The sequence below is a fragment of the Nelumbo nucifera genome, chromosome 4 (assembly GCF_055504915.1).
Source record: "Nelumbo nucifera cultivar China Antique chromosome 4, China Antique-T2T, whole genome shotgun sequence".
Lineage (NCBI taxonomy): Eukaryota > Viridiplantae > Streptophyta > Magnoliopsida > Proteales > Nelumbonaceae > Nelumbo > Nelumbo nucifera.
This window is the reverse complement of record NC_142652.1, coordinates 11,329,616-11,393,483: the sequence shown is the minus strand read 5'-3', so window position 1 is coordinate 11,393,483 and position 63,868 is coordinate 11,329,616. Positions and strand designations below refer to the sequence as shown.

Below are 63,868 nucleotides of genomic sequence, written 5' to 3'. Positions count from 1 at the left end.
TAGCTGAGTCCATACTTTAAGAATTCCAATGAAATATCTTCCCTAGGCTTCATTTATTTGTATGGAAGGCTCAGTTAGGAGTACACATACAAATATTTACAGTATAAGTACATATAAAATAATATAAAATATAATGTTTTGTACTCTAAAATTTGTATTTGTATTCCTTTCAAATTGAAATTATGGTTTAATTTGGAAGTAATACAAATATAAATATGTATGGTCCAAAACCTTGTATTTTGTATTATTTTATATGTATTTGCTAAGAAGTGTAAGTTCTGGTTTAAAGAATACGTTATATGAAATAGAATACATGCATGATGGTGATTAATTACGGGATTCAACTATAATATAGAAAAAACTATTAATAAATGAGCTGGTATCATAAAAGTAAGTGGTAAAAAATCAGGTGGTATTTATCAACATTCACGGTGAGGGGTTGGGTGGAGGGTTGTAGTATCATGTCTTTCCAGCGGTGTAGATTTTCCCAATGAGTAAAGTCTGAAGCAAAAAATGATATGGTCCCTATTTCATATGAGAGAGAATCATAGATCAGCAGTATTCTTATTTTTTATCAATGGATTAGATGTTGATTGAATATGATCCAACTAATCTAATATAAATCTATTATGGATGTATTGAATCTAATTCAATCTAATAAATAGTTTGGATTATTAAGTTTAGACTGGTCCAATTCAATATATCTCATTGATTCATCAAACGGTCTAAATTTTTGGCGCAAGAGGCATTTATGAATTTCTTTGAAGGAGAGAGTGAGAGAGTCGAGAAACTATGCATATGGTCAGACAGGTAGTCGACAAATTATTCATGCTTCTATTATCAAATGCATATGCTTATGCATCCCTTCTTCACACATCACACATGCAGTGAGCCAGTGAAGATGCACATGGAGGCTGGATCCAATTGGCCCACTGGAACGTGGGATCAGGTCAACATGCTAGGCCAGGCCTAAATTTTACATTTACATATTTAACAAGCTGGCCTGGGTTTAGGGATGGCAATTTTTCCATCAGGGATGGGATTGAGGTTCTTGTCTCGCCCTGACCTCAATTTTATATATATATATATTTATTTAAGTAAATTTATTTTTTTTAAATACTTTTATTTAAAAGAAAATTTGGGAATTCAGGTCCCCACGAGGAATCCATTTCTGTCGAAGATTAGGAATGGAGGATAAATTTTACCTCTGGCGAGAATCAAAAACGGGAATAGGATTAATTTCAGAATCGGGGTCAGAATGGGGACCCGTTGCCATTCCTACCTGGGTCGAGCATGCAGTCTGTTTAAGTAAAACTATGATGCCAGAAATGTATGATAGTTTGTGGTGTACATATTCACATTTGCATTAATTTTTTCAAATTAAGCCATAGTGACATATGGCTAAACTGTAACATGTTTAAAATTTTCTTAAAAGGACGATACAAATTGCTTATGCTTTTATTTTATTTGTGGTTGATAAAACTGCTCCTTTTATTATAAGGTCATCTAGACTTTACTCCTAAAAAACCTATGCTTTCTTAAGAAAATTTTAGGCGATGTTTAGCATTGATGTAGTTTTCTGAGAAAAATGGCACCACATCAGAGAAAGCGGTGCTTCAAACAACGCCTTCATGTTTGGTATCGCTTTTTCAGGAAAAAAAAAAGCGTTGCTCCAGACCATGCCTTGGAAATCAGGAAAGTGTGGTTTGGAGCAACGCCAAATTCAGCGTCTGTTTGGCATTGATGTCGTTGCTTTAGAAAACAGTGACACATTAGTGCCCGTTGGAAAAACGGTGCTCCAAGCAACGTCTTAGAAATCAGGAAGGCATGACTTGGAGAAATGCCGAATTTGGCGTTTCCTGTAATTGCAGGTCATTACTACCAACAGGGACATGAGGTGGCAATGACAAAGACATGATGTGGCACTGGATAATAGGTATCAGTGCTGAAAACGTTTCCTGGAGCATTGGAACCAAACAGAAAACATTGTTATTGCTCCAGGAAATGTCCTACCTGGCAGCAACGTTTCCAAAAAAAAAAAAAAGACAGCTTTCTCAAAAAGTGGTGCTTCCAATCCACACATCAGCAAGAAAAACGGTGTTGTATCTACAACATTGATACCAAACATATACTCAATTTTTATGAGAAAACGGTGCACTGCTGCCAGCGGTGCAATGATGTGGTGTCATCTTGAACGTTGGATAATATAGATCAATATTGGAAATATTGCTGCCAGCACTAGTACCAAACAAAATCAATACTGTTTTCTTAAAAAACACTTATATGGCAACACCAATTCCAAACAAAAAATAAACATACAACTCCACATGTCCAACACCGTTTTTATGTTTTTATGAAATAAAGGCTTGCACCGATGCCAAACACCTAATCTTAAAATTATGAGTCGGGTTCATTATTTGTCATTCTAATTTTAAGTTCTTATAATTGGGTGCATGACTTCCAACAATGTCAGCAACATCTGAGTTGTGCTCTTCATGCAGCAGCGTTGTTCCAGATCTGGATTTTGGAGACGCGCGTCTTTACTCAGTACTTACAACTGGTTCTATTTGTAAATAAAATCGATGATTCAATAAGTTTGGATTGCACACGCTTACTTATTCTGAGTGGGGCGGCAGCCGGCAACACTGAAAAGTGAAACAAAAGGAGATGGTGGCTACTGCCTACTGGCTTAGAAGGAGAGTGCAGTGAAGAATGGAAAATTTGTTAATTTATGATAAAAATAAAGGGAAGACAATCAAATTGATGAGGTGACTTCCACTTTCAAATGATCAAATCAAGTTAGGAATTCAGGATATGCAGGTTTAATACCACTAACCACCTTTTAGGCTTTTATCTGCCCAACGACCCCAATATATATAAACTGAAATAGGGAATAGAAGAGTAAGGTTTCAAGAAAAATAGGGTGAAAAAGTTTGGATTTATTATAGATTTTTCTAAAGAAAAATAAACATTTTTTTATTTGGGAATTGGAGTAATATTAAAGAGTGATCTTAATACTTGGCTCCGCCCTTGCTCCTATGTCGTCCTTCTAGCATGCAATCAATATCAGAGACGTTAATTCATTAAGCTTTACAAGAGTGGGTGATCATTTGGAAGAGCTTTCACGCAGTAGCTTTTGGTATTATATGAGCCGATAAATCTAAAAAGCTATTATGCTATGTTTGGTTGAAAAGCCCAAAATAGGCTCATGTAAGTCATAAAAATCTACTTTCATATAAACTTAGGTAATCTGTACTATATATAAAAGTGTTAATGCAGTGTGATTTTTTTTTTATTAAAATTACCTTCTATTTCCCTATTTGAGAAAGGGTATAAAAGTCTTTTTATTATAGCTTTAATGTCAACTTTAATGGTTACTAAAATGGTCATATTTGTGTATTTAATCCATCTCTAATTGTAAGTGTTTAAAATGTAACTTCAATTATTATTTTTCACCTAATTTAATCCCCTCTCATTAAGTCTTAAGTCTTATACTTAAGGTATTAAACCCTATATTTTTAAGTTATTTTTTATTAATAAATGCTACTAATTAGATCTATGCCAACAATTTTAACAATATAAACCAATATATTTTAAAATTGACTCAAAAACAAAACTATTCTTTATTCAAGTGGTGGCTAAGCAATTTAACCATCTGAATAAAATTGATCAACCTATGAAGTCATAGTTAGGTAATAGCATTTTTAAAATAGTAATAAATAAATTACAAAAAATATAGAAAAATTAGACACATTTATGGTATTTTTTAATCAAATTAAAAAAAGTGTAATAAACAATAATTATTTTTATTGATAATGAAAATGAAAACATAATTTAGAGTTAACCAAAAATTAATAATAAATAGTTCAACTTTTGGGTTAAATGTGTTAACCTTTAATGTCATAAATAAATAATTAAAATTTAATAAAATACAAAATAAAAAAATTGCAAAAAAAATGCAAACAAATGTATTATATCATATATTTATCATACTAAACAAAAAGTAAGTGTAACATATCAAAATTATTTTTACACACAAAAATACAAAAAAAATTAAATACATATATAATTCTATATTTACACTACTATTAAAAATATGAATAAGATTATGGAACACTTTGGCTTTTGGTTTTTGAGTCAACGGTTCAACTGTCCAATTTGAGTGGGTCAAACCAATAAGATGTAAAATATAATGTAAGTTTTTATTTTGATTGTTAGATTAGGATTAGATTAAAGTCTACCACATGGTTTTGAAAAATTGGACTAGACTGGAAAAACCAAAAATCGGTTAGGCAACCGGTTCCATTTTACCCTAAAACCGTTTTTTGGCCAAAAACCTTTGATTTGGTTGGTGATCCACTAACCCAGACAGTCAAATCATCAACATGGACAATGGTTTTGGCCATTTTTTATTTTGTTTTTGTTTTTTTAAGTTAGAACGAGTAGTCTGTTCGAACCAGATGATCGAAATGTTCACCTTAGAAATTGGTCCCTAAAATGGTTCCTTGTCTAGTTTGATTTTAAAACCCTTGGCCCATCATATATATATTATTATGAGAGGGGAGTGTGAAACTTTGAGAATGAGACAACTGGTTAAAGTTGATAAGTGAGAAGAAGAAGAAGAAGAAGAAGGAGGAGGAGGAGGAGGAACTGCCACTGACAACTATCTCCATGTTCATCATCACCGCTGCTATATCTATTTGCCCTCTTCTTACATCTCTCTCTCTCATCTCTCTCAAATTCCAGATTAGTTGCTTCATTTGTATCTTATCTTAGGTTTCTTATATAATATTAGTGTTTAATATATCATCTCTTGCATCAATTTTTCGATTTCTTCATTTGAGTTGTATTTTTTTTTTGCTATTACAACTTAAAAGGAAGGGCCTTAAAAAGAATCACATCAATGGAAAAACTCAAAATCAAAATAGAAAAACTAAAAACCATAACTAATTTTGGCAATTCGGAATAAAAGAACAAGATTATGAGATATAAATGTTTCTTTCTTCATTTTTTTATTTTCTACTTTCTATTTTAAAAAAAATTGGAATTAGTTTGAAAGCAACCTAATAACCATTAACAATGTCAAACATTTTAATGGTTAAACTGCCCAAGTCAATGATTCTCTAACCATTTCAATGTTTTTATTTTTTTTATTTTTATTTTTTGTAAAATAGTGGTTCAAGGCCAAAATGGAGTCGATGACCTGACTGATTCCCATGCCAAACAATCTGATCGTCCCATGTCAAACATTTTAATGGTTAAACTGCCCAAGTCAATGATTCTCTAACCATTTCAATGTTTTTATTTTTTTTATTTTTATTTTTTGTAAAATAGTGGTTCAAGGCCAAAATGGAGTCGATGACCTGACTGATTCCCATGCCAAACAATCTGATCGTCCGATTTGGTCCGGTTTTTAAAGCATTGACTAAAATACTCATTTTTTAATTTATTCACTATTTAATTATTTAAGGTTTAAATTGTAAATTGAACTACTATTTTTCACCTCATTCAATTTCCCCTATTTAAATATTACATTTTTAATAAATAAACAAAAGAAAAAAGATACACCAAAAATATAAAACACTACAAAAAGATGAGTCTAGCCAAGCATGTAGGCCTACCAATGATACTTGAAACTTTATAATTCGATTTGATTATCGCATATTTGGATGAGATGTTTATGTAATCAGAGTTGGATTTTGCAATATGCATTTGCATCTCATTAATAATAAAAAGCAAAATAATATATACATATATATATATATATATATAAGCAAAAAATAAAAAAATACATAAAGCTCAGAAGATTTTGGATGCATTATTACTATAATTATCATCATCTAGAACTGGTGCACACTTACTAGTTTCTCCTAAATGGCCCAACTTATACTGTGTTGGATCTGGACTCATTCAAATTTTGACAGATTCTTAAACCTGAGCCCTATGTTTTATCAAAATTCAGATTCAGACAATTGGTGGAAAAATCTTTCCCACGTTTAAAAACATTACAAACCCATGCAAGTCCAATTTGACACCATCATTTTTTAAAAAACATCCTTACCTTTTTTATTTTCCCATTTATGAAAATAAGGCTCCGTTTGGAAAAGAGTAAAAATACAAATTTGTAGAGTATGAAACCTTGTATTTGTATTATTTTATATGTATTTGCACTGTATATATTTGTATTTGTAGCCTTTCCAAACTGAGCCTAAGGCTGTGTTTGGTTGTAATGCAAATAAATTTGCACTGATGCAAAACTATGACAGTGTAAATGAATTGAGTGTAAATTTTGACCTATTTATGTTTCAAATTTTAGCTTATTTTGTTTGATTGCAATACAAATGAAGTAAATTAAGACATAAAGCATAATAAATTAAAACCCAAAACAAAATTATAAGAGAATTTGCATTCCCATGTACTTATATTAGTGCAAATAAAATTGTACTACAACCAAATGTAGCCTAAGGTTCAAAATATTGATACATTCCAATATGTTAGTACCTTTTTATTTTTAGAGAGAACCCATTTTATGTTATTTTATTATAAAATAAAAAAATTTCTTAAAATCCGTTAAAATAGGCATGTTGGTCTTCAAAAGGTATGATAGGATTCCAAAATTTAGAACCTTGGTCAAAAGGACAATATCTTGTTATTGATTACCAATCGAGTCTTGTGTTAAGCACAAATCCCATTTTGTTTTACTTCAATACTAGCAGAGAGGCCCTGCGTTGCAGGAGCTCGCTCATAAACTATCAGGCTCGAGCTCGATTCGAATTAGAGACTTGAGTTCGAGCTTGAGCTCGGCTCAAGCCAAAAGCTTGAAAGTTCGAGCTCGGCTACTTTTAATTGCAAGCTTCTCAAGCAGTTGAGGTGCCGAGCCGAGGTCTCCTTCAATTGTAAAGGTGCCAAACTGAGGTGTTCCTTAGCTGTTGAAGTGTCAAGTTGAGGTTTCCCTAGCAGGTGAGGTGTCAAGCTAAGGTCTCTCTTAGTTGACAAGGTTTCGAGCTAAGGTCTCCCTCATTTGTCGAGGTGTTGAACCGAGACCTCCCTCGATGACCAAGGTGCCGAGCCGATGTCTCCCTCAGTGGTTGAGGTGTCGTCTAGTTCGAGCTTGATTCAAATTAGAGACTTGAGCTTGAGCTCAAAAGTTTGAGCTTGACTTGGCTCGAACCCAACTACCTTTGATTGCAAGTCCCCTAGTAGTCAAGATACCGAGCTAAGGTCTCCCTCAATTGGAGAGAGTGGCATTCTTGTAATTTACAAGGAGAGAGATGGCAAGAGAGAGAGAGATGGCATTCTTGTAATTTGAAAGAAAGAGAGAGAGAGAGAGTTGGTAGGAGAGATAAAGGTGTAAAGTGGCTTATGTCGAGCCAGCACTGCACGACTTGTAGGCCGTTGCGGGTCGTGCTACCCTCCCCAGTGAAAAATTTGGGGGTCGGCCCGGTACAACCCATGGCCTAGGCCCATGCCGTGTTGTAGGCTGTAGGCCCTTGGTCCAGGTCGGGCCGTGCATTGAGCCAAAGCTATTTATTTAAAAAAATTGACAAAAAACTTAAAATTTTAATTTTATATGAATTTTTTGTATACAATTGCTTATATATACAATAATTAAATAAATTAGTATAATAACATTATTTATTTTATTAATATATTATATACTATATATTATAATTTATATAATATTATATAAATATATAAATAATATATATGGGTTGTGTTGTGTTGGGCTGGTTTGTGCTGGCCTGTAGACCTAAAACCCTAGGCCCAGCACGATCATGTCGGGCTTGGCATAGCCCGCGGACCGTCGTGTCGGGCTGTGTGAGGCCGCGGGCGCCATGGCCCGATTTACACCTATAAGGAGAGAGTGACAATCTTGTAATTTGAAAGAAAAAAAAACAAGAGAGAGGGAGAGAGAGAGTGGCATTCTTGTAATTTGAAAGTAAAAAAGCAAAAGAGAGAAAGAGAATTGGTAGAGTGGCATTCTTGTAATTTTATGAAAAAAGGTAAAAAATACTTTCAGATCCCATTTCCCTCCTCCTTAAGCCTTCTTAAGTACACATTTCAGCTTAATATATTTATATAGATTTTATCAGTTATACACTAAAAAAAGTATTAATTAATTTCCAACCTAGCTATCTTTCTAGAATAATGTTATTTAAGTGACTAATTAAATAATTATGAAAATTAATGATAGAAGAGAACAAAGAAACAATATCATCATTGACTACAATAACAAAAACAAAGGCCATTTTAATTAGTAATAGCTGGCGATAAAAAAAAAAAGTCCAGAGTCCCAAATTGCAAGTGGAAGATGAGAGGTGCCCATATTAAAAATTTTCTCATGATAATGATAACAACACATCGTAGCTCGTAAAATATTCCCGGGAGATCAGAATCCGATGCTTTTGTAGGCATTAGCATTCCTCGCAGAGGTTTCCGTTGATGGTATCCAGGTCTATTTATTCGTATATTTGTTCTACTAAATTTTTAGGGTAAATTACAGATTACACATGTCATATTTTGGGATGGTGACATTTAGCCTCCCAAAACTTTATTTGCAACAAAGAACTCCCTTAAGCTGCGTTTGTTTTTGAATGAAAATTTATTGATGTAAAACTCAATTGATGAGTTTAAAATTTTAGTGATTCGTTAGAACTTTTTTGATGTGATAATCGATGAAAAAGTCAATCGATAGGAAGTTTTGCATCGATTTACACTGGTCTGTATTTACATTGAAAATGCAAATTTTCATCCAAATGCCAATTCGCATTTACACAAAATAAATGCAACCTTAGCTTTCAGATTCCAACACTTTGATGAACTTCTATTAACAATCCACTAATTAATTTTAAAAATGATTTTCATTTGATCATCATGCACATATTAAACATTTCTTATTCTCTAAACTACCAATTTCTTAATTTGCAAATTTATTTTGTCCTTTCTCTTACATATTTGTATATATCCTTTACTAGTGTTTCTTTTTTTTTCTTCACTATTTATGAAGTGAATGAGAAATATATCCTACCCATTTTTTCAGTCCATACTTTGGTCAAATGGACATTTTAATAAATTAACTTTTCCTATTAAAGGGGAGGTTAGATGTTGGAATCTGAAAATTCAAAGGGAGCATTTGTCACAAAAAAAAAAAAAAAATTAGGGACTGAGTGTCACAATCCAAAAATAAAAGTGGTAATTTATAATTTATCCAAATTTATAAGCCCCACAAAGTGGTAAGCGTGGTCTACAGGAATGAGCACTCCCTCGCCTCTTCTTACGTAAGTGGAGCATGCACGAGAAAGCGATTGGAGATTGAGGACATTGGGAGCGGAATCTTGGCCACTAGTCCACACAGATAACGCAACAGCATTAGAAAAGCGAAGACCCCACAAGGAAGTGAATCCCATGTCCACCATGTATATGGAGACATTGTATCCCATCAAATATTAATCGGAATTTGCTCCTTACAACGCACCTCACACTGACTTTACATCCCTATCTCACCGGAGCAAGGATTAGTTCAACGCTTAGCTGTTCAACCGGGAACGAGATCTGCTCCTCACATTTGGGCACTTTGTATGTACATCCACCGTGTATTGGGAATATCTCCCATGAAAAATAACTTGCAAATACGGGAGGTGTACCCAATGCATGATAGGATGTGCGTGTGAGGTGCCCTCTGTGAGGAGTAGATTTGGTCTCGTTCATCCGACTGGAATTAAAGATAAGGTTTTATGCCAATTTATAATTGGTTCCATAGCCTGTTGAACAATTAAAGCGTTCAGTTAATTTGAATTCATCTCACCATATATTGATAACATCTATTTAATACAAACCAAGGTTTTTAAAACCGGCCTAGAGATTGAATTGGTTAGGGATTCGGTTCTCGGGTTGAACGGTCTGATCATTTGAATTGAACGGTTGGCCCATTCTGACAAAAAAATTAAAAAATAAAAAATGGTCAAAACCATTGAACAGTTCGAACGATTCAATCATCTAGGTCATTAGTTTGCTGACTAAATCAATGGTTTTTTACAAAAATCTAGTTTTAAGGAAAAATGGAACCAGTCATGATTTTTTTGGTCTGACCATCCAGTCCGATTCGGTTTTGAAAACCATGATACAAACTACAAAATACCGGAAATGATACCGATACATGATTGAAAGACATTGTGAGATTGGTGTGAAGAGCACCCTATAAGATGCAGATCGGGATTCATCAACTATTTTTTAAATGGATTAATTGTTAGCTTTTAACCATTATCTTTATGTGACGGGATCTGTTCCTCACAAATAGGCGCCTCACACACACATCCACCGTTCATTGGAAACATCTCCCGTAAATATTTACTAATAAGGGAATGGTAGGATGTGCGTGTGAGGCGCCAGTCAGGCGCCAGGAGTGAAGAGCAGATCCGGTCTCTATCTTTAGTGGTATAAGAATGATATGGTACCTGACTACTTTAATACTTTTAACCAATTAATTATCAGAAATCCACGTGAATTCGAATGAATGAATACCCGTTGATTCTTGATTGATGATAACGGTTGACGGTTGTTTTTGGTTATCAGTTTTTTAAGGTACCATACATTTTCGGTACCATACTCGGGCTATATTTTCGTAAACGGCTGTCAGCCTGTCACACTTAGAAAAAAGGCTTTCCCAGGTATAAAAACCAAAAACAAGATCACTATACTCCACGAGACTGGTTTATTGCAGCCCCCGTCTTATCTTCTTGACTCCTCCCAGCTTTTAATACAATTTTGTTTCTTCAATCCCGAAAGAACATTTACTAATCTTTTTTTTTGGGTTTAAGCTTTAATTTTTTTTCGATTTTTTCTCATCATTTGTTGGTATTCTTGTTGAACGGTGATGGCTCTGAAATTTCCGTCTCCCACAGAAATCGGGGGCATTTCTTTCTTGGACTCCAGTAAAGCCGACCTTTTCAAGCTTAAAGGTCCAATCTGTTTTCCCTCCCTCCTTTTTCATGCATGTTCCACTTTCTTTCAACGCTTCTTTTGTTGTCATTTTCACATATTCCTCCTCCCCCTTTTTAAGAGTTTTTTTTTTTTTTTTCCTGGATTGACTGGCTTGATTTTAAGTTCATTACTTTTGTTACTAGAATGATTTATCGACTGATTCAAACGGTCTGTGCCGATTTCCCGATTGTAATTTACACAAAAATGGACTTTCTCTGATTTTCAAGTTAATTTCGGCTTTGTTTGTTGCCGTAGTGAAGTAATTTACATATCAAGTGAAACAGATGACAGCTGAGTTTCTCGTATTTATTTTTGCTTTATAATGTCATAAAATAATGGAGTTTTCTAGCTCTAAGTTTTAAATCGTTACTGGTTTCATGTTTTTTTTTTCTTGTAATGTTTGAATTATGCTGTTCTGGATGATTATCTTCTTGTAGTTTTCGTCATTTATGCATTTTATTCAGAATTTGAGATCAACAAATTGTATTCTATTTGGTTCTGTAACTTTATTTTGGGAAATATGAGTTGTAGTGTGATACGAGAATTGAAGTATAATAAAATACATCTTCACTTTGTTTTATCTCTATGTTATGTTAATTTATCTATCAATTCACAAACACGATTTCCAATTGCTTTCCTCCTACAGGGTATTTGTGGTAGTAGAAGATTTTCTGCTGCTTTGAAGTGGAAGTCTAATGTTTAAGTTCTTTATGTCAGATGTACTGCTATTGAAGTATAATAAAATACATCTTCACTTTGTTTTATCTCTATGTATGTTAATTAATCTATCAATTCACAAACACGATTTCCAATTGCTTTCATCCTACAGGGTATTTGTAGTAGTAGAAGATTTTCTGCTGCTTTGAAGTGGAAGTCTAATGTTTAAGTTCTTTATGTCAGATGTACTGCTTTTTAATTGGCAATACCGTTTTTTTTCCTTTTCACATTCATTATGTCTTATGGTATGATGTTGTAGAGAGGACTAATATTTGTGTTTTTTTTTTTTTTTTCTCGGGGAAGTTCAGGGGGATTTACTTTGAAGAGGAAGGAGAATAGAGTAACATTTGGAAGAAAAGCCCATTGTTCAGCACAGGCACCACCTCCTCCAGCTTGGCCGGGACGGGCTGTTCCAGAGCCAGGACGTAAGAGTTGGGATGGTCCGAAACCCATCTCTATCATTGGATCCACAGGTTCCATTGGAACTCAGGTAGCACATTTATAAAAAGAATTTCTTATATCTGGGCTTTTGTTATCTTTCGACAAGCTGCTATTTTTTTTTTTCAGATAGAATAGCGCTCTATTGACCTAATTCCGTCACTCTTAGTGCTATCTATTTTCTCCCCATGGTAGAAAAGCTGTCTTGCTTTTGTTTTTTTCCCAATGCAAATTGATTCCAGATAACCTGATTTTTTTGCCTTATTTATTTATTTATTTTTTACTTCTTCAGTTTCTTAGACAACTTTGTGATTTGGTACTTTCAGACTCTGGATATTGTTGCAGAAAACCCAGACAAGTTCAGAGTTGTGGCATTGGCAGCTGGTTCCAATGTGACTCTTCTTGCTGATCAGGTGATCATAAGATCTTCTAACATAAAGGATACAAACTGTCAGCAGTTTGGTTGTTGTTTAAATTCAAGGGAGTCTCTGGGTATTCAATGCATAAAAGTAATTTGTGGCAGGTGAAAAGATTCAAACCTAAGTTGGTTTCTGTTAGAAATGAATCATTGCTTGATGAACTCAAAGAAGCCTTGTCCGATGCTGAGCATAAACCTGAAATAATTCCTGGAGAACAAGGTCTCATAGAGGTCAGCTGTTATCTAACTTCTCTTGAGGATTGAGCCATTTGGATGATAAATGTTTATCACATTTCTTCATTAACATTTCCTTAGTTTACCTTCAGGTTGCTCGCCATCCAGATGCTGTCACAGTAGTAACCGGAATAGTAGGTTGTGCAGGGCTGAAGGTAAAAACTGAAGTTCTTTTGTCTAATAGTTGTTATTTTTGTTTCTTTCTCCTTGGAGCGTTAAGCATAAAACTTTTAAAACTTATTTGGAACATTATCATAGGGTGAGATGTGAGGTGGTAATTAGATGTAAAAAACTAGGAGGTCTTGGGATTGGAAACATCAAGAAAAGGAATATAACGTTGTTGGGAAAATGGTTGTGGAGGTTCACAGTGGAAAAGGAAAAATTGTGGACAAAGATCGTGGCTAGCATACATGGGTTGGAAGACAACGGCTGGGATTTTGGAATTGTGGCAAGGGCTACAGCTGCTTCTCCGTGGAAATTCATCCATGATCTGCTTCCAGTTTTCTCCCCTTGGACCAGGTACGATGTTAACTCTGGCAGTCGAATAAAATTTTGGGAACATCTTTGGGTTGGGGTTTCACCTCTGAAGGATCAGTTTCCTTCCTTGTATGCTCTGTCAGATTTGAAAAATGAACCTATCTCTTCTTTTTTCGTTCCTTCAGACTCCACTTATGGTTTTGGGTGGAACCTTGGCCTGCGAAGGGCAATTAAGGATACAAACTTGGACAGCCTCTTACCTTTATTAGCCATCCTTGAGAATATCTTCCTTGATCCTAATAGGGAAGACACCAAAATTTGGATCCCTTCTACTTTAGGAACCTTCTCTTGTGCTTCGTTTTTTGAAACCTTAACTCAGTCATCTGTCCCTTATGGTGTGTCTTTTCCGATTAAGGAATTTTGGAGCAAGCCCATTCCTCCTCGGGTTGGGTTTTTTTTGTTGGGAAATTTTCCTGGAAAGAATAAATACAAATGATCTACTTCAGAAAAAGAGACCCAATTCTTGTTTACTTCCTAATAGATGCTCTCTCTGTAAAGATGTTGGGGAATCCGGTTACCACCTTTTGGTCTCGCTTTGGGTGTAGTTGGAACCCTCCTGAGAGTGTCCAAGGTTTGTTCTCCCCTTCGTTTTTCAGATGGCCTAAGAAGCGAGGGAAGATGATGTGGAGGAGTATTAGGGCAGCCATGTGTTGGTCACTATGGGAGGAAAGAAACTCTCGAATATTTTCAGAAAAGGAAAGATCCCTGGAAGAACTATTAAACCTAATACTTTTAAGGGTTGCCCACTAGCTAAAAACTATGGAACTGTTCTCAGACTTTTCTATTGTTGACCTGTTAAGAAATTGGAAAGAGATAGCAACCTCTACTTTGTATAAGAGGACTCTTAGTCCCTTGTGGTCCCCTCCTCCCTCCGGATTTATAAAAGTGAATTTTGATGGCAGTAGCATAAGGAATCCAGGGCCCTTTAGGATTGGGGGAGTTTTCAGGAATGAGGAAGGGATTGTTATTACTCTGTTCTCAGGTCCTATTGGAGAAGGAGACTCTATTAGGGCTGAGATCCTTGTAGCTTTGGAAGGGGTTCAAAGAGCAAGGGAACTAAAATATCTGTTGGCTGATTTTGGAAGGTGATTAGCTAGTTGAAGAAAGATGACAGTGGCTTGTGGAGTTACAATAATGAAAAGAAAAAATTCTTATGGCTATGTAGAGGCATTGAGATACAATACAACTGGGTGAAAAGGACTACTAATTCTTTTGTAGATGGGTTGGCCAAGCAAGGGGTGAATAGGGAGGCTATTTTTTGGGCTATTTTTTAATCTTCTTTCATTGTAATTTTTTGATGGGGAGATAAGACTCTTTATCTCCCCCTTTTTTGTACTTAAAGCTTCTTAATTCTTAATAAAGTTTCTGTTATTGATAAAAAAAAAAACATTATCACGGAATTCTTCTGAAGTGGAAATGCATAGCAACTAACAGTTGTTCTCTGTTACCTGAGAAAGTAGCTTTCAGAAAAGAAACTTGTTTGTTGGAAGGTTGTAGCTGAAGTAGTAGAAGAGAGGTGAAGGCAAACAAGTGCTGAGAATGTCGAACTAAGTAACCCAGTCGACAGTACTATTATTTATAGTAGAGTACAATGCAGTGTTACATGAAATGTCTGGAATGCCCCTGATTAGTGATTGTACACCCAGACTGCTTAAAACACTAAACAAACTTAGGCCCAATAACAAAGGCCCAGTACTTAACAACTTAAAGTCCAATACTAACTAACATGTACACTTATCAGCCGAACCAACAATACATAAAATCAGTCAACTTAACACTCCCCCTCAAGCTAAGCATGGATGTTAGTCATGTTTAGCTTGCCAAGAAGGTCCAAGAATTTTGTTGCAACCAACCCTTTAGTCAACACATATGCAATCTACATCTTGGATGGAGTATAAGGAATGCAGAGTTCTCCCGAGACTATTCTCTCTCTAACAAAATGTCAATCAATCTCAATATGTTTTGTCCTGTCATGTTGCACTAGGTTATTTGCAATGTTGATAGCAGCCTTGTTGTCACAGTACAGCCTAAGAGGACCCCCAGCTTTTATGCCAAGCTCACCAAGAAGGATCCTAAGCCATAGAAGTTCAGCAACACCATGAGCCATAGCTCGATATTCAGCCTCCACACTTGATCTAGCAACCACATTCTGCTTCTTACTCCGCCATGTAACCAGGTTCCCTCCAACAAATGTACAATATCTTGAAGTTGATTTTCTGTCCCCAGCAAAACCGGCCCAATCTGCATCAGTATAAGCTTCAATTTCAATTTTATTGTGTTTTCTGAACAGAATTTTCTTTCCTGGGCAAGTCTTCAAGTACTTGAGAATCCTTTCAACTGCTCTCATATGAGGGATCTTTGGAGAGTGCATGAACTGACTGACAACATGCACAACATAAGCAATATCTTGTCGGGTGAGAGATAGATATATCAGCTTCCCTACCAATTTTTGGTATCTCTCTTTATCACGGTAGTCCTCCCCTACTGATTCCTGTAGACCATGGTTTTGTTCTATTGAAGTATCTGCTGGTCTACACCCTATCATGCTTGTCTCTTCTAGGAGGTCAAGTACATACTTCCGCTGACATATATAGACCCCCTCTCTTGACCTAGCAACTTCAATCCCAAGAAAGTATCTCAAATGGCCCAAGTCTTTGATCTCAAATTCAGAAGCTAAAAACTCCTTTAGTCTTCTAGGTCATTCCCAGTAATCACCATATCATCCACATAAACAATGAGTGTTGTAAGTTTGCTATCCTGTCTCCTTATGAACAAGGTATGGTCTGCACCACTCTGAGTGTACCCCACTTTCTTCATGGCCCCACAAAGCCTCTCAAACCATGCACGAGGAGACTATTTTAGGCTATATAGTGCTTTTCTCAGTTTACACACCTTTCTATCAAAGTCGTAGCCTGGTGGAGGGTCCATAAGTACCTCTTCATGAAGATCACCATTTAGGAAGGCATTCTAAACATTCAGCTGATGGAGTTCCCATGAAAAATTTGCTGCTAATGACAGTAAAACCCGAATTGTGTTGAGCTTCGCTACTGGAGCAAAGGTTTCTTTGTAGTCAATCCCTTCCTTTTGAGTGAACCCCTTTGCCACAAGCCGGGCCTTGTACCTTTCAATGAACCCATCCTCCCTATGCTTTACAGTGAACACCCACTTGCACTCGACAGTGCTCTTCCCTTATGGCAGATCCACTAATTCCCAGGTCCTTGCTTTCATTAAAGCTTTCACCTCTTCATTCATAACTTCTTTCCACCTTGGGTCAGACACAACCTCTGAGTACCTAGAAGGAACATGTACAAAGGAAAGAGCATACACAAAGGAGTGATAGGATGGAGATAAACGTGAGTAAGAAACAAAATCAGCAATGGGGTGCTGAGTAGTACAAGAACGGATAGACTTACGAAGAGCAATAGGAAGATCTAAATCAGAAGTATGTGTGTTGGGATTACCTTGGATTGCGGAGACAGATTGATCTGATTCCAACTGGTTGCTGTCATGAGTTTGAGGGCCCTTTTTCCTTCTGTTGTAGGTGATTCTTATATCTTTTTGTTGCCTACTAGAGCCCTCAGGAACATCTGCAGTATCAGGAGAGGTAACAGGCACAGTGGGAGCCTCACTAGGTTCACCCGGGATGCCACAACTAGGAGTAGAAGGAGAGGATGGAAGGCCCAAGGCAGATAGGGGAACAAAAAAGAAGGGAGAATAAGAATCCTCTTCCATCCCACTAGTCTCCCCCTGAAGAGGATTCTAGGAAGACTGAAAGTAGGGTTGAGACTCAAAAAGGACCACATCTCTGGTGACATACTTTCTCTTGGTGACAGGATCATAACACTTGTAACCCTTTTGTGTAGGAGAGTACCCCAAAAAAATTCCTTTCGTAGCCCTAGGATCCAACTTGGTCTTCTTTGGATCCTTTACATGTATAAAACATACACAACCAAAGACCCTAGGAGGAAGAGGAAAGTCTGGAAGGGTAGGACACAGAACAGAGAAAGGGGTTCTCATACCCAACACCTTAGATGGCATCCGATTTATTAGATATGATGCAGTAAGTACTGCTTGAGACCAGTAGTGCTTGGGGACCTTGTGCTGGAATAGTAAGGCTCAAGCTGTCTCCAATAGATGTTTATTCTTGCGCTCAGCAACCCCATTCTGTTGAGGGGTATTAGCACAAGATGATTGATGTAGCATGCCAGCATCTTCCATGAACAAGTTCAAGGATTTTTCAAAATATTCAACAGCATTATCTGACTGGAATTGCCTAATCTTCTTGTCAAATTGTGTTTCAATCATTTTGCAAATTGCCATGGTTATCCATGGCACTTCATCTCGTCCTTTTAACAGGTAGATCCATGTACATCGAGAGTAGTGGTCAATAAAACTGATAAAGTAACGAAAGCAATTAATAGAAACAATAGGTGAAGGGCCCCAAACATCAGAATGAACCAAATTAAAAGGAGCTTGAATTTCATTACTGGAAACTTGATAAACAGTTCTACATTGTTTTGACAGTTGACATACTTCATAGACTTAAACTCTGACTTGAAATGCCCTTAAACAATTCGGGAAACAACACTTCCAATGAAGAGAAAGGTAAATGACCTATGCAACCTAGCTATTGACTCCACATTCTCCAGACCACTAGCAGTAGATGCTTGTAAGGCTGAACCGATGTCTGCATCAAAATAGTAGAGGCCTCCATACTCATGACCGCTCCCAATCGTTCTCCTCATCAATCTGTCCTGAAAGACACAATGAGTAGGAAAAAAAGGTTATGTTGCAGTTCAAATTTTTGGCAAGTTTTGAAACAGACAAAAGATTTGAGGTAAGACTAGGAACATACAGAACTGATTTAAGAGAAAGGTCCTTGCTTAGGTCAACCACCCCTTTGCCAGAGATGGTGGAGAAAGACCTGTCGGCAACACTCATCTTATCCTGACCAGATAACAAGTGATATGAAGAGAATAAGGAGGACATATGTGTCATGTGGTCAGTTGCACCAGAATCAATAACCCAAGTAGTAGATTCAATAGGACTTGTTGCACTAAAGGCAGAGACTATACCTGATCTGGCAAGAGAGGTGGAAGCAAAATAGTTACTCCTTAGCCGGGCTTTTAGCCCGGCTAAGGACCTCTACCTCATCAGTAAGGTACCGGCTCCGGAGGAATTAGCAACCTGCCCCATGGAAGAAGAAGCCACTATTGGTATACTCTGTGAGCTATCACCATTGTTACTAGTGACAAGGTTCCCACTTGCCGCTTGACCCTTCTGTTGCTTCTTGTCTTTTCTCAATGCAGCTGGCTTCAGGTGAGGATACAGGACCCAACACTTCTTTTACATGTCTTTCACCTCCACAATGAGTGCACTTAAGATGCCTTTTGTCTGGATATCTGTTCCCCTTTTGATTTGTAGAAATCAGGGCTGAATGTTCTACAGATTGTTCAGCTGGATGCATCTGAGTGTCAACTGGCATCTCCTTTCTCCTGACCTCTTCATTCCTTACCAGATAATAAACATGATGTAACTCGGGCATTTCATCTCTTCCAAGAATTTGTGACCTTATGCCCTCATACACTTGGTCCAGGCCAGCCAAGAACTTAAAGGCTCTGCTCTCTTCAATCTGCTTATCATGTCTCTCCTTGTCCCTGGCATTCTCCTAATCCAGAATCAAGTGACGATCAAATTCTTCCCACAGTCCTTCCAGAGTTGCAAAATATGTTGCAACTGTCATATCCCCTTGCCTTAAAACAGCAATGTCTTGGTTCAACCTGTAAATTCTAGCATTGTTTTTCTTTTGTCCATAGGTTTTTGACACTTTTTCCCAAATCTTAGCTGTTGTGGGAAAGTGTTGAACAGTCCTGGCAACTCGTGGAGTCATAGAAGCAAGCAGCCAGGACATAACTGTGGCATTCTCCTTGCGCACACTGCATACTCCACACTGCCAACTTCGGGTTCCTTCTTCTTCCCATCTAAATAACCTGTGAATTCACTGGAAGTAATAAAAAGCATTGCAGAAACGGTCCACTCCCTGAAGTTGTATTCATCCAGCAACACACTTGTAATCTGCAAGCTGTGCAGATTCAGGTTCTCCAGATTTGAAGACCTCCCACCAGGTTTGTTATCCCTAGAAGAGACCTCTCCGGATATTGAAGACATCTTGGTTGCAGACTTTGTGTAGATAACACTGTTTCAGACTAGCCGAAGTGGTCACAGTTCTGAAGTGGATCAGTTACAATAGTGAAGAGGGTTTTGACAGCTCGTAACACTGTTTCAGACTTGCCGAGACTGTCACAGTTCTGAAATGGTCCAGTTACAGCAGCAAGAGGTATTCTGTGAGCTAGTAACTGACCTGAAATTGAGAGCTCTCCACCACTGCACTATGCAGACTTCTCTTGGGCTTCGACTTCTGCTGCTGTAGAGTGTGCTCACCCCTACGACCAATACTAGGACTGCTGAAATCAGTCCTCAACCTAGGTCTGTCCTATACAGACCTCTCTTAACAGCCGAATGGCTACTAACTATTAGGAGCAGTCTAGTAGGACATCAACTTCTGGATCTTACTTCCCTTGTGCCCTACAACCAAGGGAAACCCTAGGTTTGAACCTTGTTCTGTTCTACAGCAACCCTAGGGTTTCTCCGCAGCAACCAGGATAAAAAAAAGAGAGAAAGAAAGCAAGAGAGAAGAGTTGGCATCGGCTGTAACCAGAAGATCGCTCAATGCTCTGATACCATGTTTGCTGGAAGGTTGTTAGCTGAAGTAGTAGAAGAGAGGTGAAGGGAAACAAGTGCTGAGAATGTCGAACTAAGTAACCCAGTTGACAGTACTATTATTTATAGTAGAGTACAATGCAGTGTTACATGAAATGTCTGGAATGCCCCTGATTAGTGATGGGACACTCAGACTGCTTAAAACACTAAACAGACTTAGGCCCAATAACAAAGGCCCAGTACTTAACAGCTTCAAGCCCAATACTAACTAACATGTACACTTATCAGCCGAACCAACAATACATAAAATCAGTCAACTTAACAAAACTAAGATTGTTTTATCATGTGTAAGGCCAATAACCACATCAGAAATTGAGATGGTTTTGCCATGTTTGCATTAGAGAGACAATGGGTGTAGCAGTAAGAAGGGGTGATTTGGTGCAAGTTGAGGGTTGTTCTAAAAGTGCTAGGAAGAGGCTGAAAAGGACGTGAATTGAAGTAGTTACAAAGGGTGTGAGGAATCATAACTCAACAAAAGATATGGCCCTTAACAGAGTGAGATAATAAAAGGATTTATGTAGCAAACTAGATAGTTTGGAGCTATATTACCCGGATATGGAAAGGACAGAGCTGGACACAATATTGGATATGAAATTTACACTAAAAATTAAAGTAACTGACATGATATGACACCCTTGTACAGGTATCCGGGTATCATTTATTGGCAGAAAGCTTTGTTGAGTTTAGTTGGGTATTATTGTTAATACAGAATATTTCGCCTGTTTTCTTTCACATATTATAGTTACTAGAGAAACATTTTCTTAGGTCCTAATAAAAGTTTAGAAAAGATTGGGATAAAATAAAAAAATTGCAAACATGACAAAGATGCAACCTGTTACATTTGTCCCTTGGCATACAAAATGGGTTCATCAGTTTTAACATGATAAATTGTACAAATGTCCATACATGTACACTGCAATTTTGTATGACTACAGGTATCATGGAATGCTTCTGAGGTATTCCTAGATACAATAGCTGCAGTGGGTCATAATCCATGTGAGTTTAGTACTGTTTCTTCTGAATCAGGAATTCTTCACCCCCTATTCACCTTAAATTGGACCTACTTGATTTATCTGGATCACATGATTTCCAGAATGTGCCCCCCAAACCATGTTGCTAAGGACTATTACTGCTGTCTGACCAAGCAAGAACGGGCTTTTCTAAAGTGTGAGAAATGAACATGGTTACAACAAAATGATGGCAAACACGTTCATGTATATCTCTGCTCTTATGAATCTGCAGGCTGTGACCATGATTCATAGTTGTACACAGTACGTTTGTGGTAGTGACTCAGTCTACAAATTGAATGAGACATGTTTTGATGGGCAGAGATCAACTGAAATCCTACAAATAATGCAAATTTGCAAACTGTCTTGTAATTTTTGTCGTTGCAAGTTACAATGTTCTATAAAGCAAACTGGCAAATGCATAGAATGGTAGCTTCCCATTCATCTTTACCTTTGTTACCACTTACCGGAAGTGACAGATAGGCAGAGATGTTCCAGAGGCCCAAGTGGGGATTATCTAGAGGAAAAGGAATGGGCACTTATACTGGAAATGAGACAATTGGGTATAGCAGCAAGGTGAAGGTCAATCTGTTTCTTCTCAGCACTGAACCTGCATAGCCAACTCTTTTCATGGTCTTAGAAGTAGGGTCATGAGGATATGATCAGCAGGCCCAAGAACCCAACAATCAATTCACAGTCCCAAGCTTTTCTCTGTAAGAACCAGAGCCTTGTTTCCTTACCTTCAATCTATTAACCTTGAACCACAATCCTTGGTTTTTCTATCATTTATCAAAGATCACCAAAGGCCAAACCATCTCTATACTTACAAATCCTAAAAGGTCTGCAAAGTTTTTCAAAGTTCTATTATTAATACCAATATTCCTTTTCTCTGGTTTGTCTGACAGACTTTCTCACAAGAGTCATAAGAGATTCTCCTTTAAGGCTGAAACTGTTAGCTCGATACTTTTCAATAGAGAATTGATAAAGTAGATGTGTCTCGGTGATGGTTGTAGGCCCATGTATGAGAATGTTGTACTGGAACCTTCAGTCTCAGTCAGAATTCCCATCAAATCAATCTTTCAGATTGAAAGTCTCAACCTATGGTTTTAATCTATGGAAGAAAGCGTGTATTATCTTCCTGAGAATGACATCATCATGAATCATTTCCAAATTAACATGGAATGCAACAATTATCAGACAGACCCATTTATTATTGCAGCTTGCATACTTCCTGCCAGTGTTGTATATCTGTGGCCAAGTCTGACAGAAGTGTTAATAAATGCTATAATGCCATTAAAAACCTTTTATTATCAACAGACAAGTTTGATTAGGTGTCAAAGATTTAGGGATTATTTACTTTCTATCATAACATGTGAGTAATCAATAACTGATAACAGGATCGAGAAATCTTTGTGCTAGAGTTCCTTTTCTTAATTAGTTTATTCACTATCAAAATATAAAGGAATACACGCTTGAACCTCTTTGGGAACTTCAAACATTGTGGGCTTCTGAATCTTGCAAGCATCCATTTTTAGATGGTAAGGCAGTGATCCAGAACAATGGCCCCCCTTCCCCCAGTGCTTCTCAACACACACATACCTACTATGATATTCCCCCTCCTCTCATGTAACATCTTATCATGCTTGCCTGCAGGTGATGCACTGTAAAATTATCTCATTTTTTTAATGATATAAAATTATCCCAAATTAATTTCTGGCCTATGCTTCGTTCATGATTTATATCATAATCTTCTTAGTTATATATTCTCACCTTATTTGCTCTTGTAAATGTAAAAAAAAAAAAATTGTCACGTTTTTTCACTACAAAAGAGAGATGATATTTTGAATTTTGATATATTCCTTTACTTTCAGTAAAAGTGGCTGTAGTCACACAAGAGAAATGCAATATTCTGAATTTTATACGTTTCTTTACTTTGTGTCATATCAGAAGATTGACTGTTTCCTTGTATTTTGTAGCCTACAGTAGCTGCAATAGAAGCAGGAAAAGATATTGCACTGGCAAATAAAGAGACCCTGATTGCTGGGGGCCCTTTTGTTCTCCCTTTAGCACACAAGCATAATGTAAAAATACTTCCTGCTGATTCAGAACATTCTGCCATATTTCAGGTAAGCAGGTCATTTTTTTTTTTAAATTTATTTGAACACTGCCATATCTGAAACTTTTGAGGCTCATCCTACCAACTACAGATGACTTAGTGGGATATTTCTAGTTCATCACTTGCTTCATTGTTTTCATCAACTTGAAAAGATGTATTTCCATGTTTGTTTTATCCTTCAACCTTTTCATTACTTTCTAAGCATTCTTTCATTAATACTGATTAGAGAAGTTGAGAGAGATCTTCCTGTCTCCAGTGTATCCAGGGTTTGCCAGAGGGCGCACTGAGGCGTATCCTTTTGACAGCATCAGGAGGGGCTTTCAGGTGTGAACACAGAAAACTGAAGATGATTTTATGGTTAAATATGTCTACAAAAATATTGAATACCAGTACTTGCATTAATCTAAAATGGGCTCAAACCAGCTATGTTGTTTATTCCCATGTTTTTTTTTTCTCCCAAATGCAGGAGGCTAGAATGACAAAATTTGATCTTACCTTTGAAGTTGCTCCTGATTGCTGATCCCCCAACCCCCAATAGACAGAAAAGAAATTTTCAAAATGTCCCATGAATCCACAGTTTGATACCTGAATCTTGCATTTCCGAACTTCATGAACTCCTTTTTCAGGGAAAAGTTATTAAATTAATTGGGTCTATCTGGTTTTACTTTGTCTTCTATGTCCATATCTCTACTTTAACTTTGTTTTTCCTTTGCTCACAATCCACCAGTATGAACTTGGAGCCTTACCATTTGACTGTGATTCCCCTGCTAGGGATTGGCCTGTTGAAAAACTGAAAGACGTGAAAGTTGCTGATGCTTTGAAGCACCCAAACTGGAATATGGGCAAGAAGATAACAGTGGACTCTGCTACCCTTTTCAATAAGGTTTCCCACTATAATTGTTGCTTTAAAGAATTTCCTATGCCTTGTCATGTTGTCTTCTTGATTTTCCCACTGAAATTGTTGTTTTAAAGAATTTTTTAATATATTTTCTTAACAGGGTCTAGAAGTTATTGAAGCCCACTATCTATTTGGGGCTGAATATGACAATATTGAAATAGTGATTCATCCACAATCTATCATACACTCAATGGTTGAAACACAGGTTCAAGTTCAACTTTCTTTTTATTTATTTTTCTTTTCCCTCATTCTATCATCTTGGCTGCTTATTGAATAAATTCTTTCTAAATTTCATTTTTTCAAGATGTTAAAAAGATTCCAGTGGCAGAAGTTAAAATTGTGAATATCTTGTTAATTTGATTCTTCACATTCTAATACATGGTGGGTTGAGGTTCTTATATTATTCATTCTTTTAATGTTCGTTTTCAGGATTCATCTGTCTTGGCTCAGTTGGGTTGGCCCGATATGCGCTTGCCAATTATTTACACACTATCATGGCCAGACAGAATTTACTGTTCTGAGATAACTTGGCCTCGTCTTGATCTTTGCAAGTAAAATATTATGTTCTTTTTTTTCATCGTTTGCAAGTAGATATTCGTTCCTCTATGAATGTTCCATATTGCTATTCTTTCCATAGAGATACAGAAAACTGTGGTCCTTGAGAAAAAGATGAAAGTAGGGAGATAATCTGCCAAATCATGTTTTTATTAATGCCGGAGAGAAAATCTGTTTAGATCTTGTATATTATATGGATAAAAATGCCCTTGTACTAGAAGGGACATTTTTTTTTTCTACCATAAGGTTAAGGTGGGAATGAAAAGTCAAAAACAGCTTCAAGAAATAAATTATAAATATGAGATGGTAAAACTGTATTTAGTGTTTATAAATGAAGTTTCTTTTATCAATTTCAGAATATATGTTTTGTAGATAAAATTAATGTTTTATTGTTAAGGGCATTTTGATAAAATCCCTATTTATGTTTCTTCTGTTAACAAACTCCCTGTTGTTTTATGGTCAAAGGGGGTATAAATTATTAGATAAACCTGAGGGATGACATAAAGTATTTGACAAAAAAAGGGAAGTACTACTACCTGTCCCTTCCATCTTTGTGGGAGCAGGCATGTACTCTGTATGATAATGAACATCTATAATTTGTCTGAGGACATAGCTCTTGATAGGGTGCAATGGCTGAACAGGATTCATGTAACTGGTTCCAAATGGTTGGAATATGGCTTTGTTGATTTGAGTTGTGTACACTCTTCCCCTCTTTCTACAAACTATTCTTTTCACTATTCAAGAAAAGGAAAAAGATAAGAATGATTTTTATGTCTCTTTTCTTCTTTTTATTAGAGGTGGTGGCCATGGGGAGGTGTTCAGTTGGAATTTGACTTTTGTTTAAACTGAGCAGGGACACGGAGTCTTATGGTTATGATACTGATTTAGCACCATCCATCAACTTCAGGCTCAAGTCAAGTTTGTTAATTTAGAAGTGTTTGGTGCTTCTAAAACATTAGGTCATGAGAATACCAAAAAGAATCCTATGTTCATGAGAAAGAAAGGATAAGCTGAATTTCTTATAATTGGAGAAATGAATTGAAGGGCCACTACCCAATGTTAGTCCTAGCTATCTGGGGCTGGATATGGACCTTGGAATTTTCTTGCACAAGGTGGCAGCTCTCACATTTGAATTTGTGTTCTCAAAGTTGTCAGCCCTGGATTTTACCATTGTACCAATGAATGACCTTGAAGAAATGAGTAAGATTATTCATCATCTATAAAGATCTGCCAAACCAGTGGAAAATTTGGCTTGTTAAAGCTGTATAATGGGTTGCAAGTATTTTAGATTCACATCCTATCTGTCTAAACATCCCAAGTTATGAACTTTAAGTATTGATGTTAACTGACTGACAAATCCAGTGTTGAACTTCATGCAGAGTAATGAATATTAGAGTTATTAAGTGGATTTATCTCAATGTTCTCTATTCTACTGATTCCAGAAGTAACATTTTTTCAATTTCTATTATGAAGTTAAAAAATATTAGGCCAATACTAGTTTGTCATTTTTTTCCTTCAATGGATAAGATGAAATTTGAATTGGCTGATGCAGGCTGGGTTCTCTGACATTTAAAGCTCCTGATACTGTAAAATACCCATCCATGGATCTTGCATATGCTGCTGGACGGGCTGGGGGCACAATGACTGGAGTTCTTAGTGCAGCTAATGAGAAAGCCGTTGAGTTGTTCATTGATGAAAAGTAAATAAACATCCTCACTTTTCAACCGTCTTGGTTCTATCTCTTCCTCTGTTCTCTTTACCTGATCAAGTTATTCCTTTTTCTTTTTTGGGTAAATGATCAAGTTATTGCTTATCCCTCATTAGTAATGGCTGAAAAATCTAGAATCACATTCATGTCCTGAAGGGTCTGTAGACAAGTTTTCTAGGTTTCTGCTATAGCTGTAGAGGCCTGCCACTAGATATTTTAATCCTTGTATAGATATTTTGAAGAATTTGAAATTTTGTTATACTAATAGTTAATCTCTCAATGTGCAAGGGCCTAATGATTTTTTTTTTATATGTTTTGAAAAGTTACAAACTAAAATTATAGTGTTTTTTGGCCTAAAATTATAATTATCCACCATAAAAGGTGTAGGAAAAGGGTGGGGTTTCAAATTTGAAGATAAGAAAGATAAATAATGTTGAAAGTAATAGCATTATGCTATTTAGTTTTGGGGTAAATTGTTATACAAGTTTATGAGGGTAATTAATTATTATAGTAATAAATGAAGTGGTATTTATGTATCATTCACTTAGTAGGATAAAAATGTCTAGGAGAATAAATTATACACGCACACACACATTTGGTAAGGAGAATCAATAATTATATTACTAAGTTGGATGGGAAAACTTGTCCTTATTGCTGTTATTTATACAAGGCAATTAGCTTATCAGAAAGACATCCAAATAATTTTGACATCATTAGATTGTGTCATTCTTATCTTACATTCCATGTCATTTAGAGAAGTATGGGTGTCAAATAAGGACATCAAATGTAAATGATGAAAAAAACCAGCATATGGAAGTACCTGATGAGAAGGTATCACAATCTATACAGAGAAGCACATTATATTGAAGAGACTTGACATATTCAAAACCATGACATGTCATGTTACCACATTCATTCCCAGATTGTGGGGTCACATGTATATGTAGTAACCGATTTAGGATGCAAGTCATGGAGACTGGACACACAGAAATGCTATCATATTCGCATGCAAGTATGAATTTCTTTACCATGTCACAATACCTTTTTCCCTCTTCTTTCTTTTTCTTTTTTCTAAATTATTTTGTTGTGATGTAGTTATCGACCATACATTTTGGAAATGTCATGAAACGACGCATTAAAAATCTTTCTAGATGATACTTGATTCTTTTTCTCAAGATAAGATTAGAAATTGACAACGATCTATCCATGAAGTTCTGCATGATCTGACAATCTTTGAGGGCTGAATTGGGCATGTTATGATCATTACTACTATATCTTTTTGGGTATTCCGCAGTACCTTAGGCTGAGTTTGGAAAGAGTACAAATACAAATATGTACAGTGCAAATACATACAAAATGATACAAAATACAAGGTTTTGCACTCTACATATTTGTATTTGTACTCCTTCCAAACTCAGCCTAAGAACAGATAAAAAGGAAGGAGTTCAGCCTCCTGAAATGACTTGGATATCCTAGATTTATACTTGCTTAGTTGACAGCAACCTATTCCCTGTGATGGTTAGGTTGTTACGTAAGAAATTAAACCATCTTATTGATGCCAGAAATCTAAATTTCATCTGCACAGTGAAACTTCTCCAAGAGACCAAGACTACGGTTCTTGGATCCCCACCAATTCTGCAGTCAACAAGACACAGTTCACATATAATGTTGATCACTGCTGCAGGCTTCTTATGATGAGTATGGATAGGTGCTTCCTGTTATAATTCATCAGCTGATTAATATTGTATCTTTCTTTCCAGAATCAACTACCTCGATATTTTCAAGGTTGTGGAACTTACATGTGAGAAGCACCAGGCAGAATTAGTGGCCAACCCGTCACTTGAGGAGATAATACATTATGATTTGTGGGCTCGTGAATTTTCTGCTAGTTTACAAACATCATCCGGATTAAGTCCAGTCCTCGCATGATTCACAGCAAGCCTAGCTGGCTAAGATGATGTTTTGAAGGTGGAACCGGTATAGACCAGGTGGCGACGGGGCATCAAGCCACTGTATTATACTGATTACAAGGAATAATTAAGTTTTGATTCATCTTCATTTTCTTCTTCTAGAGAAGAGAAATGTATTTACTGGATCATGTATATGAGCAGAAGATTCAATTGATGGCAATGAAAAGAGAAAATGAAGAAATATCGTGCAATTATGTTAGATCTATTAGTGGAAACCTAATATCTAGGGATTGATTAATCTTATTAAGCAGTCTTTCTGCGATAAGCTCCAATTATAATATAATGGCTTATCTCTCTCTCGGGATGTTTCTGATATAATTACGTGACGCAGGCGAAGTGGATGGAGGTCCAATGCATGCAGACCACCACCCATGTCCCGGAAAAGTAGTGCCTCTTACAAACACAGCAGCCGAATGAACTGTATCTGTATGACTTTGCTCTGTTTTGTTTTCTTTTCGTTTTTGTAGGTGGTGGTGTTGGTGGAGGGATTTTTTTTGGTCAATAATGGTGGAGGGATTCTGGTATAGTTCGGATCTGCTCCTCACGGAGCGCTCTCAAACAACCTCACAGTATGCTCCAGCCGCACATTGGAACATTTCCCGCACGAATGTTATTATTCATGCCTTCATGGGAGATGTTCTCAATACATTGTGGTAATTGGGATATCCTCAGAGCGTGCCTCACACCGACCTTACAGCCACATCCCGCTCTGTATTGGGAACATCTCCCCTGAATAACAAATACAGGTATGAGAGATGTTCCTGATGTGCTGCCAATACACGTGAGGTCGGTGTAAGGTGCGCACTGTGAGGATCAGATCTGGACTCACATGGTGGGATGTGACTGTGAGGAGCAAATCCCAATTCCTGGTATTAAGCTTTTCTTGGCACATGTGCACACACACATGCACACGTCACATGGGCACTCCGGTTCTCTTACCCACAAACTTTTCCCACGACTCTACCCACAAGATACTACTGCCTTGTATTAGGAACATCTCCCAATGAATGACATTCCTAATACATTGTAGGTAGGGATATGGGGAGAGTTTATCAGTAGATGATCCAAGCTCAGCCATAAAAGAAGGCTTGTCTATGAAGGTCAGTCCACCAGAAATTTCTTAGCCTCCTTGCTGAATTTTCCTCAACTGTCAAGAAGAGTGTGGACTAAATTGGACAGATCGTATCAGTTTATCATGCTGATTGCCGAGTTGATGCATTTAGACAAAATTCGACGAGGAATTCTAGCAGATTATTTTTTAAACTCTACTGATAACCAATTAGATGATTTTTTATCAAAATTTATAGGAAATTTTGATTGGTCAAAGTCTTTCTGTCATTGTAGATTTTTTCTAATAATTAAATAACATAAAAATTGCTCCATTGTAAAATTTTGAAAATACAAACTAAAAAATATAAAAAGCACAAGATTCAAAGTATTAATACACCCTATCAAGGTGTATGAATTTTTTGAACCTTGATAAATGCTTTTAAAGTGGGCTGGCAGGTAATGTGCTTACACAATATATTCGAAGGGACAGTTGTCAATATTATGATAATGTTTTTATACGATGTATTCACCATTTTTTTTTTTATAATTTCAAGAGTTACACGAGACAGGGTGTAGAACCACCACTCAAATCACAACAAATAAAACCTAGAGATTTAGGCTGTGTTTGGTTTGAAAGAAAAAGTAGGAAAAGGAAAAAAAAGGTAAAGAAACTTTTACAAACCTTGTATAGGTTTTTCTGTTTTCCTACATTTTCTTTCAAACCAAACATAGCCTTAGGAAAAAAACAAAGAGAGAATGACTGTTCAATCCACCTCAGAATTCATAGTCTTATCGTACAGGTGGAATGAATCCTGACTGTGGATTGATGCCAAATCCACCAGCAGGATGCGATTTATAGAAAGGGGGGCTCCTAAGTGTACTCCAAAGAAACAACCAGAAACATCATTGATGTGCGCAAAGTTGGCCGATAGTCTGCAGCTTTATTGCGTTCATTTACCCTTCTATCTCTGTTCTTAGAGACCTGCAATCCTCTATGATAGTCTTCGATCTCCACAGAGGATCACACAGTTGTTTAAGCTGTCAATTACTAGTTCTGAACCACCTTCGATGATGAGATCTTTTGTTGGTGAAGTTAAGCATCACGTTGTGGGAGGCAGCCCAAGCCTCAACCATATTAATAGAACTAGGACCAATTTTGTAAGCCTTTGGCATCAAGGATTCTTGTTGAACTAGGACCAATTTCTAGCAACACAGGTAAGGGATGCAACTTGAATCGGGTTTGATTGGAAAATTAAATTTTTAATGGATCTGAACCCTTATCTGATTTCGATGTAGTTAAAATTCTTTTTTTTGTACTTTTTTTTTTCAAGTAGAGAGGAAAGAAAACTAAAAACCAGAAGACGAGAAAATTCCAAAACACCACGTCCATGTATAAAATCGTTTTCCCTCATTCCCTTAACGATGACAGATTGACAGAGCTTGATTTCCATGTGTTTTTGGAGGAAAAAAAAAATGAGAAAAGAACAAATTTTCTATGTCTACATGCACGGGGACAAAAATAGTTCTATCCAATTAACATGTGGTTACAATTTATGTTTTCTTATTTTTCTTAAATTTATTTAAAACATAACAAAAGTATTATATAATGAGTTATCTAATAATATTTTAAAAAAGTGCAAGTATATATCAACCTTCATGTATATAATATATTATTAGATGTTGAATGCATTAAAATGTATTACTTTAAACAAAAGGAAGTGATTTGGGCAAATCCCATTTTGAATAACAGAGGACTTGTTTAATAAAGGAAGTGCTTTAAAAGGCATAAACACTCATGTGTTTTGACTTTTATACTTTACCCGTGAGGATTTTTTTTTGGGTCTTTTTACTAGGGATATGCTTGTTCATAAAAAAATGGGATCTGCCCCCAGTCGAACTAAAAGTATCTTTTTTTTTATTCATTTTTATTTTAGAGTCATTTTAGTCTCCAAATTTTAAAACATGACAATTCAGTACTCCAATTTTCAAAATGTGTCAATCTGGTACCTGCCGATCTGTCGTTAACCAACCCGTTAATCAGCCGTTAAGTGGTATTTGAAAAGACACAAATGCCTTTCAAGTGTCATCTAATTCTCTTTATCAATTATCCAAACATTAACAAAAAATGAACAATCCTAAATCTTTGCATCTTCTATTCAAGAAAATTGGGGTCACATCTCGATGGTTGATAAAGGATTTGATACTATTCATTTTTTGTCAACATTTAGATGGTTGATAAAGAGAATTAGATGACACTCGAAGGGCATTTGTGTCTTTTCAAATACCACTTAATGGCTGATTAACGGATTGATTAATGGCAGGTACTGGATTGGCGCATTTTGAAAGTTTGAATACTAAATTGTTATATTTTAAAGTTCAGGGATCAAGTAACACTAAACCCAAAGTATAGGGTATTAATCGGGATTTTGCACTATAATCAATTGAGATGTAGAATTAATGTTATCAATGTATGTGCCTGATCTACGTGGTTTTCCTCCGGCCCATTCAAATTTTAACCTAAGTTGCAGCCTTATTTATTTATTTTTGGGACAGCCTTAATTATCTTTACAAATCCTCGTTGTTGTAGTGTATTATTAATATATCCCCTTCTATCCCTTAAAATTGTCTCAGATATTTTACCATATTGACACCTTAGAGGCAAAATAAAGCCTTAATTATAACCATGGTTTTTAAAAACGAATCAGTGATCGAATCGGTCAGGGGTTTGGTTACCGGTTCGAACGGTCCAATTGTTCGACCCGAACGTCCGGCCCATTCTGACAAAAAAATAAAAATAATAAAAAATTGGAAAACGATCAAAACCGTTTGAACAGTTAACTGATCGGTTCAACGGTTTGCTGACCAAAATCAACAGTTTTGGGGAAAAAAGCGGTTTTGGAGAAAAACGGAACCGGTCAGAACCGGTTCCCGGTTTTTCCGGCCCGACCGTTTGGTCTGGTCCAATTTTAAAAACAGTGATTATAATTGATAAATCATTCACTCTACGTGCACCAAAATAAGGGTGCATTTGTTTTTTCATAAGTTAGGAAAAATTGATTAATGGGAAAGTTAATCAACCTTTGATGTCAAAATATTAGACAAAGTTACCCCTTATAAGAATTAGAATATATAAGTAAAAATTGTAACTTGCCCAATAAATTTCCTGCTTAAAAGAATACAATAAAAAAAATGTATTTACCTGAGAAAGAATTACCTGCAAAAAACTTGGGGCCCATTTCAATTCCAACCATTTGATTGGGTGGGATGACATTCCCCCATGTGAGGGAATGGCCATCCCCTCCCCCTCCCTTGGGAATAACATCCTATTCCAACTTATTTGAATTCCTGTTTGAACCAAACAGACTATAAGAATACAAGAATAGATCATTTGGATTTTGATTCCGATTCCTATTATAAGCAAAATGGACCCTTTCTAATTTACCAAAAGAAATAATAAGGCCTAAAAATTAACTAAAGCCCAACAAAGACATGAATATATGGCCCACATATTAGATACTATGGACCTTGAAATTGAATGGCCTTGTTTTAGGCCACAACCCAGGTGACCAAACCCAACTGGCCACCTTGTGATGGTCGGTCGAGGACGGAACCATGCCAGGTTATATTCACTGGTTTTGGAACGTCCAAGCTGCTTCCAGCAGGCACATATCACATTTATGCACTGGCTGGATCCGGAAGTTCCTGTGACATCAAAATCAGTGACTAACTACTATTTAGAGTATGAACAGCGAAATGAATCTTTATCTGACGAAATGGGCCTACATCTAATCTTTTAAGTAATTCGGGGCCCCATACCCGAAGACATCATCGTTTGGTGGGTCTCACTCTTTAACAAGAAAAGGCCATTGTTCTTAGCTTGTCCATCTCCTCCTATACACATTTGTCTGCCACTCCCTCCGTCCCCTCCTATCTAGGCAGCCTGATAAAAGGAAATCAATGGTTTCTACTTTCTAGGTGATAATTAATCTAGACTTAACTTCTTTTTCTCCTCATTAGTCTGTGTACAGGCTTTTGAGTTTCGGCATTGGATGCAGAGGAAGCATGTGCAAGAACGTGGAAGTGTCTGCCACTTCTGTCAAAGAGTTAAAAGAGGAGACATGGTGAATGGATGCCTGAGAGTACAGCCATTCACTCATTCCTTGAGAAACGCCAACCAAACAGTCCTTTATGAAAAACGAATCAGTATCTGAGGAGAGGTTCCTTTGGGGTAGGCAGCAATGGAATCTTCTCTTTAATTATTGACGGGTGATGGACTAAAGTTGGCAATGGCAGCGAATTGGGTTTGGTCATTGTTGGTGTATTTGTCTGGTCCATTCTGGCCGGATTGGAAAACTTGAATGAATTGGGCCCATGTCCATCGGCTAAGCTGCGTTTGACAAGTCTTTTTGCACCGTCTTCTGGGCTTTAGCAAAAACTCAATATATCTTTTAGACATCTGCGCTACTGGAAGGTCTTTATAAAAATGACTTTGCCAAACGGCACCTATAGTTTATTAAAGTATGAGGCAGACCAATCTTATGTAGGAGCAAGCTAGGTGGGCGCGGAAAACAAGTGATTCCCATGGAGCCGGCCTTGCCTGACTACAGAGGCGTCAGGCAGCGAACATGGTAGTGGGTCGCCGAGATCGAGAACCGAACAGAGGAGGCCGGCTTTGGTTGAGAACCTTCTCCACCGCTCTCGAAGCTATGATGAGGCTGCCAAAGCCATGTCGTTGTGTACGTTCAACTTTCTTGAAAGCTTTGCATCGAGGAATCTTCACTCTTAGCTGAGGAATGCTCCCAAAGGTAGAACCTAAGCCAGAGCAGTGTGAGTCGGGGATTTACTCAGCCTTGTACTGCAATGGAAGCAGCTGTGTCATTTGAACTTTGGTTGCTGAGCTGACAAGCTAGGTGGCGAGCTGACTATGTGTCGAACTGACCAGGTGGCGAGCTGCCTGTGAGGTGCTGGGCTGACCAGGCTGCCAAGTCTCGCCTGGGCCAGGCTGCCAGGTCGGTGCCTGTGCCAGGTCGCCGGCTCGTGCCTGTACTAGGCTGCCAGGTCGTGCTTGGGCCAGGCCACCAGGTCGGTGCCTGTGTTAGGCTGCCAGTTTGCGTCAGGGCCAGGTCGCGTTTAAGCCAGACCGCCAGGTGGGATACCATCAACTTGGCTAAGACAAATTATTGGCAAAGTGGTTCCGGGTATCACTTAGTTGTTCTGAAGTGCCATTTGTCACAATATCATAGGAGGGCCCAATCCGCCCTCATCACTTTTCATTGGAAGAACTGTTTGATATGGAGGAACTATTGGGGATGTTGGGTCCAAATACTCGTGGGCCAGGACTGAAGAATGAGTACGTTCAATTAGGTGGCTTTGATCAATTGCAGTGTGGTAGTCCATCGGATTTATCGTATAAGCTGTTGAATCCCATTGAACTGGAGGAAGATAACGGGTATGGGCTATGTGAGTATGACGAGCAAGGATTGCTTCAATTGGGTTTTCCTGATTTGTGGTTTTAAGTAGTTTCTTGGAGGACTGAAGGGGGGGGGGGGGACTCTGCTTCATCTTCTGATCTGTACTGAGTCCAGATGTATATATTTTGTTTTTGGGTCTTCTGCCAACTGTTGGAGCTGACGGATGTAAGTTGATTCTCTATTGATTTTTTAGGTTGGAGAACTTGGCTGATATTTTTGTTTTCCGTCCTGGGAGGTGGATTGAAGTACGGCCGGCGTCGGTAACCTCTGATCGGGAAGACATCGATGAGAAGACCCCAGATGGGTTTTATCATCCAAGGGATGTAGTAGAGAGCCCAGTGTTTGATTGGACTGCAGTGAACATCCTTCCAGTAATAGTAGAGCCCCTATGTCAAGATCCGTACGGCTAGCTACTTGCGGCTCCGAATGCTCCGGGTTGAATAGTAATCGGAGAGAGATTCTGCAATAGTAACGATCCACGGAGGCTCTACCATCTCCTTAGCTATTTCTGTCAGCAAGATAATCTACGCCGGTGGTGGCAATGGTTGCAGCGGTGGTGATGATAGTTTCCTTGACATTTGGAGGTGATAGAGAGGAGAGAGAATTGATTTCAGGAAGGGTTGTGTGTCCTTTTCTCTGAAACCCTTATTTACATTTGGAAAAAAAAATAGAAATGAAGGTTTTTTATCAGTTGGGTTTTATTTTGAAAATTTGATAAATTGTAAAGGATAAATTTAATATTTCATTTTTCTTTTTAGTATTTACCGGTGTATCAATTATCAAAAAACTTAAGGATCAGTTTGTCAATTACATAAAAATAGGGATAACTTAAGAGATTTATCCAGATATTAAATATGGGACATTTCTAATTGTGATGGATAAGCCACAATAATGCCAAATAAAACAAACGAAAAGTTAGGCTTAGGGAACTTGAGGGTGACTCTTGGATTTCCAAATCTCTGGTTGGATTGGCTGTGAGTCTGTGACTGTGAGCCTGTGACAGAGCCCTTTCATCTTCCGCTTTCCTAAATTCCCACTACCCAAAAAGGAAATCCAAACGTTCACTTTTGCGCATCTTACCGGGATTTCGACGTTTCGTTCTTGAAGGAAATCAGGAATAGGGATTGGATTTTGTCTATCAATTCGGCCTAGAACTAAGTTATGTTGAGAAAACAATGTAGAAAATAACTCCCTTATAGACTTATAGTGATGGCAGGCCGTTCCCTCGTCGAAATTCGTAGACCATCCGAAACATGTATTCTGATTTCTTCCGAGTGATGCTCTGAATAAAACACAAGTCTCGAAGAGGGCGTACAATACATAGTGTCTTGGGATGGCCTCCGCACATGTTGCGTTCGAGTACGTTTTACTCACTGCGGAATTCGAGGTGGAATTCAATTGAATGGAATTCCATCCATATATTCCACCACATAACATTCAGCCGAATTGAAATAAACCAATATCTGTTGCAGAATGAAATCCGGTAGAAAAACCCAAAATGCCGAAATACTGATTTGGGAAACCTATGGGGCAATTTTTTGTCCTTAATATCAATAAAAATAATAATTTTTGTATAATAATTAAAATAAGATAATTTTTTGAGAAAAATATCAATTAAAGGCACTATACAGTACTTTTGTTCGTCTTCTTCCGCTAATAAAAAAAGTGATGAGGGCGGATTTGGCCCTCCAATGACATTGTGATACATGGCATCTTGAAACAGCTGAACGACACCTAGATGCCACTTAGGCGATGATTTGGAGTCCTAGATCGTAGTTCGTCTTCACCCCGACCCGATGACCTACTTTTATCGCCAACCTAGCGACTTGAACCATAACTTAGGCTGACTAGGAGCACCTCATCTAGGGCCGACCTGTAGCACCTTGTTACTGGCCGATGTGACCTCGACGCAAGGAGCGACCTCCCTCGAGGGCTTGCTGACCTGACTGAGGTCCAGGAGGCGACCTGCGAGTTGTGCTCGCTGACAAATTTGGTATGCATATCTGGACACTCCCAAGTTTCTCGGAAGTTGGCCCACGTACCGAGTGTTCCAGAGGATGGCCAACGTGCGTGGCAGTTACCTCTAGGGATCTCGGACCGGTTAGGCAACCTTCCGGAAATCTCGGATGCAGTGCGTGAAGCCCAAGCCAAACAAAGCCTATATAAAGGTACCAACCCCAATGACACAAAAAGGTACGTGCGATTACTCACATTCAAGCTCTCTAGCATCCATACTTAGCTCGCAAACACAAAGAATACTGACTTAAGCATCGAAGCGACCTCACCAAGTCTTCCACCCCGATCCCTCTGAGCACTGTTCTGCAGATTGATCCAGCAAGCCACGCGAGTACGTCTAGGCAGTTCTCCATCTAGGAGCTTCCAGATCGTGCATCATCAATTGCCGCCGTCTGTGGGAAACACTACAATAAACTAAGTTCTCACCTTCTAAAAGGTTAAGTCCTCATCTTCCAGAAAACTAAAGATCTCACATTTTAGAAATTAAAGTTCTCACTTTCTAATTTCCATTTTTATGAACTCAAAGGAACTTTTGAGCAGCATCAACACCCATCATGAATACCGATTACTGGGGGGCAAAAACATCTATGATGAACCTAGACAACTCCCCTGTGACAATCAAACAAGTTTAGGCCAAACTCAACATCCCCAGTGCCCCAGATAAATACCCCGCTACTGCATGTGAACGCCCCTCTCACCGCGGTAGAGCCATCAGCAGTTCCCACCAGGATCGAAGCACGGAAATTCCATGAGATGAAGCATGAATTTCTAGATGTGAGCATGGGAGTAGCTCGATGTATGCATGTCGCATGTGAATGCCCCTCTCCCCGCGGTAGAGCCATTGACGTATGCATGTCGATGCAGAATAGGCAACAATAGAACGACCTTAACAACTAGTAGTCTGGCGACAGGCACCTCAGAGTAAGGATGTCCCCCCAGGTCGATCCAGTCATGGTTCTCGCAGGAAGTTGATAGCCAACAGACTAAGCAGCTCTACTGACTTTATTTCAGCCTGGATAAGCCTGACCAGTCCTCTTCGCGAGGTCTCTCCTATAGATTGAACCCTTCGTGGCTCCCGCGGAAGTTAGCGGCCTATGAACTAAGCAAACGTCCTTGTGGATCGAGCCCCTCAAGGCTCCCGAGCGAGTCGATGACCTACAGTTAGTAGAGCTGCCCCCGAAGGTCGAGCTCCCTGTGGCTTCTCGTACGAGTGGACGACCGACGTCATTACGAGGCTGATGTAGCGCAACCGTGGCCCCGAACTTCCGACTCACACTGACAACAACATTATGCCCTCGCAAGGGGGAGTAGAACATGTACGCCGTGGTCTTGCAAGCACTCATCCAGGAAGATAATCCCATGGGATGACATAGAAGCAGCCATATGAGAAGTTACTACAGAATGACCACTCGCTTAGGCGGAAAGGTCAGGCCGCACGTTAGCTAAATAAGGATAAGGAGAGTGGACCGTGAGTCACTCTCAGAACTTAAGGGCTAAAGTTCCAAGCTGATAAAAGACCTCGGCACCACATGAGACCTAGTCGCTTTTTCGGTATGGGCAAGACCAAGGATAAGGAGAGAGGACTATAAGTCACTCCCTAAGCCTAAGGACTATGGTGTCGAGCTGACAAAAGACCTCGGCACAATACAAGATGTAGTCGCCTCTTTAGAATGGGCAGATAAGTCCTAGTCGCCTCTTCGACATAGGCGTGCTAAGTCATAGTCGCTTCTTCGGCATGGGCAGATAAGTCTTATTCGCTTCTTCGGCATAGACCTGCTAAGACCTAGTCACCTCTTCAGCATGGGAAAAATCAAGGATATGGAGAGTGGACCGTGAGTCACATCTAGAGGCTAAGGGCTAAGGTGCCGAGCTGATAAAAGACCTTGGCACCACATAAGACCCAGTCGCCTCTTTTGCATGGGCAAAATAAAAAGCAGTTCACATTTACCATGAGAAAGAGAACAAAGGAAAGACTAGTTCGCTTTCAGCACCATGACAGACACAAACTTAGTTGATCTCTTCACAAGAGACCTCCACCTTGGTTTCAGGCTCTGCATTGAACTCGTTGGCTACTCTTTTTGAGAACCAGCTCGAAGAACACTGCATCGAAGTCTAATAAGGTAGATGTCCTTGGGGTACCTGCTAAAACAGTCACACAGAACCCCCTCTTGAGGATGGCATGATAAACTTCGCTCTTGAGGTAATGGTCGGATTGCAGAACCCCTTGACGGTTCCATCCCTAATAAGGTAGATGTCCTCGGGGTACCTGCTCCACCTCTCCTCGAGTGGATGAATTTGCTCCCGTGCCCCGATAATCAAGACGGCGAGGTCCTACATAAGGCTGCAAACACTTGGATTCTTCTGACCTGATAAGCAAATTGGACCAATGCTTACAACTACAAGTGTATCGAATCAGTCATTCTGGGCCAAAAGGAGCGATCTACTCCCTTCGCCAAGCTACTTTCAGCTCAGGAGTGGGGGGCAATTGGTGAGGGCAGATTTGGCCCTCCAATGACATTGTGACACATGGCATCTCGAAACAGCTGGATGACACCCAGACACCACCTAGGCGATGATTTGGGGTCCTAGATCATAGTTCGTCTTCGCCCCGACCTGGCAACCTGCCTTTACTGCCAACCCAGCAACTTCAACCACAAGTTAGGTTGGCTAGGAGCACCTCATCTAGGGCCGACCTGTAGCACCTCGTCAATGGTCGATGTGACCTCGACGCGAGGAGCAACCTCCCTCGAGGGCTTGCCGACTTGACTGAGGTCCAGGAGGCGACCTGCGAGTTGTGCTTGCTGACAAATTTGGTATGCATATCCCGACACTCCCAAGTTTATCGAAAGTTGGTCCACGTACCGAGTGTTCCGGAGGATGGCCAACGTGCATGAAGCCCACACCAAACAAAGCCTATATAAAGGCACCAACCCCAATGACACAAAAAAGTATGCACGATTACTCACATTCAAGCTCTCTAGCATCCATACTTAGCTCGCAAACACATAAAATACTGACTTAAGCATCGGAGCGACCTCATCGGGTCTTCCACCCCGGTCCCTCTGAGCACTATTTTGCAATTGATCCAGCTCGCCACTACGTCCAGACAGTTCTCCAGCTAGGAGATTCCAGATCGTGCATCATCAAAAAGAGATTTTTGTATCAAAGAAAAGTTTCAATGTTTTAAGAGATTAATTGATATAGCCGCACGATTCCTCACCATAAAAAAGGAAAGGAAAAAAATTTAAATAAAACCAGTAAAAATCATGAAAAATATCAGAATCTGGGCATCGACCTCCCTGAAGGTTCAAAAACACAGTTGAAACAGGCTCAAACCACTCCTGTTTTCAGGAAAATAACTTAAAAAGGATCTGGACATCGACCTCCTCTCTGAACTGATGTTCCAACGCCGGAAAATCAGGAATTTCAATGGAAAACAAAAACCGCACTCCTCATAGTTCATCGATTTAGCTCCTGGCTTCACTTTGCCTGGTCTCTTCGAATCCAGATCCTGAGATTTTCAGTTTGGCACAAGAGACTCTTTCTTTGTTAGCTGAGGAAGATGAGCAACAGTACTGCTTGCCCTTAATTGATATTTATCTAAAAAGTTATCTTATTTTTATTAATATTAAGGGCAAAAGGTTGCCCTTATCGACTAGAAACCCATTTGGCAAACCCAATTCCAATTTCCAAAAAACAACTTTATCCGATCACACAGCCTTGAAGAAAAGAAAGAAGAGATTTAACTTAAAGGGGTTTCTGTTTCAGTTGTTTGTCGAGATTTTGCAAAATCCCAATGCCTAACGGTAAAAGGTACAATGTAACAGGGGCACTATGGTCGAAGAAAATGTTGTTGCTTTATCCATTGTCCCTTATCTAATATGCATTGGCAAAAATACCCCTTGATTGATGGCGAATAGAGCGGAGCTGGGTAGGGTTGCCAAAGACTAATTGCAAGTGCAACGAGCCAATGACCGTCCGGGATCAATGCCTTGAATCAATGATAAAAGTTGAACCTCAACTGAGGCCATTGAATTTATTATTGACCCGCACTTATCACAATAGGCTTAGGATACAATAAATTAAGAAAATCCCACAAATACTTTGATAATACTGAACCCAAGATCAAAGTATACACATGTAAGAAATGCATATTTTAATAATTTATATGAAGAAATGCATTATAATCAACAAGTGTTTGCGACATTGATAATATAGAATAGTTTTATTAATAATATATCTGCCAATGAATTATATAATTAAACTAAGGATATATTAGATAGTATCCGTAAATCAAAGAATTCAAGACCCAAATCAAAAGCAATTATTATATTTTAATTACTTAAATCATTTTTTTTATATATTCATAAACCACCAAAAACATTTCGTCAATTGGTTTATTTTTTAAAAATTAGCAAATATAAATTAAGTCACTTCTGTAAATAATAATTTTTATTTCTGTAAATAATCAATATATTGTTATTTATTTATTGCAAATTAAATTACTAACTAATCATATCATTTGCAATTCATAAATTTTAATTACTAAATAATTGTTCGATTTTTACTATTTTTATTTCTCCAAGTTATCAAAAAATTAAAAATCAATTTTGGACATAAGTCGTTGATGGATCAATGTATTTGAGAGATTATTCATAGATCCATCGTATAGTTCTTTCCTACCATCAAAACCATTTAAAATAATATTTTATAATTTTCAGATTTCTCATTTTTACAATAAATTTCATAGATCTACTGATACAAGCAGAAACATTAGGGATCCAACAACAAATCAATATTTATTTTTGTATATTCGTGATTTTAGTGAGCTTTTTTTTTTCTTTTTTTAATAATGTGGCCTTTTAAGTGTTTATGTATATTGAAACTCCCTTACAACCATCTAAGACTGGGATGAAAAGCAGAGAGATTGGAAGTGAGAAAATGTGCTAAAAGAGTGAAACCAATAAACATAAATCACTCCACAACAAAAGTTGGTCCATGCCAACTGATATAGCGCAAAAAGGACAATACAAACTGACACGTGTGGAATGAATGGCACCAATCCCATTCCACCTGTGTCACATGGCAATGGATGCAATATGCCTTGGATGAATTAAATACCAGTAGTATTGGATTCAGGGATGTCAACTGGTCGGGTTTGAAAACCAAATCTAACCCAAAATCATCCCAAGTATGCCCAACCCAACACATTCCATCGATCCATCCTAAGTAGACCTGGCGATTGGGTTGGGTGGGTCGGGTTTAAGTTGGGTCAAGATACTGTGGGTTGATTTTTGGTTGGGTTGAGTCGGTAGATGCTAGATCCTAATCTTAAATATTTGGGATAGGGTTGATTCATGGGTCAATTTGGGTTATCCTTAAAAATAACAGTAATTTTATAAAATAAAGAAAAAACACATGGAAAGTGTTAAAATTGATAGAATTAACCTTAAAATTGCAAACATTAATTAAAAAAATTGGAACATTCAACAATTCAAAGAGCAAAAAATAAAAAGTAAAGACTAAATAGTAAAGATGAAAGAGATAAAGCTTCTAAGAATACATGAATAGTCCCAATTAGACATAACAATCGAGTCAGCATATTGACCCATGACCCAACCCAACCCATGTTTTTTCGGGTTGGGTCATTCTCAAATTCAGGTAGCTAAATATGAGACCCTAACCCTGTTTTTTCGGGTTGGGTTGGATCAGGTTCGCAGATTTGATCAACTATTTACCAGGTCTAATCCTAAGTCATTTGAATGGGATTAATGAACTTGTACCAGTCCACCTTATGAATAATACGGCTATGTTTGGTTTAAAGGAAAGGGGTCAGAAAAGGAAAGGAAAGACAGAAAAACCAATACAAAAATTATAAAGGTTTTTCTACATTTTCCTTCAAACCAAACATAGCCTACTAATATTCTTAATGAAAGTCATATTTCAAGGGTTTTGCACCTTCTAAGTTGTGTTTGATATCATTGATATTTCTAGTGAAACATTTTGGATTGATCAATCCAAATTAGTAAGAGATATTTATTATTACATTACATATGATGATCATTTCAGGTAGAAGCTTATAACAATTGGACTTTGATGCTGGCAACGAAAGAAAGTAAGACCGGAAACAGTTGTTAGATGTCTCGGGCGTGTGGACTCGGGGCAATCACTCCGATGGTTAAGCGCCAAGGTGAAAAATAATAGAGTTTTTATAAAAAGAATAGGAGGTAAGGTAGAGGGAGTCCTGACTCTTGAGAGTTGTACCATCTGTCCTTGGCCTATTTATAGGTGAAGGAGCTATTGAAAGGCAGGGGAGGAAAGCCTAGTAATGACTTCCTAGGTTGGACTGCCTCTTCTGCCCCACAACATACATGGACCCGTTACACCAGTGGAGCCTTTTAGGTGTTGATGAGATGAGTAGCGTGGTCATTATTAGAAATGAGAACGGGGCGAGGATTATATTCCTCATATGGGATCTCCGATTTCGAAATCCCTAACTTTAATTCTTGCGTTATCCTCTATTCCCAATCCTTGAGAGGCATTAGTTTTTCGCAGGTATCCAAAATTTTAGAACTTTTTAATTAATAATATTTTTTAAACTAAATTTACTTAAAATAAAGGTTAATTTTAAAATATAAATAATATTTTAAATATATATATATATATATAATCGAGATCGAGGTAGGATGGGGATTTCATTTCTTATCCCCGACCGAGTATCCATTACCGTCCCTACTAACCAACATGTAACTGTTTGGTATAACGCCGGTCTTAACTCATCTAGGGAAGTTATCAAATTGCCCTCTGCCATGAGCACAACAATAATAGTTGTATGACAATTTATTTTGGATCAAACCAAAACAGAAATGACACTAAACATTGAATTCGTGATCGTTTCAAGACCTTTAATTTCAAGGTTTTAAAAACTGACCCTGTATTAGAACCATTCTAACTATCAGTTTTCGGGTTAACAGTTCAATTCAAATAGACGGTTCATTCTAAATTAAAAAATTAAAATAAAAAATAATCGAAAACCGTTGAACAGATCAACAATTTAATCATTCAAATCAATAGATCATTGACTAATTCAAACAGGTTTTGGCAAAAGACTGAATTCAAGATAAAATGGAACCCATTGCCTGCAAAACACTGCTTAATTTAAAAACATCGCATTCCCCTGTAAATCGGTTGCCAATCTCTTTCTTTCTCTTTTGTTTTCCCTTGATATAATACTTGTGAACAACGGCTCACATGTGCGCTTAGTCACAACTCACAAACAATAAATACAAGGTAAGAATGAACAAAGGTTACCCCTTTGGAACATTAACCAAATCCGAGAGGGCAATCTTAAATGTCCTACCATCTGGCACTAATTCGTCATTCAACCACTTTTTCTTAGGATAAGGATACAATACCTACCATCATCTACTCTTCTCGTTCTCTCTTTATCTCTGCCCACCCACTAACCCGCTTGCCACTTGTACAGTGACTCAGTCTCATACTCTCATCTAATGCTTCGTGTGCCCACTTCACTTTACCAAAACTACTAAAGCTCTCCTCCTTACTATATGCATACACAGAAGTTTGCCATACAAATAAGATTGACGACCTATGGAGCCGCCGCAGAAGAATTAAAAAAAAAAAAATGCGTTGTGGTTGATTGGCGGAATCGGACTGGGGAATTGGGTCAAGGAATTCCAATTCTTGAAATTTTCAAATTCTAGACTTTCGATTTCTTTTATTATAGGCTCAGTTTAGAAGGAATACAAATACATATAATCCTTTAGTTTGTATTATTTTATAGGTATTCATAGTTTATACTCTTTCTAAACTGAGCCTTACAGCAAGTTACTTAAGCTTGGAGTTACCCCATTTAGAATCATTTCTGAGATTTCAACAATCCTTGAATAGTTTTTGAGTTTGTCGTTCGCCGTGACGACAGCCTGATTTAATTTGGAACTTGTAATCGTCCAAGTCAAACACCTCATCAAAGTGATGTAATGTAATAAAATACCTAAACCAGTTAATCCCATTTCTTTAACACTAATCACACTCACTCAAAAAACTTTTCCCTTTAAAAAAAGAAAAAAGAAAAAAGCTAAATCAAATAAAGCGGTCGTCAGTGGAAGTGGAACCTTCAAGAGAGAACCTCTCACAATTCATCGCTTCACTTGATTTCGTATTATCAAGGGGGGTACGAAAGAGAAAAAAGAAAGAGATTGAGAGATCGTCCGTTCGGGCTTATCACATGTCGTGTGGGACCATCATGTTATTTCGGAATATTTTCCATAGGATGTGAAGTCTAGAAAACATTGGATTGGAATTTTTAGCGTCTGTTTGACATCATTTCTGTTGGAGTACAACATCAGCGCAACGTAGGAAAAACAGTGCTCCAGAAAATAATCATATATTTGGAACCGTGTTTTTTATAAAAAAAAAAAAAAAAAAATAGATGTTTTAAATTAAGTCTTAAAAATAAGAAGGCATAGCCAAAGTTCGAAGTATTAATATTAGCAGTATCATAATAAGTAGAAGTGCAGAAAACCTTAATCGGAGAATTGATACCAAACAAAAAAATTGATATTAGGAGAAACGTCCTATCTAACAGTAATGATTCCAAATAAAAAAAATTACTTAGCATCGATGCCAAACAGGAAAACGGAACCTAAACACAATTCACAGCTTGAGATTTGAGAGAATCAGAGAACTTATCCCTGCTCAAGAGGAAACACTAAACAATACACAATTTACAAAGCATTCCATTCCATTTTTTACAGCTTCACACATTTTGCTTCCTAATTTATCAAGCAATATATTTTCTTTTTCCAACAACCATCTGAGTTCAAATCCAGATTGCCGGCGGAAGTAAAAAAGAAAAGAAAAACAAAATTTTAGCTTGAAATTACTAAAATGTACAGTCAATACAAGACTCCGAAAGAGGAACACCTGAATACCTGATCAGGTTTCCGTCCACTCCTAAGTAATTTTACTTACAGAAATAAAATAGGAGGGGGGAGAAAAGAAAACCGGAAAGTTATGGACCTTATATCGTTACGGTAATGGATATTGAGGCGTGAGGCGTGAGGCGTGAGTCGAGGCGAGGTTAAAAGGAGGAAGAGATTAGAATGGCTGAAGAGTTCTGCTCAACACGTTCACGTTAGCGAAGAATCCAACGAGGTCCTGCCTGTACGGAAGATACGATTTCCGCCGATCCTCCTCTTTCAATGCTCGATTTCTCACGTAATGAATCTCATGAGCCGACGCTGCCTCGCCAGAGATTCCCTTACCTTTCGTTTTTCCGGAGACCTTGAGGTTGGTGGAGTTTCTCCTCCCTTTAGAATTCTCAGGCTTCTCGTCTCTCTTCTTCGCCTTGGAAGACGATGAGTTGCTGTTGGAAGGAGTTAAGAAAACGAAGGTATCCTTCCCATCGCTGTTACTTCGATGCAGGAGGTCCCTGAACCTCCAGCGCTTGGATGATCCAGTGGAATTGCTCTTCTTACATCTCTCGGGAGACGCTTGAACCGACTTCGGTGCCCAAACGCAGTAAGTTCCAGGAGGTATTCCATCGAGTTCGTCGGCTTCCGAAGAAGACGAAGACGGCGGGTTGCGTTCTTCGATCAACAGCTTTCTCAAAGGAAGCCGAACGGACGAAACCTCCGGGGCCTTGGAATCATCGTCCTGGCCGTCAGAGAAAAGAAGATCCCGGTTGAAGATGGGAAAGATGGGCCGGATCTGACCGTTGAAAAAGATCTCGTCAGCTGAGATAGGAGACTCGTCGTTATCCCTACAAAAGGAGAATTCGAACTCATCCTCATCGTCTTTGTCGTCGTTGTCGCCTTCTATTTGTTCTTGCTCCTGCACTTCTTTAGATTGATATTCTGAGCTCTGTAGAGGCGGTGGCTTTTCCATTGATTTATCCGAGACATAAAGCTTTGATTGTTCGCTGAATTCTTCGCCAACTTTAGCGGCGATCTCTGCAAATGTGTTGCAAGAATAACTGTTAAAACTCGGGGAGAGGGAAAGAACTGGACCCTGAAGACTCTGCTGCATTTGGAGCAATTGCTGTGAACAAAACCCCACTCTCTTTTGCCTTCCTCTCTTGTCTCCGGCGCTGTTCTTTCAAGTAGCTGTTCTCGTTTATTCCCGGCGAACGAAAAGCTTGGCTCTGAGGGAGGATGGAGGAGTTGGGTTCTGATTTTATAGCTGAAAGCGAGAAAAACGGGAACGGCGTCTCGAAACAAGAGTCCTTCCGTGAGTCCGTAGTCCTCGAGAGAAGACTGAAGAGAAGGGAAGGGTCTCGGCCACTCGGGGTTAAAAGGAGAGAGGCCGAAGCGATTGCGCGTGCCACGAAATTATCGGTAGACGGTAGGTGTACACCATAAAACCCGCTTCGGAGTTCGGACTAGCACTTTCGCACGTGTAGAAACTACGAGTTTAAACAATTCTAGAAGGCTTTTTTTAATTAATTAATTAATCACAACGGATTATCGATTACTTAATTTTATCACAATGTATTTGATGTCCTCGAGCTCGGGGGTGGTTGTTACCTGTTTCTTTCTTCCTTTTTAATTTTTATTTCCTTGTTACGTCTGACCCTATATTTGGCACTTGGCAGCGCTTTTGGAAATCTATGAAATGTGGAGGGTATTACGGTGATTCAAAAGATATTTTTAGGTCATAAACTACTAATCGATGAATGGTGAAATGTGCATCTGATTGCACAGTTCACACTAAAATGGGTTGGGTCATAGGGATGGTAACAGGGCGAATTCGGATAGAGTTTTGTAAATTTTATATCTTATCCATCTCTCTAAACCTTTTAATCTGTATTTACCCCAAAATTCATAGCGGATATGAAAATATAAAATCCTCCCTGACCCTACTCTTTCCTCATTCAAGGGTACGGGCAGATTGGGTTTAGAATTCGTATATAATTTTTTTTTTATTTTTTATCATATAAATAAATAAATAATTCTAATTATTTAATTAAGGCTTTTAAAAAACGTATAAACTATCTATTCTTTATCATGTTAAAATATTATTAAATTCAAGATTTAGTATATAAAATTTATATGCTTTTTAATAATATACAATTTGTAAAAATCGGATTTAACATAATACCATATCCTATTTGTACTCTATGGATTATATCCATATAGAATCCTAACATCCATTCCCACCCCAAAATCTATTCTTCTAGCAATGGTAGGGAGTGCTAAACAGTCACCAAGTAAGGTAAAAAATGCTATCCCCGTTAAACTCAAAGCACACGTGAGAGATTGATGGATTGTCACGTGCACCATATGGAAGGTCTTGTACTCTCGTTTCACGTTTTGACACTTGTTTTTTCTGCCACGTTAGAAGGTTGGATCTAGAAGAAGATGAATCCTCACGGGGAGCTGGATTGAACTAGAAATTTGGGACACAATGTCAATGTGGTTGGCGTAGAGAGGCTCAATAAAGAAGAATGGGGACAGTTGCCAGGTGTCACCTGTTTGACGATTGAAAATGACACGTGGATACAAAGGTTAGCAAGAAGGGAGGAACCGAACATTTACATCTCAACTGTTTTGTTGAGATACTTGTTTTAATTGTTGAAAAAAGCTTAAAATAAATTCAGAACCCAACCTAATTGCTGACAGCAGCACGGCTTATGTTATTAGTAGCTTGAAGGTTGTGCACGAAAGATAGAGACCGGAGAAAATACTGGATTAGACTCGGAGTCGGATTGTGCTATCGGTTTGAAGTTGGGCCAGATGGAGAGGTCGTTAACCATGTTTGATAATAAAGTTTATGGATCCAACAAGACAAAAATAAAAAGCCCATCTAACCAGGCCCACTTCATTTACCCGTTTGGAAATATTAGATGGTGTTAGATTTGTCTGAGATTGAGAGTATATTCATTATCTCCCTCCATCTCTATGGTCCATTCCAAGAATAGATAACACTTGGGTTGGGCTCTGTTTGGACTTAGATTTTGGTTTTGAGCTTTGGTCCGTAGGAAACAAAAATAAGTCAGAAGATGTTTTGGGGCTTGTTTCTAAAAACATAAACCCCTAAAGGACAAAGTCTATAAGATTGGGATTTTGTGATTTTGGACTTTGAAAGTACAAACCCTGAAACTTATCCAGACACTACCTTAATCATAATAACCTACTAAATATAGGAACATTATTGTGTGTGGAGTTGAATCATTCTGACTCTAAGCTGGTCAATAACAAGTTGGTGCCAGCTGGGCAGGGGAGAACCAGAAAATTGATCACAGCAAAAAAAAAAAAAAAAAAGCTAGGGCAGAATATGAGCGAACTTGTCAAAATTCGAGAAGCAAGACAAATTAAGTTCAGGTACGTGTGTATGGTTGAGACGCGGTAAATGTTAAAATGTTGACGAGAGGCGTAGCGGCAGAACACTGAGAAGATGGTCGCACTGGGTGGAGATGTTACGACAACATTTACGTACGTAGTGTTGGGTCGACCAGGCAACAGCCCGGTCGGGGCCAGTGGTTTGACTGCAGCGGGGTTGATGACAGTGTCATGTTGTATTTATATGCAAGCAAGAGCCAAGACATGAATATAATGTGTCGGCTGTACAGAAGAACTGATGCAATATTATTAAAGTGTAATTTCTGGTCCACCCGGGTCTGGTCTGAGGTGGAGTAAGTAAGCTTTGAGACAAAGATATCAAAGCTGGAGCTTAGCTAGTTTGTATCATGAATGTTTAAAAAAAGAATCCGAATAAATCAAGTAATCCAAAGGAACAAATGTGAGTTAGGGGAATGTCTAGTCCTGCTCAGCTGGACAGCCTGGACCACCATTATTCCATGGCGATTGTCTTTTGTCCTCCGGCCTGCACGAATTAAACCAACTGGATTGCAAATGTGACCAACTGGGTTCTGGAAACTGGAAAGGCCTTAAATAGAAAGAAAGGGGTTGTAGTGGAGTGTTGCAGAGAAACGGGCCACTTTTACTATTACTGAATGGAACTGAGTGTCCGTTTCATTAGATGATGACACAAGCAATACGTAAGGTATGATTATGAGCGCTCATCAATTCATCAATGTGGCCAAGTATTACTGAAAATTCACCGTCAGTACCCTGTACTTTGGCTCAAGTGATAATTTGATTTCTAAATTTTAAAATACAATAATTCAATATTTAAAATTTTAATTTGCGACAATTCAGCAGTAATGGGCGTTAATTCATGTCAGTCAGTCAGTGGTAAAAAGGCGTAAATGCCTATTGATGTAACCGTTTTTTGTCATGCACCATTTTTTGTGATGTATAAATTTTTTAGCTAAGTACCTCGTTGTTTGACCCGGTGGTAACGTGCCTTGGTGATGAGCTACTTGGTGGCGAACTCCCTGGGGGAGAACTGCTTGGTGACGAACTGCTTGGTGGCGAACTACCCAGTGGCGAACTCCTTGGTGGATAGCTACTTGGTGGCGAACTGCCTGGTGGCGAACTGCCTGGTGGTGAACTCCCTGGTGGCGAACTGCCTAGTGGCGAGCTACCTGGTAGCGAACTGCCTGGTGGCGAACTGCCTGGTGGCGAGTTGCCTGGTGGCAAACTGCCTGGGGGTGAACTGCCTGATGGCAAACTGCCTGGTGGTGCTCCCTGGTGGCGAACTGCCTAGGGGCGAACTGCCTGGTGGCGAGCTGCCTGGTGGCGAACTGCCTGGTGGTGAACTCCCTGGTGGCGAACTGCCTGATGGCAACTCGTCACTTGACTTGCTCCTAGGCGGTCTGCAACTCAGAGGATGGTGGAGCTCCCTGGTGCAGCGCAACCTGACTACCCTCCGCATGAGGTGATTTTCTCTCCTTTGTAGACGGCGGGAGCTGAGGGACCTACGAGAACTGAATCAGAGGACCCGGGGGTATTTTCCCAGCGGGGACTCTCCGATGCCTAAGTTAGCATTCTGATTACAGAGGGCTTGGAGAGAAATGAGAGAGCTAGAGAGCGGGGGTTACCATCCTTTTTCCTCCCCTTTGGCTTTGGGGGTCGGAGTCCTTATATAGTGGTGCCCTCGCGGGTTAGGTGGGTGAAAAGCCATCAAACGGTAAGACGTCATATCTCGTCAGAACCGGGGTACGGTGATGAACTCCTCGAGGTTGTCAGGCTAGCGCTTGTGCCAGGCGGCCAGGTTGTCAGGTCGGCGCCTGTGTCAGTCGGCGGGTCGGTGTCCGGGCCAGGTTGCCAGGCCAGTGCTTGTGTCTGTCAGCGGATCGGTGTCCGGGCCAGGTTGCCAGGTTGGCGCCTGTGTCAGTCGGCGGGTCGGTGTCCGGGCCAGGTTTCCAGGCCGGCGCCTGTGTCCGGGCCAGGTTGTCAGGTCGGCGCCTGTGTCCGGGCCAGATTGCCAGGTCGGCGCCTGTGTTCGGGCCAGGTTGCCAAGTCGGCGCCTGTGGCAGGCTGATCCGGCCAGGTCGCGCAGGCCGCTGCAGGTCGTGCAGGCCGCACGCAGGTCGCGCGCAGGCCGCACCAGGTCACGCGCAGGCCGCCCGTAGGCCGCGTGCAGGTCGCGCCAGGCCAGCCAGACCGGTGCCCGGGGGGGACACCAACTTGGTAAGTTGTTGTCTGGGTGCTTGCCTAGTTGTCACGAGGTGCCACGTTGTCACGGGGGTAGTTCTACAGCGGAAGAAACCCGTGCGGCGTCCTGGCCAAGGCAGGCCAGGACAAGCCTTTCTGCACTTAGAGGCTAGGAGTTGCCCGATGGGATGGCTCCACCAACGTCAGTAGCACTGGATCATGACCTCAAGTCCAATGGCCGGGGCACTCTCCTGGCTCAGACCGGTCCATGGGAGGCGCCGCTTACGTGCTAAAGGGGGACAACCATCATGGAAGGCGACCATGCGCCGATAAGGTGACTTGGCACCGATGTGAAGGGTCTCCTGTATGCCGATGATGACAGGCACCTGTGTGCCATGATGATAGGCAACCGCTTGGGCCGGAACACACCCGTGCGCTAAGGGCAACGGGATAGCTCAATCAGCTTGGGCAAGGGGCTGGCGAAGTGAAGGAACATGCTTGAGCCAGGCCCGCATGCCAAGCCTCCCTTGAGTATCGGTAGCGCAGTGCCGGTCCAACACTGTCCCCATGAGCAAGTGTGCGCCCATGAGGAACCCTGGTAGCCATGCTAGCCGTTAACCAGGGCCGCCCCGCAAGGGGATGAAGGTCTAGGAGTGCCAAGGTTAGGCACCCAAGGAGGTCGACCACCCTTCCTCAAAGAGTACGTTAAGCTTCTGGTGGTCTGCCTGAAGATGACATCAGTTCTCCCAAAAATCTTACAGGCGAAAATGACGGGCATGTCCCTAACGTAAGCCTGCCAAGCGTAGGCAAGGCTAAGCCTGTGCTGAACCGTAACAACGTGTCACAATTTCACTGGAGGGCCAAATCTGCCCTCATCACCTATCTCATTTTCGATAACCAAATTTGAATCATTTTCAAAATAACGAAAATAACCTTTCTTTGCGAACCACTGTTCACTGCTCTAACCTTCCGAAGAGTACTTGTTCAGTCCTCAACTGCTCACTCATTCTTCAACAGCATTTACAGCACGATACATCCCCCATAGTTCAGTTTTCAAGTGTTTAACTCCGCGACCCAGGCACGACATGGCGCTACTTCCGTTCCAAATGATGTTGAGAGTTTCAGTTTCTGCTGCTGCATCATCTTCTTTGAGATGTGCCAAGGGAAGTAAACTGTCATCTTTGTTCATAAACCTGTCAGCCTGTTGTTTCTGGTTCTACCTCCGAAACTATTACAGAATACTCTTTCTCCCATAATTTAGATCAAACAGAAATCGAAAATTTCAAGGATAAGTGCAAATCAGGAAATATCCATCTACATTATGCAGTTGGGTTCTTTAATCAAATGCTTCTTGTGCAACCCCCGCCTCCCATTAGGATATTCAATCTTGTCTTAGGTGCAATTGCCAAGATCAAAAACTACTTTGCTGTTGTTTCTCTCTACAGAAAATTGAATCCAATTGGTGTCTCTCCCGAGTCCCAATTTCATTACGCTAAATATTCTATTAAATTGTTGTTGTAACTCTAGTCATGTTCCATTCGGTTTAGCAGTTTTCGGGAAAATTCTGTAACGGGGTTACGGCCCCAACACTTTCACTTTCACTTCTCTGATTAAGGGGATGTGCACGGAGAACTGGACCAATGAAGCTGCCCAGATCTTCCAAAAACGATTGAGTAGGGCTGCATGCCCACCATATCACATACGGGACTCTGATTAATGGATTATGTAGGTCAAGAAATACAACCCCAGCACTGAATTTTCACAGAGAAATGGTGAATGGAACTATTGGTGGTGGTAGATTTCAGCCTAACGTAGTTACATACAGTATGGTTATTGATAGCCTTTGTAAAGATGGTTCCATAGATGAGGCTGAGGAAATCTTTGCGGAGATGATGGGTAGGCTCCTCGTGTGATTGTTTACAGCTCTTTGCGGAGATTATGGTTCCATAGATGAGGCTAAAGAATTCGTTGCGGCAATGGAATTTGATGAGGGATAATTTGGCCTGACCAGTGACATAATGGCATGTGAAGCAATCCATCAATTTGGTGACACTTCAACATCCTCGGACACCTCAGCAGTCCAAGTCACCTCGGGTCACTTAGTTAAGACCGAGGCCCGGGTAGCTTGCCACAATCACTGACTTGCCAAGGTGCCATGTAGCTTCTTTCTAGAAGCAAGCCAGTTGTTTCCAATTTTCTCAGGATCACACCGCACGTCAATGGGTCTTATCTCTATCCTGCCTGAGGAAAGACCTGGATAAGCCTTATCAGCTTATATGGTGTCCATCTTCAGGTGCAGAACGGACTCCAAGTTAGATGGACCAGTGATATTGGACACATTTTGTGCGGCCTACGACAGCTCGCCAATATAAAGACATCGCCTCTAACCTCATAAGGTACGCATGATTCAACTCTCTCAATACTCTAGCAAATTTAAGCATTGGAGTGCCCATACCTGATAAAGCACCTCAAAACCTTTGATCTCTCTTTCTTACAGTTTGACCCAACCACGTAACAATCCAACCTTCAGGCAAGGAGCACTAGATCGCGCTACATCAGAACTGTTTAAAACTCTTGAGTGTAGTGCATTTGAACTAAGTATTAAAATACACAACTGCCTAATATATGGAATGTGCAAAGCAGGAATACTTGAAATTGCTGAAACAGTCGGTCAATCTCCTCTGTCCTTCAATCAAGATTGAGGAGAAAGGGGAATAGAGTAAAAAGAAAGGAAAAGAGTAAAATAATCTGAATATTATGATAAGGATTAATTCATTTTATGAAATTATTTAAACTGCACTTGATCTTAGATGATGACTCTGACCGACGGTGAACTGACGACAGGTACAAGATTGTTATAAAATTGGAATATTGGATTATCGCATTTTAAAATTAGAGACGGAATTATCACTCACAAGATAACTGATCGAGAATTTTCCCTACGAATTAATTAGGGGCGGCTCGATCTCCACGCAGAGCAGAATAAGAGTGTCGCTCCATATATTTCTAACTTCTAAGTACAGTACAGGCTACACAGCTGCTTTGGTTGGTCTTGGGGTGGTGATCGCATGCGGCAATGCCGACTGCCACTGCGGATGGACGGACTCGCCGGTCGCCCTGCGAATTCTGACAAAAAGAAAAGGGTTTTTTAACAAACAGTTGATGTACGGGTGGGCTGTGCGCGGGGCCAACATATATACAACACCTACTGCACCAAGAAGAAACACCGTCACCGTATGTAGCAGCATCTTGGAACCGATTGTAAATTGTAATATTGGAGTCGAGACGACAACCCAGTGACCCGCCTGATGCCTGATGGGAATCTTTCAGTTTCAGTTTCCCTTTCCATTATTCATTAATACTAATGTTCAGGTCGGCCGATACGTACGTACTTCTCTCTCTGTTGCCTCACGGAGAAAAATATGAGTAAATGGTCGTCCCACTCTCCCACGAGGCCACGACACGCACCCACTGTGTGTCAGTGCCTTGTGACTTGTGTTCATACATGCCTTTTTTCTAGACATTTTCCATTCAAAGAATGGGTTGTTCAGACTTGAGAGTCCAGAGGGAAGACCCAGTCAAAAAAGAAGGAAATTAAACAAAGGCTTCCTCGTTACCATTGAACTCGTGTATTTAAAATATCAATTTTCTGGGGTATCAAGTTAGTTAACAACGTTCAAAAGCTCTGAAAGTTTCTTGATAATTAAGCCGGGTTGAAGGTCAAGGGCTAAACAGAGAGAAGCATCAAAATGGGACGGATAGGGTTGTTCACTTGCTCCTCAACCCACTTTTGGTTCAAGTATACAGATTCCATCCACAAGTTTTAATTTGCATTACTTATCTACAGTACAGGTACAGTGTATACGTACATTTTTTTTTTTTTGAAAAAATGCATAATATTAAACAAGAGAAATATTTTCAACCGCAACCAATACAAAACATTATCCTTTCTTTACTCGGTGGTATGTATGTTTATTTATTATAAAAGAAATAAAAAGAGTCACTGTGTTGACATTGAAATTTGAAATTCGACAGTGATCGGTATATATGTAATGTAGCACACGGTAACCAGCGATAGGGAGGATTACGGATTACGATCCTCATGGACCTCATCCATATATAGCGAGGACCCGGACGATGCAGCTGAAAATTTAAAAGATTGAATAATTTTATTTATTAATTAATTAAAAATTTTATAATCAAAATTTGCTATTAATTAATTAGGCATAGTCAAAGTTATTATTAATATTTAAAATTTTAATAATTGTATTTTTCATTTAATATTGATTTACAAAGAAAAATTATTATTGTTAATTTAATATGAATAAATATTTTTTAATAAATTTAATTTTATTAATCATTTGTAGTCATTTTAATAATTATTATTATTATTTTCATTATTTTTAAATAAAAATTTGATTGAATTTAAATAAATAAAACTAATTACAAAAACTAACATTTTTATTAATTTCACTAATAATTAACAATTATATAGGAATACCAACCGGGGGGGTTTGGGGTGGGGCACCCGATCCCTATCCCCGCCCCATAGTCAGGACACTCTACCCCATCTCCACCCTGTCCCCCATTGTTAGGCGGGTTGAGGGCAAGGCACCACTCCTCGTAAAGGACAAGGGAATCCTCAAATTTCCCCACTCCTCATTAAGGATGGGGAATCCTCGAATTTCCCCACCCCATCCCTAGCGTTGGATAGGTTCAAGGCAAGGCACCAACTCCCCATCAACCCAATGTTCAATTTGATGACAAAATTGATCAAAAGGATATACCAACTACCAACCACATGGTCAATTTCTAAAAGTACACTAAATTGTCTTTAATTTTCAAAAATGTAATTCTATGAAAATTTTGGAGAATTTATTACATTTGTGTAATTTTGAAAATTTATTTGTAAATTGTTATTAAATAATTTATTTTCTTTTTAAATGGTTTACTTACAGAATTACACTAATTTATCTCATGTTTTCTAATATAGTCTAATTAATAATTTCCTTTTTCCATTATTATACTAACTATCTTAATAATTTATGTATTTATTGGTTCAAATTACAGTTTTCCCTTTCCCATACTCATTTATCTTTTAATCATTTACAATGAAAATTACATAATTCCAAAATCTATCAAATGTACTAAAATTTCCAAAATATTCCACTAATTTTCAATAATTATTTAAATCATTTTAAATAATCTTTCAAAAAATTTATATCTTTTAATTTCCAAAATATTATTTTACGAAAATGTAGTTTTATGAAAAGTTTTGAAAATGTTATTACATTTATGTAATTATGCAAATTTATTGAAAGTTATTTTAAATTTTATTAAATATTTCTTTTTGTTAGATAGTTTACTAACAAAATTACACTAATATATCTTTTATTTTCCAATATAAATTAATTAATAATTTCATTTTCAAACATTATAATGTTTTATTCCCCAATATGCATTCAATCATTAACTATAATAATAACAATAACTAAAATTTTATACTTTTTGATAATTGCTAAATATAATTCTCAATATTATAGAAATTAGTTAAAGAGTTTCCAATTTCTATAAAATGTTAATTAACATGAATATAACAATATTTACCCAAAATACTTTAACAAGCCATGATGAACCATAATAATAAGTATTTAATTTTTGGTAATTTACTAACCGTATTTATTAACTTTTGATAATAATACTATTTAATACTCATTGGATATGGGTTGGATTAAATATTAACCGTATTTAACTATTTATGAATTGATATGAATATTTTAAATGAGAGAGAGTGGATATAGGTTGGAGGAAGAGATTTTAAGAATTGATTGGAGAGTGGGATAACATGATAAATTCTTAATGGTTTAGAGGAGATACCTTATGAGAAAGATTCTAGAAATATTTTTAGGTAGTTGAGTTGAGAATGATGAAATGGCTTAATGGAGTGGTAGGAAGGGGAAATGAGAGAGAGTAAGGAGAATGTAGGGTGGGGGTAATGGAGCAAAGAGAGGCATGCTGATGTGTCAAATAAACATAATATGTATTTACATTTAATACATTTTCGTTTAAAAGTTCATTAAAATAAAAAGACATTTTATTTATAAATATGTATATCATATATTAAATATATGCATATGTAAAAAATAAACTTTTCTTAAATTTTTAAAATTAAAGAAAAAAACACGTGCCATCTGATGATTGGGACAACTAGAAAAAGAAAAAAAAAAAGGAATAGTTATATCAGATAGTCTCCGTCATTTGGGAAAAACATGTGCCTGCACTGTATTTATACAGACTTTTTACAATTTTGTATGTTGGGCTGGGGAGTGGGGACTTTCACCTTCACTGAACCCCCTCCCTGAAAGCATCCCAACACTTGCCTGGCAACCCAAGCTAAAATAATTGAATCGGGTATATTATACAACAACAGTTCACAACCTCTCAATGTCAATGGGCCTCACGTTTAGCATACAACTCTACCTCCGGCTGCACCTTACCAACAAATCTTACAAGTACATGGTGAATAATGGGAATGCCAGCCATTTTTAATTTTTTTCATGACTTTCTACGTCGCAGTCTCTCCTTCAGCGGACGAATTACGTCCTCAATCCCAGCGGAGAACCCAACCGAAGTCTGACTCTCTGAGCTCTCTAATCTTGTTCTTTGAATTATGTTATGATACATGGGGAAAAACCTGATCTGAAAAGATTTATATAGAAAATAAGGTAGCAGTGCCGAGATGACGACACACAAAGTGGCCAACCAGTAGAGAGGACTCGGAGCACAAGTTTCCACAAGGGTCTTGTATGCTGTCGTGGACACTGTTGGTGGGAACAACCCATAAATCACCAAGAATACATACCAGCAGGCAATGCTGCCCCAGATGAAGAAGTGCTGAATCCATGTAAAGTAGTTAATAGAGAGAGCCATCTGGCAGTTCACCGTCCAAACAACACACGAATACATTGTTACACCAAGAATCTCAAAGCCTGCCACTTTCCCATCTCTCCTGAAGGCCTGGTGAAGGATGGAGTTAGTGGTGAAGAAGAAGATAACTATGGAACTGCAAACCCCATTCAGCATCCATCCAAGTATACGGGCCCAGCTGAAAAGGATGTTCTGTACACCTTCTTGATGCAAAAGAGGGTACTGTAAAACCAAAATGAAACTGACTATAAATACAATTAAATTAAATAATAACAAATATTGTGTATGACATAGCTAGTGAGGTATTTAGCCGAGGTGTGTTAATTTCTAGCTGAAAACTATCAAGGGAATAAAAAAGAGTTCACAGTTACGAAGAAAAAACATCAGGGGATGCAACTTTTCCCTAACAGACTGTCAAGGAGATGCAGAGAATCATTTGGCAATTTGCTAACAAAATCAATTTCTTGTCACATGGAAGTAGGGGTGCAACTTGGGCCGGGAATTTGTTAAAGTTTTCATTGGGTCCAAACTCTAAGCCAAGCCCAATGTAGTTAAAGTTCTTCAACTTGAACTACCCAACTTGCAGTCCTATCCATGCCTGTAAAACCATTAACTATAGGCTTGACGTTTGAATCCCATTTTCCATTCAGATTAGAATAACCTATTGCAAGTAAAGACATTGCAGTATTACTACAGTGCGCATTCATGTAAGCCAAACAAGCTACCTTTCATGTGCAAATTTTATGCTTTAACCAAATACTTGTCACAGGAACTCCTATTAGATCTAACTTTTCAAATAACAACTAAATTGGGTACCTTGAGGCAGAGGCGTGCAGAAACATCCTGATCAAAAACACCAAGGGCTATAACTGGGAGCGAAGTGAAGAAGACATTGTAAAAGGACATGTACCAATCATTGTAAGCTGGTTGACCAGAGAAAGAAGCATAAGCCTCAAACCAAAATAGGGTAAACCCAAATGTTATGTTTTTGTAGAAAAAGTAACATATCTGCACACAAATCAAAAGTCCAACATCAAACTCAAATTGTAGAATGTTGTCAACAGACAAACAGAAGTCCTGCTTTCTTCTAGTATAAACAATTTCACTCAGTTTTTCATGCTTCTGTTATATTGACAAGAAAACCAAAATCATTAGGTCATGCTTGAACTCCATGATGTATACAACCTGTAGAATTATCTAGACTGAGTAGAGCAAATAAACCAAGAAGAACCAAAAAAAATCCAGGTCAAACTTTGAAAACCATACTGCCAGCTCAAAATAGTTCAATATAAAAATGATTTATTCATATTTCTTAAGATATGATTTATCTAGACTCCATGATGTATACAACCTGAAGTATCCAACACGATACAGTACAGGTATCTGGGTATCAGAGTCAACTACTACTGGAGCCGAATTGAAACCCACCAACATCGCAGTCCAGCTCACTACCCAGAGGGAAAAGAGTTACAAGCTTTTGTTTTTTGTTTTTTCTTATACAAATAAACTGATTTTTATTTAATGACAGTAACTCCTTGAATATATGGAAGATACCAAATAAAAGAGCTTCAAGCCTTCAACCTGAAAAAGTCCAGGACCAATGTTAGTCCTGAAAATTTAGGGTGTTTGGAGGGGTGGACTGGATATGGACCTAACCTTTGGCATTTTCTTGCATGAAGAGGCCAGCATCAGACTCAAACCAACATTCTCATGTTTGCCAGCCTAGATTTTACCATTGTACCAAGTATGACCCCTAGCCACCAAAGAAACTACTAGTTAATCTGTGATCCAGCTAAGTTGGACAAAGATTGGTTCAACCTTCTCTTGCTTCCATGATAGCAGTGAAAGCATATACCTAGTTTTTCTTGTCTGTAACCCCTACTGGCCTTGCATTAGTGGCAGGCACTTTCTTCAAATAATAAAGAATTTAATGTTAATTAAATCAATGCTTTATATTGTGAGAGTAAAGTTTGTGCATGTTGAAAATCTCCTCTGGATTATAACAGGACAAGGAAAAACTTAAATAAATAGTTTACCATCATGGCTATTCGCCTGTAACACCAATGGCCATGCACCAGCAATAGACGCTCCAGAAAACGGAATTGAGCTATTGCAAAGTCACTGGACATGACAGCCTGTAGCCAAAGATCAAATGAAAAAATAGTCAGGATTTTCAATAGTTGTTGATAAAACAAGTTGACTTTCTTTATTTCTTGTGGGTGGGTCGGTGTGGGGTAGCTAAGCTTTGCTTGCATATAGACAATTGCTGCTCAAACATGAAAACAGAATGGCCGCATCTGGATATCACTGGAAAGGAATAGGCCACAGAATGAAATAAATAATCTAATGATCTCATTCAGTGTTTACAAGAAAAGTTCAGCAAGAGGCATCAAAATAGCAATTGAAGAAAATGAAGTACCGGGTAGGGGTGGTCATGGGTTGGGTTGGACTAGGCCTACAAATATATATTCAAATATCTGGGCCCAGGCTGGTGTACTCAAAACCTAGGCCCAAGCCTGGAAATTTGTGGATCAGGTTGGGCCCCGGCTAAGAATGATTCTATTTGAGTGTGGAAAGTACCCACAACTTGCATACTGTTTCTTTTAAAAATAGAATGCTGTGTGTCTAAAGGAAAGGCTTTCTAGTCTCAGGGCTTTCCTTTAACTGTCTCACATTATTAGACCTCTTGGACTTCTGTATTATGGTCTGCTTGTTTGGACTGGATGATACAAGCCACAAAGACCAGAGTGGATACATGTCCAAGTAAGCAAAAGTTGTATATCATAGTTAGTATCAAAGTATAATTTACTAAAAAAGCTGTTTCTCTCCATATATGGCATATGTAGTATTTTTATTAAAGTAAAATGAGTTGAGCTTTGTTTTTTTTTTTAATATCTTCAGTGGCAAAATGCCTCTCATCAAAACTGGGATCAACCCATGTCTTTGCGGCTTGTATCATCCTGTCCAAACAAGCAGACCATAATACAGAAGTCCAAGAGGTTTAATACTGTGAGACAATTGAGTAATGACAGACACAAGAAGTTTCTTTCCTACTTCCTAGGAAAACCAATCAAATGATGTTTACCATTACATAGAAAATTTATAAATAACAAAAAACGAAATTAAGGTATTTTAATTACCACGATATAGATCAATAATAGAGAATATAAACGACCACCATCTTAACAAAGATTATACACAAAAACAGCCATTACCCAATGTTGGTCCCAGCAATTTGGGGTCTTGGGAGGGGTGGACTGGATACAAACCTAACCTTGGGAACTTTTTTGAATAAATTTGCCACTCTCGGACTCAAAACCCGTGTTCTCACACTAGTTAACTAAAGATTTTACCAATACACCAAACAAAGGCACCTATATATGAATTAATAAATAAATACAGAGTCCAGCCTCTATATCTAATCTAAAGAGAACAGATAAGATGCTAACCTGCATCCCCTCCACACCACTAATACCAACTCCAATGTCGGCTTCTTGAAGCATGCCAACATCATTTGCCCCATCACCAATTGCCAGTGTTGTCTTACCTGTTTCTTTCACCAATCTTGTAACCTGCATATCTTCTACATTTCTATCAGATTGTTTCAATGTCAGTAACAAAAGTAACTGACAATTTCTCAGAAATAAAATAGATTCTCAAAGCCAGTATGATCAAGCTAGTACTTACACGCGCCTTCTGTTTTGGTGAGGAACGGCAGCAAACAACAGATGCACAACCAATCGCCAGCTCCAGAAACAAGCTCTTGGTATTACCGGCAAGAGCAAAATCCAAAGACTTACCATCAATTATAAGAGTTGTTGCCATAGAATTCCCTTTAGCTGAACTAACTTGATTTTTTCCTTCTTGTATTTGTTTCATCACGCTCTCACGAGAGGCCTATGAAAGGTCAAATTTTTCAAAGAACTTTCTCTGGAAAAAGTGTGTTAATCAGTATCACTTGGATCCTGACATTCCCAATACCTTTGCAACTGCATCTTTGTCCCCTTGTTTCTCCAAGGCATTGATATCTGGTGTATCCAATGTGATAATAATCTGCGGCATCTCTTGTCTCAGCAAGCTACATGCATACCTGCAGAATGCCATTAAATTACAACACGTAACTTAGAGAAAGAACACTCATCAACCATACTTTTCATACTGTAGAAATGAACAACAGATTGAAAGCTTTCTAAACCTCACCCAATATTTACTGCAGTTTCCAACTTATCACCAGTTAAGACCCATATCTTTACTCCAGCTTGGGCAAGCCTCTCAATGCACTCAGGGACCTGCACACCAGAGAAAGTATTCACTTCAAAAGTTTATCATCCTAATCATGCAAAAATACATCTAAATACTAAAATCAAGACTTGAAGTATTTACTTCAAAAGCCTTAGAGCTAGTCTGCACTTATGTAGGGTTAGGATATAGGATAAAGGTACACAATAGCCTATGATTTGCAGGAAGCATCTACTTATCTATATACATAAAAAAATGTATGTGTATTGGAAATATGCACATAATGAGACCAATACAGGGCTTTATTAGTTGTCTTCCAGAGGTATACAGTACAAGACATACAACCACACCACTTCAGATAGAATTTGGTGATGCATGCTCCATAACTCATTAAACTAGCAATTTGAAGATAATTTGATATTCACCCCCTTCTGCAGTTTGTCCTCAACAGCTGTACCACCAAGAAGAGTCAAATCCTTCTCAATTTTATCCGCTGCAGCATCCACTAGTGCATCTCGGTCTGAAGTTACAGAAGTCTTGGCTTTGAAGAATTCTTCTTGCCATATTTTGTACTCTTCTTCACCAAGATCACGATATGCAATTACCAACGTTCGCAGACCAGCCTCAGCATATTTGCTGATGTGATCTTTGGTTTTAGTCTCAAACATCCGCCCATCCTGTGAGAGCCTTTCAAACATCACACTGCAGGCATTCATGCAGACAACACAGGCAACAAAGATGTTGGGTTTAGAAACTAGATATCAACATTGTACAGTCTATTTTTAAAGAAGCAAACGTGAAGAATGAGACCTATCTGCACCCTTGCAAAAGAGCAATAACTGATCCTCTGCATTCCTTACAATCACGGACATCCGTTTGCGAGAACTATTAAATTCTAAGACATGAAGAAGCTTATATGATCTGGAATTTAGAAGACAAGTCACAAAACATGCAACAATAATCTCAAGAAGTTATCAGATTTAATGGAAAACATACAATCTTGAAGAATGTTTACCTGTCAACCTTTTCCCCAGTCTGGGGATCTAACTCATGCATTGAGATGCTTGTCTGTGTCCTTTCATAAAATTCAAAGCCAATCTCCCTAGCAGCTATAACAAAAGCTGCTTCATCAGGAGACTCAGCTTGATAAGAAATTTCATCCAAATATTTATTTACATCAGGAATGGCCGTATGACAGATTGCCAATACACGAAAGAATTTCTGTATGGCATCTGAATGAAGCTCGTTTACCCATTTTCCTTCCATGATACGTTCATCTCTGAAG

The 63,868-nt window shown here is 38.6% G+C and overlaps 2 protein-coding genes and 1 long non-coding RNA gene across 4 annotated transcripts in view; 2 read left to right on the top strand and 1 right to left on the bottom strand.

The window, feature by feature from the left end:
• The first annotated feature begins 10,642 nt into the window (after positions 1–10,642).
• On the top strand, positions 10,643–28,539 carry DXR (1-deoxy-D-xylulose 5-phosphate reductoisomerase). Its single transcript, XM_010244732.3, has 12 exons — positions 10,643–10,958; positions 12,006–12,187; positions 12,462–12,548; positions 12,659–12,784; positions 12,880–12,942; positions 23,088–23,237; positions 23,484–23,551; positions 23,999–24,110; positions 24,226–24,330; positions 24,555–24,676; positions 26,233–26,379; positions 28,149–28,539. Exons 1-12 carry the CDS (start codon positions 10,874–10,876, stop codon positions 28,315–28,317), a joined length of 1,416 nt encoding a protein of 471 aa, XP_010243034.1. The 5' UTR covers positions 10,643–10,873; the 3' UTR covers positions 28,318–28,539.
• Positions 28,540–34,316: 5,777 nt separating this feature from the next.
• On the top strand, positions 34,317–35,639 carry LOC148792014 (uncharacterized). The gene is made up of 2 exons (XR_016068611.1): positions 34,317–34,868; positions 35,073–35,639. It is a non-coding gene; the product is annotated as an uncharacterized LOC148792014 (long non-coding RNA).
• A 22,002-nt stretch (positions 35,640–57,641) lies between these two features.
• The window catches only part of LOC104587217 (ATPase E1-E2 type family protein / haloacid dehalogenase-like hydrolase family protein), a 9,523-nt gene continuing 3,296 nt past the window's right edge, over positions 57,642–63,868 (bottom strand). For both annotated transcript variants that reach the window (XM_010244734.3, XM_010244736.3), the window contains 10 exons: positions 63,599–63,868; positions 63,394–63,504; positions 63,009–63,285; positions 62,545–62,633; positions 62,326–62,434; positions 62,032–62,241; positions 61,794–61,916; positions 60,381–60,479; positions 59,161–59,352; positions 57,642–58,566 (listed from right to left, as the gene is read on the bottom strand). The exon at positions 63,599–63,868 is cut by the window's right edge and continues 1,091 nt beyond it. In XM_010244734.3, the coding sequence (XP_010243036.1) occupies positions 57,973–58,566; positions 59,161–59,352; positions 60,381–60,479; positions 61,794–61,916; positions 62,032–62,241; positions 62,326–62,434; positions 62,545–62,633; positions 63,009–63,285; positions 63,394–63,504; positions 63,599–63,868 (2,074 nt within the window). In that variant the 3' untranslated portion in view covers positions 57,642–57,972. The remainder of the gene's footprint in view (positions 58,567–59,160; positions 59,353–60,380; positions 60,480–61,793; positions 61,917–62,031; positions 62,242–62,325; positions 62,435–62,544; positions 62,634–63,008; positions 63,286–63,393; positions 63,505–63,598) is intronic.

Excerpts from the sequence above, each read along its gene's own strand:
- DXR (XM_010244732.3), top strand. The coding sequence starts at position 10,874 with ATGGCTCTGAAATTTCCGTCTCCCACAGAAATCGGGGGCATTTCTTTC. Across the intron at positions 23,552-23,998 it reads GCATCAGGAGGGGCTTTCAG|GGATTGGCCTGTTGAAAAAC; the intron begins GTGTGAACACAG and ends TTCCCCTGCTAG. Across the intron at positions 24,111-24,225 it reads CTGCTACCCTTTTCAATAAG|GGTCTAGAAGTTATTGAAGC; the intron begins GTTTCCCACTAT and ends TTTTCTTAACAG.